We start from the raw sequence: 70,186 nt of genomic DNA, 5'->3' as shown, positions 1-70,186 counted from the left end.
GATTTTTTAAATTATTATTATTCATGTATATTAGAGTTTTATGTACATTAAAGTGGTTGTAAACCCCTCTGTGCAACTTGTACCTATAGGTAAGCCTATAATAAGGCTTAACTTTAGGTACTGTAAATATCTCCTAAACTTGCGCTCTTTAGGAGATATTTACTTTATAGTGCACCGATGATGTAATCGGTGCATGCGCTGTGAAGAAACAGCCCTCTGTGCCATTTCTTCACTAGCAAGTGCCGTGACGGATGGCTACCAAGTGCATGCGCAGGAGTGACGTCACACAACTCCAGCCAGTCACAGAGCCGGAGTCCGCAAACCCGGAAGGAAGAGGGGCTAAGATTGATGCGGGTTCGACGTGGGCTTCGTTTTCATGTAAGTGCCACATAATGGGCTAGTATGCGATGCATACTAGCCCATTATGCTTTTACTTTGCAGGGGAAAAAAGAGGAAAAATACCCATCAGGGTTTACATCCTCTTTAAGTACGGTATATTTTTTATCATGTTGTATTAATTCAGCACCACACTATTTAATTTATATATTGGTACCTGTACAGAGTTCATACATCAAGAATAAGAACAGATACTGAGAATTACAACTAGCGCATAGGACTAGAGTTGTACTGTGCAGAGTCCTTATATACAGAATAAGAGCAGATACAGAGAATTACACCCAGCATATACTGTAGAACAAAAGAAGTGGTTCTATGCATAGTCCATACATACGGATAGGAAGAGATACTGAGCGTTACACCCAGCGTACAGGGCAGGAGAAGTGGTACCGTGCTGAGTTCATACATACAGAATAAGAACAGATACCAAGAATTACACCCAGCATACCGGACAAGAGAAATGTGATTGATCAGCTCTGATCTCCTGACTAGTTCACTTTAAGGACTACTAAACGGTTGTATATCGTATTCTATTACCACGCGTTCTTCCATTGGTTCTGCCATACTGGAGGACACATCCACCAGGGGAATCCCAGATCACAGAAGAGTCTATTACCCTGTCACACCATTGTATGTCATATTCTGCCTTAATCTGAGACGTCCCCTGAAACAGGATGACAAGTAGGGTGCTACCAGGACAAAAAATAAATCTCCACAGTGAGGATTAAAACAGAGGTCCTAATTTTTACTTGTCTCTAGCCCCTGCGTGGGCGAACAACGAGCTTGTTATATTTCTCTTGTTTACCCAAAAAAACAAAACTCAATAAACATATTGAAACAGAAAACAGAGGTCCTATCCTACTAAGGATTAAAGCAGAGGTCCCAGCCTACTATGTCCAAAGTTAAAAAGAAAGCTGAGACTTTATTCTACCATGACTATTCAAGGTGAATATGATGGGAGCTATGCTTATGGCATGATGGTTACCTAACTAACAGGCTGTAGAAAAAGTACTTCCTCCTGGGTGGGCTGTAGACAGAGGTCTTCCTCCTGGGCAAAGTGGATACAGAGGACATCCTCCAAGTTGGGATGGAGACAGAGCAGATCCTCCTGGGCAGGATGGAGACAGGGGACATTCTTCTGGGCGGGATGGAGGTAGTGGACATCCTTTTGGGTTCGATGGAGACAGAGGATATTCTCTTGGGTGGCACAGATACAGGACACATCCTCCTGGGTAGGATAGAGACAGAGGACCTTCTCCTGGGTGGAATAGAGACAGAGAACGTCCTGGGTGGGAGAGATACAGAGGACAGCCTAATGAGTGGAGCAGAGGACATCCTCATTAATAGGATGGAGGTAGAGGGCACCCCCCTGGGTTATATGGAGACAGATGACATCCTCTTGGGTAGGATGGAGACAAAGGACATCCTTCTGGGTGGGATAGAGACAGAGGACATTCTAATGGGTGTTATGGATACAGTGAACATCCTTTTGGGTTCGATGGAGACAGAGGATATTCTCTTGGGTGGCACAGATACAGGGCACATTCTCCTTGGTGGGACAGAGACAGAAGACATCCCCCTGGACAGGATGGAGACAGAAGATACCTTTCTGGGTGGGATTGAGAAATGGGATATCCTCCTGGGCAGTATGGAGACAGCGGAGATTATTTTGGATAGGACAGGGACAAAGGACATTCTTCTGGTTGAGATAGATTCAGAGAATATCCTCCTGGGTGAGATAGAGACAGAAGACATCCCCCTGGACAGGATGGAGACAGAGGATACCTTTCTGGGTGGGATGGAGAAATAAGACTGCCTGCTGCGTGGGTTGGAGACAGAGAACATCCTCCTGGGCAGGATAGACACAGAGGACATTCTTTTAGGTGGAATGGAGAAAGAGGGCATTCTCCTGGGTGGGATGGAGACAGAGGGCATCTTCTTGGGTGGGATGGAGACATAGGACATCCTCTTGGGTGGGATGGAGACATAGGACATCCTCTTGGGTGGCATTAAAACAGGGGACATCCATCAGGGCTGATAGGAACAGAGGACATCCCCCTGGACAGAATTGAGACACAAAACATCCTCCTGGATGTGATGGAAATGGGGATATCTTCCTGGGGGGATGGAGAGAGGATATGCTCCTGGGTGGGATGAAAAAAGATAACATCCTACTAAGTGGAATGGTGACAAAGGTTATCGTTCTGATGGGATGGAGACAGAGGACGTCCTCCTGGGAGGGTGAAAGACAGAGCACATCTACCTGAGTGGAATGGAGACAGAGGAAATCCTACTGGGTGGGATAGAGACAGAGGACATCCTCCTGGGCAGGATTTAAACAGAGGATAATCTCCTGGGAGGAACAGAAAAAGACACGTGTAGAATAAAAAAAAATGTTTAGCTTTGTTTCGATTTGTTATTCACATAAATTTGTTTAGTTAAATTTGTTTAATTCGTTTTTGGAATTCGTTTCTTTTATTCAAATTCCAATCAATTCAAATTTTCTGAATTCCGATCGATTCACATTTTCAGAATTCCAACCGATTTGAATTCCATTCTAATTGCATTTTAATTGAATTCCATTCAAAATTTAATTTATTCTATTCAGAATTCAAATTTTGGATGCTGGTTATAGTTTTTCTATTACATTCTATTCTATTCTTTTATTTTCTATTCTATTCTATTTTATTCTTTTCTGTTCTATCCTAATGTATTCTATTCAAAATTCAAATTTTCGGAAAACGGTTATATTGTTATATACTTTCTATTCCATTCTATTCTTTTCTATTTGTTTATTCCATTCTATTCTATGCTATTCTTTTCTATTCTATTCTATTCTATTCTTTTCTATTCTATTCTATTATTTTCTATTCTTTTCTATTCTATTATTTTCTAATCAAATTTATTCTAGTCAAAATTCGATTTGGGAAGATGGTTATATTCTTTCTATTCTATTCCGTTGTTTTATTCTATTCTATTCTTTTCTATTCTAGTCAATTCTATTCTGTTATTTTATATTCTATTCTAAATTAATCTTTTCTTTTCTATTCAAATTTGAATTGATTCTATTTAAAATTTGGGAAATGGTTAAATTCTTTGTATTCTATTCTATTCTATTGTTTTTTTAATTCTATTCTTTTAATTTCTATTCTATTCTTTTCTATTGTATTCTTTTCTATTGCATTTGAATTCAAATTTATTCTATTTGCAATTTGAATTTCAGAAGATGGGTACCGTATATTCTTTCTATTTTATTTTCGATAGTGTTTATTCAAGTTTTCACAATACAGAATAAAGACCTTGGCATTCATTTTTAACAGTGTATAGTTTTCGTAGTTTGTGAAACATACAGTTTAGGCAAGGACAATCCGCCTCCTACACTTTAGAGGCAAGATATCAAAATCTCTAGTGTTAACATTGTCTTATCTACAATCTTGGTTGTTGATCCGTATAGCAAGCTATTCAGTGGACTCTCCGTCTTGAGCTTTACACTATACCCTGTATCCTTATGTCAGCTCCTTTGTATGAGCCCCAGAGTACGCCCCCCACGTCAGGAGACGCACGCCTCCCCAACAGGTAGTCGGGGATACCCTGCCCCCCAAACCACGGAGGGGCGCAATCCAGGTTCCACAATACCAGGGTCCCGGAGGAAGAGAAAAGGACAGAAAATGTGAGGAAGGGAAAAGGGGATCAAAGAGTTTAAGAGGCAGCAAGGGGGAGGAAAGAAGAGAGGGGGGGAGGGAGGACTCCACGCTCTCTTCTATGACGATCAGAAAAAGTCCTAGTCAGTGATTGTCCAGGGATCATTTGTTAAGTATCTGATCCATGGGTCCCATACTTTATTAACCACATGCTGACCAGCGCACAACGATATATGTCGGCAAAATGGCACGGCTGGGCAAATGGGCCTACAGGTACGTCCCCTTTAAAAAGCAGCCCGCTGCGTGCTCCATGAACGTGGGTCCCGCGGACTCGATGTCCGTCGAGTGCCTGTGATCGTGTCACGGTGAGGAAGAACAGGGAGATGCCTTTGTAAACAAGGCATTTCCCTGTTCTGCCTAGTGACATGACAGAGATCACTGCTCCCTGTCATATCCCCCCAACACTCTGACCCCTCTACACCCCAGATATCCCCCCAGCACTCTGACCCCTCTACACCCCAGATATCCCCCCAGCACTCTGACCCCTCTACATCCCAGATATCCCCCCAGCACTCTGACCCCTCTACACCCCAGATATCCCCCCAGCAAATCTGACCCCTCTACATCCCAGATATCCCCCCAGCACTCTGACCCCTCTACACCCCAGATATCCCCCCAGCACTCTGACCCCTCTACATCCCAGATATCCCCCCAACACTCTGACCCCTCTACACCCCAGATATCCCCCCAGCACTCTGACCCCTCTACACCCCAGATATCTCCCCAGCACTCTGACCCCTCTACACCCCAGATATCTCCCCAGCACTCTGACCCCTCTACACCCCAGATATCCCCCAGCACTCTGACCCCTCTACACCTTAGACAGCCTACCCTGTGTATCCATTACTCTCAGTGCCATCATGGGGCCCCCAATTTCAGGGCAGCGTGGGCTCAAGGACCAGCTGCTTTGGGGAAAGTGCAGGGGCCCACCCATGCAGCTGTGGGGGGTGGGCCCTCTCATTAAGACAGCCCTGATATAGGTCAGTTTTACTGAAACATACCTTAAAATAGTATATATTGGGGATAAGTGACCCCCGAATTTTGTCATATTGTCGACATGTTTTCCATAGGTGACATAGTTGCGAGGTCACCTTTGCATGACAGGGTTTGCAGATAATGGTGTATTTGAGTATATCTAAAGAGTTTAGAGACTGGTAATTGGTGTTTTTCTATCAGCAATCTTTTGGATAGCATACTTTTTTGGTCACAAAGATCTGCAATCCGTAAGAAGCCCTTGTTGAACCACCATTCAAAAGCAGGGGGGGCAGGGGGGGGTGGGTGAGGCCCGGGGTGAAATCCCCATTTCGCAAAAGGGGAGCTAGTGGATTGTGGGGCAATTTGAATTTCTGGGTCTTCGAGAGTCTGTCCCAAATATCTACCGACAAGGAGAGGAAGGGGCATAAAATCGTTGGCCTTTCCTTCATCAACAACCACATAATATGAGAGATTGGTTTGGGATTACAGGAATGGGATTCCATAGTCAGCTACAGTGCCTAGGGTTGCTGGGAGTGAAATTTAGTAAGTTGGGCCAGTTGGGCAGCATATAAATTTTTCTGCAGATCGGGAAGTCCTAGACCCCCCTTGTACGCCTGTTCACTCTGGGCCTCTTGTCTCCCCATATAAACTGGAGAAGCTTTTTTTGGAATGTCATCAGGTCAGATCTAATAAGCGTCACTGGTATAGTGCGAAACAAGTAGAAGATTATTGGAAGAATATTCATTTTTACTGAGTGTAGTCTGCCAAACCACGATGGAGGGTGGATTTACCATCTGGCTAGGTCCACTGTCAAACATCCATACAGAGCAGGGTAATTGTGCGAGTATAAGGTATGTAAGGAAGGGGTCAAATGTATTCCTAGGTAAGGCAGAGCTTCCGGCTCCCAATGAAATTGGTAGGATTGTTCGAGAGCTTTCTGGGTGGAGCTCTGCAAAGGGATGTTCATTGCCCTTGATTTATCATGGTTGATTTTAAGACCTGAGATTCCCGAAAATGGTTGCAGAATTGCATATAGGTTGGGGAGGGAGGTGATAGGTGATGACATAACCATCAAGATATCATCAGCAAAAAGTATGCATTTATGCTCCCTGTCTCTGCATTCTATACCCTTAAGAACTGGACAGTTACGGATTTTTATTGCAAGCGGTTCCATTGCTAGAACGAATAGCAGTGGGGATAAAGGGCACCCCTGCCGAGTTCCCCTTCGAATATCGAGGGATCGGGAGGAGTATCCCCTAAGCATCAAAGATGCCATTGGCGTAACATATAGGTTCGAAGGAGAGCCAGAAAGCGTTTGCCAAACCCAAAGCGGTATTCTTTCTATTTTAATCCATTCTATTATTTTTTATTATATTCTATTCTTTACTATTCTATTCTTTTCTATTGTATTCAAATTCAAATGTATTCTATTTGAAATTCGAATCATAGAAGATGGTTATTTTTTTTCTATCTTAGTCTATTCTTTATTTTATTTTCTTCCTTTATTTTCTATTCTATTTTTGTATACTCTTTTATTTTCTATTATATTCTTTTCTATTCTATTCTATTGTTTTCTATTCTATTTTATTCTCTTTGGAAATTGAAAAACAAATTGAAAACTATTCGGATTCGAAAACTATTCAAATCGATTTAAAAACTATTTGAATTCAAATTTTGTTTCCGTTATTTCAGATTTGTTTAAATTCTTTACTATTGTAACGAAAAATTTGTCCGGCTTTCAACTCGGAACAAAATGAACATGTCTAGATAGAAACAGAGGAAATTGGCCTGGATTTGATGGAGACAGAGGGCATCCTCCTGAAGGGGACAGAGACAGAGGACATCCTCTTGGGTGAGATGGAGACAAAGAACATCCTCTTGGGTGGGATGGAGACAAAGAACATCCTTTTGGGTGGAATGGAGTTAGAGGACATCCTCCTGGGTGGAATGATGACAGAGGACATCCTCCTGGATGGAATGGAGACAGGGGACATCCTCCTGGGAGGGATGGAGACAGAGAACATCCTCCTGGGTGGTATGGAGACAGGGGGCATCCTCCTGGGTGGAATGAAGATAGGGGACCGCCTCCTGGGTGGAATGGAGACAGGGGACATCCTTCTGGGTGGAATGGAGGTAGGGGACATCCTTCTGGGTGGAATGGAGGTAGGGGACATCCTCCTAGGTGGAATATAAACAGGGGACATCCTCCTGGGTGGAATATAGACAGGGGACATTCTCCTGGGAGGGATGGAGACAGAGAATATCCTCCTGGGTGGTATGGAGACAGGGGCCATCCTTCTGGGTGATATGGAGACAGGGGACATCCTCCTGGGTGGAATGGAGACAGGAGAAATCCTCCTGGGTGGAATGGAGACAGGGGACATCGTCCTGGGAGGGATGGAGACAGAGAACATCCTCCTGAGTGGTCTGGAGACAGGGGGCATCCTCTTGGGAGGAATGGAGACAGGGGACATCGTCCTGGGAGGGATGGAGACAGAGAACATCCTCCTGAGTGGTGTGGAGACAGGGGGCATCCTCTTGGGAGGAATGGAGACAGAGGACATAATCCTGGGTGGGAGAGAGAAAAAGGACATCTTTTTGGGAGAGATGGGGAAAAAAAGAACATCCTCCTGGGCTGGGTGAGATGGAGACAAAGGACATCCTCCTGGGTGAGATGGAAATAGTGGTCACAGTTCCTGACAATACATCCTCCTTCCTGCTCCATACAGAACTGGGATTGCATTCTTCTCATATCAGATAATTTGAGGATTCAATGTGTCAGTTTTGTATGTACAGAGAGCCATAACTAGAAGTCACATGGAGGACACACTGCCCTGCCCCCTCTGCCAATCACACCAATCATTATACAGGTCCTATAACAATGATGATGATGATATTACAGGTCCTCTTGGTGGTACAGTGATAACATAATAAAAATGATGAGGAGGAGGAGGGGGAGCAGGAGGATAATGTTTATGAAGAGTGCAATGAGGAGGAGGGGAGCAGGAGGATGATGTTGATGAGGAGTGTAATGATGATGATGAGGAGGAGGATGATGTTGGTGAGGATGAGGTGGAGGATAAGGAAGAGGATTATGACGATGATGAGGAAGAGGAGGATGATGTTGGTGAGGATGAGGTGAAGGATGATGAGGAGGAGGAGGAAGGGGAGCAGGATGTTGATATTGATGAGGAGTGTAATGATTATGATAAGGAGGGGGAGCAGGAGGATGATGTTGATGAGGAGTGTAATGATGATGATGAGAAGGAGGATGATGTTGGTGAGGATGAAGAGGAGGTGGATGATGTTGAAGAGGAGTGTAATGATGATGATGAGGAGGAGGATGTTGATGAGGAGTGTAATGATGATGATGATGAGGAGGATGAGTTGGAGGATGATGTTGATGAGTGTAATGATGATGATGAGGAAGAGGATGAGGTGGAGGATGATGTTGATAAAGAGTTTAATGACGATGATGAGAAGGAGGATGTTGTTGGTGAGGATGAGGAGGCGGATGATGTTGATGAGGAGTGTAATGATGATGATAAGGAGGATGATGTTGATGAGGAGTGTAATGATGATGATGATGAGGAGGATGAGTTGGAGGATGATGTTGATGAGTGTAATGATGATGATGAGAAGGAGGATGATGTTGGTGAGGATGAGGATGATGAGGAGTATAATGATGATGAGGAGGAGGATGATGTTGGTGAGGAGTGTAATAATGATGCTGAGGAGGAGAATGCTGTTGGTGAGAATAAGGTGGAGGATGAGGACGATGATGATGAGGAAGAGGAGGAGGATGATGATGAGGAGGAGGGGGAGTAGAAGGTTGATGTTGATGAGGAGTGTAATGATGATGATAAGGAGGGGGAGCAGGAGGATGATGTTGATGAGTAGTGACAACAAAGGAGAAATGGCGCAAAGTACCAGCCAAACATGAAAAACAATCAGGATAAAATAAAAATTATTATAGTGTCCAAAGAGACGGTATAAGACCGTAATGTATGCATATATGGGTGAATGATGGTAATGTCTAAACACATATACGCTAAGAAACTGAAGTCCCAAAATAATGGAAAGTTCAAATAAAGGTGATACTAGGCACCAGCGGCAGCTCCCTTGGGAGTAGAAGCGAAAATTCTGGAAGGCAATGGTGGAGATAAAAAGGTGCGCCAATCTAAGTGCAGTATCCAAAAAAAAACTTTATTAAATGAATATAAACATGAACGGCCAAATGGCTATTCACAATGGTTCAGTATGGATAAGGCTAAGGATAAGGATCCTGTTCTGGCTTCCGTCTTCCGGTCCCTGAGAAGATGCCAGCCTTACCTTGCTGACACCGTGGTTCTCCCGCTCCCCCCCATGCCAAAGCACCGCAGAGTACTACACATCATGGACAGCCTGCTTACATCTCCCACAGCGTTTTGCACCATCTTGGGACCCTGCACTGAGAGCTGCTGCGGTTTTGCCTATGGGCCATCTTAATGTCATTACATGCCTTATCCATACTGAACCATTGAGTAGCCATTTGGCCTTTCATTTTTATATTCATTTAATAACATTTTTTTTGGATACTGCCCCTAGATTGGCGCACCTTTTTATCTCCTGATGTTGATGAGTAGTGTAATGACGAGGATGATGTTGATGAGTAGTGTAATGACAATGAGAAGGAGGATGATGAGGAGGATGATGAGGAGGCGGATGATGTTGATGAGGAGTGTAATGATGATGATTAAGAGGATGATGTTGATGAGGAGTGGAATGATGATGATGAGGAGTGTAATGATGATGATGATGAGGAGGATGTTGATGAGGATGAGGAGAATGATGATGAGAAGATGGATAATAATTATAATACAGGATCTCTTGGTGTTGCAGTGATAATAATAGTGATGTTAATGAAGAGGATGATAATGAGGAAGAGGGATAGTGATGTAGTGGTGTAGTGGGTAGCACTCTCGCCTAGCAGTAAGAAGGGTCACTGGTTCGAGTCCCAACCACGACACTACCTGCCTGGAGTTTGCATGTTCTCTCTGTGCCTGTGTGGGTTTCCTCCGGCTACTCCGGTTTCCTCCAACAAAGACATGCTGGTAGGTTAATTGGATCCTGTCTGAATTGTCCCTAGTATATGTATGAATGTGAGTTAGGGACCTTAGATTGTAAGCTCCTTGAGGGTAGGGACTGATGTGAATGTACAATGTATATGTAAAGTGCTGCGTAAATTGATGGTGCTATATAAGTACCTGAAATAAATAAAAAAATAAGTAATATAATAATCATGAGGATGATGATAGTATAGGTTCTATAATAATTATGAGGATGATGATAATATTTCAGGACTACCTGGTAGTTCGGTGATAAAATAATAAAAACAATATAATAATGATTATTAGAATGATAAGTAATACACAGGATGATGATAATTAGTATAGTTTCTCTTGTCGGCGCAGTGACTCCTCCGGGTCGGCGGGGGGCGCTGGTTGTGAAGGGGGGCGGAGTCAGGCCTGGGGGTGTGTGATTCGGTGGGCGGGGTCTGGTGACCCTGTATCTCCAGACTGTCTCGGTGCTCCTCTGTCTCCTCAGTCATGGCTCTGCAGACATCTCTTCGTTTCCGGCCCAGCCTGGGGGCCCTCGGGGCCAGAGCCAGGTAGGTCTGGCTGTCTGCGGGCTACTGGGTGTTTTGGGGGGCCCATGTCCGTGTAAAGGGGGATATGGGGCCCCTTGTACATGTGCAAAGAATGCTAGGAGCTGGAGTCCCCCCCATCCCCGGCTTCTCTCTGGTGAGCAGTGCAGGGAATGCTGGGAGTTGTAGTCCTCCTGTGGCTTCTCTAGTGAGCTGTGCGGGGGGGGGGGGGGGTCCTACAACTCCCAGCATTCCCTGCACTGCTCACCAGAGAGAAGTTACTGTTTTTTTCTCCCTCACACGTGGCTAGGAGCCTCATATACTCCAGTCCCCATTTTCATACATCTTCATCAGAGAGAAGCAAAAGGGAGACTACATCTCCCAGCATTCTCTGCACACCAGAGAGAAGTCCCCCCCCCCCCTCTCTGGTGATCAGTGCAGGGAATGCTGGGAGTTGTAGTCCCCTGTAGTCTGGCACGTGGCCTGTGCTGGGTTGGAGACACATTAACCCCCAGCGTGCTGGCAGTGATGAGGTCAGGGTCACCTCTACCACCCCCCCCAACTGATCACCTGTACTCTGACTGAGGCACAAGGACAATTGAAGGTCGGGGGGGGTCTGTGCTTATTATGGGGGGGATCTGAGCCGTCAGTGGGTATAATGTGTCACGTGTATGTAGGACTCTTGAGATAGATAACGCTATATATATATATATATATATATATATTATAAAATTGTATTGTCACCTTGTACAGAGCACCACCAGCACTGTGTAGAGGACCCCAAGGCAGGGGGAGGATTACATGGGATCACAGCCACACTGTTCTGAAGGGGTTAATCCTTGCTGCGTTGAAGGTCCTGTGACAGCAAAATCCTGACATGGAGTTAAATGGGGATAGGGAAGGAGGGTGGACTGGGATTTCTGGCCTGGGGCCCAATATGTGATCTGTGTGTAATCATCACCGCCCCACACTTCATTACTGTATGTCACTGTGTTCTTCCTCTGTTTGTACATTGTATTGGGTACTTCAAGTACTCAGAGCATGTTCTCTTTACATCCAGTCTGATACACCCCCCCCCCCCACCTGTCATGTGATTTGCATATAAAATGTATCTAATATGATCTCAGTAATAAAAGAAGTTACAATGTAACACTTCACCTGTCCTGGGATCGCTAAACTAACACACAGGGGTTGATTTACTAAATCTGAAAAGTGCAAAATCTGGTGCAGCTCTGCATAGAAACCAATCAGCTTCCACCTTTTCTTTGTCAAAGCTTAAAGTGCAAATTTTGTAGCTGCGACTTTTAACCACTTAAAGACCGGGCCTCTTTTTTCAGACTCGGTGTTTACAAGTTAAAAACAAGTTTTTTGCTAGAAAATTACTTAGAACCCCCAAACATTATAATTTTTTTTTTCTAACACCCTAGAGCAGGGGTGTCCAAACTACGGCCCTCCAGCTGTTGCAGAACTACACTTCCCATGAAGCATTGTAAAACTCTGAAATTCACAGACATTACTAGGCATGATGGGAATTGTAGTTCGGGGTGTCCAAACTATGGCCCTCCAGCTGTTGCAGAACTACACTTCCCATGAAGCATTGTAAAACTCTGAAATTCACAGACATTACTAGGCATGATGGGAATTGTAGTTCCTGAACAACTGGAGGGCCATAGTTTGGACACCCCTGCCCTAGAGAATAAAATGGCGGTCGTTGGAATACTTTTTTTCACACCGTATTTGCACAGCGATCTTACAAGCGCACTTTTTTTGGGAAAAAATTCAATTTTTTTTTTAATAAAAAAATTAGACAACAGTAAAGTAAGCCCAATATTTTTTTAAAAAAAATATTGTGAAAGATAATGTTACGCCGAGTAAATTGATACCCAACATGTCACGCTTCAAAATTGCGCCCGCTCGTGGAATGGCGTCAAACTTTTCCCCTTAAAAATCTCCATAGGCGACGTTTAAAAAAAATTCTACAGGTTGCATGTTTTGAGTTACAGAGGAGGTCTAGGGCCAGAATTATTGCTCTAACGATTGCAGCGATACCTCACATGTGTGGTTTGACCACCGTTTTTCATATGCGGGCGCTACTCACGTATGCATTCGCTTCTGCGCGCGAGCCCGTCGGGACGGGGAGCTTTAAAAATTTTTTTTTTCTTATTTATTTTACTTGATTTTATTTATTTTTACACTGTTTTTAAAAATTGGGTCACTTTTATTCCTATTACAAGGAATGTAAAAATCCTTTGTAATAGAAGAAAGCATGACAGGTTCTCTTAAATATGAGATTTGGGGTCAAAAAGTCCTCACATTTCATATTTGGACTTTAATGCAAAAAAAAAAAAAAAAATTTTTGTCATTTGAAAAAATGACGACAAAAAAATGGCCCTTTAAGACGTATGGGCGGAAGTGACGTTTTGACGTCACTTCCGCCCTGCTATGGTATGGAGACGGGTGGGGGCCATCTTCCCCTCACTCGTCTCCATACCCAGCCACGGACAGGTCCCAATCGGCTCCGGTAAGCAGCGGAGGGCATGAGAGGGGGGTGCCCTCTCCCTCCACCGATAATGGTGATCTTGCGGCGAATCCGCCGCAGAGACCACCATTGTCGTAAACAGGACCGGCCACTGAAAAGATGGATACCTCGGTTGTGGCAGTAGCTGCTGCCGTTACCGAGATATCCATCTTTAAAGTGGCGACGTATATGTACAGGAGCCGGTCAGCAAGTGGTTAATATACAGACACTTGCCTGTCCAGGTATCCCGCGATGTTTGCACCCCTAGCAGATTTGTCCATTGGCTCTGGGTGCAGGTGCCGTCATCCTTACTAAGGCATGCGTGAGTCGCGCTGCGCTTTCTGAATGGTCCTGTCTTCTGGGACCTGTGTGTCTCCCATAAGGGGGGTGGGGGCGGGCGGTGGGGCCAGAAATTCTATAGATTGCCGCAATTGTCGTGTGGCGATCTTACACAGAAGTGGGAGGGTACCTGGTTTTGTGTCAAATAGGGCGGGGGGGGGGGGGGGACAACTGCGCTTTAGCCCACATTCACATCGGCGGCTATTACAATGGCACCATCCGAATCGGTGCACCAATTCTCAAAAGAAGTTCCTGTACTACTTTTGGTGACTTCGGAGGGCGATTTGAATAGACATCTGTGCAGAAACCCGCAGATGTCTGTTAATTCACCCCCAAAGTCGGACTGCATTGCCGGTTTGCAAATCGTGCGATTTCAGCTGAACTCGCGCGATTTCTCACCCTCAGAAATGTGAACCTAGGGTTAGTTCAACAAGCTGAAGTAAGCAGCTGATTGGCTACCATGCACAGCTGAACTCGATCTTGCACACTCCAGTTTTAGTAAATCGACCCCATTGTGTGCCATCACCCAACATGGACTTCACAAGCATGGTTGCCCGGGGTGTACACCCAGCAATCATCTTATTACCTCCTTGTGGTCTGTTGGAATATTCCATCAGAATTGTTTTATCTGTTTAATAATTCAATTGGTCCTGCCAGAAATCCAGTGAGGGGATAACTTCTGCTGCACTCTTTTATATTCCCAGTTATGAAAAATGCACCCCCCCCCCCCCCCCCAAACTTCACTGTGCTCCCTGTCTGCTATGCAACTGCACTCTCCCCCCTCCCCTCCCCCCTGAAATATTCTTCTGCTGTAATGGATTGAATTCTGTGTATACTGTCAGCGGAGTTCTGCTTAATGTTTAGTATCATACAGAATCCGCAAAGCCTTTGTAGAAGGGAAAGTTTTTCAGTGTCACCAACTCTCCCACTTCTCCTTATTTCCTGCAGTGTTTCCTGAAATGTCTGTGAACCCCCTTTACCCTCTGTGGGGTATTTTGGGCTCAGTTAACTGCCAGTTGCTATTTATAGAACACCTTGTCCGTCCCTGACCTTTTTCCCCCAGCACATCCACACCGAGTTCTCTGATCAGTTCTTCTTGGGGTAATCCTGTATTGTACTCACATTTACTCTGTAATCTGTGCCGGCAGTCTAATCTGGTTGCCGTGGGTTACTGCATGGTTAGTAAATCAGTCTGTATTACATCAGCTGTCATCCACCATCTGCACTGAGCTCTTGTATGTCAAGTGTATTTACCTTGTGGGGTGTTATGTGTGAGCGAATACAACCTGTTGTTTTCCCCCAGTGTCAACTAAAAATGAATCTATTGCCCTGTGTTTTCGGGGAGGCGGATCCAGTCCAGTCCCATTACAGTTAGGGCATTGATGCTGCAGAAATGATAGAATGGTGCTAGAAGGCCTCTGATGAGGACCATTATCTGTAATGTTCTCCTGGCAGCTCATGGTGGTCTCATGTGGAGATGGGCCCCCCCGATGCCATCCTGGGGGTGACTGAAGCTTTCAAGAAGGACACCAACCCCAAGAAGATGAATCTGGGAGTCGGAGCGTACCGAGATGACAACGGCAAGCCCTTTGTCCTGAGTAGCGTGCGGAAGGTGAGGAAGGGGATGGGAATCATTGGGCTGTATTGGCTATTACTTGGGGGGGGAATCATTGAACTGAAGCAGGTGTTCCTGGGTGGAAAAGGCAGGGAGGGGTCCTTTGGGCTCATCTATTGCTCAGTATTACTGGCAAAGGAGGGGCTTTTGTTCCAAGGGGCCTTGTCTATTCCTGGTAGCTGGGTAATACCAGCAGTGGGTGTTTATTCTGTGGGAGACAGGGTCAATAACTGGCAGTGCGGGGGTCTAATCTGTGGGAAGCTGGGTCAATAACTGGCAGTGCGGGGGTCTAATCTGTGGGAAGCTGGGTCAATAACTGGCAGTGCAGGCTTCTAATCTGCATGGAGGGGTTTAATCTGTGGGAAGCCGGAACAATAACTGGCAGTGCGGGGGGCTCTAATCTACAGGGAGCCAGGGTACCCACTGCCAGATGCTACCAGCAGTGGGGGTGGTCCAATCTGCAGGGGGCTGGGTATTACTGGTGGTGGGGGACTAATTTGTGGGGGGGGGGGGGTATAATATCACTGGAGGCCTAATCTGCGGGGAGTTTGGTATTACCAGAACATCTGGAGTGCCATAATCTGCTCACACACTGTAGGACCAGACCTGTCTGCGATGTGCATGTGGCCCCTTCATGGACAAATTAGGAACTTGGCATCATGCTGGCTCACCCAGAATTGCGCCTCATATTTTCCTGGTTAAGATTGGGGCAGGCAGAAATGAGGGGGGACTCCAGCCAATAAAATGAAGGGGAATTTATCTAATGGGGAGCAGAGACTGCAGTAAAGCCTGTGGGAGGTTCTTGCCCTTCTTGCTCCATCCAGAATTTAGAACCACGTTTGCCCCGTGTTTTAAAACTGCTCTGTTGTACACCTTAAACGTTGCCGCTCTCCTCCACCCTCCTCGGTTTCAGGGTAGAGACGATCACATGACACATTACATCTGGTTTGTTGGAGATTCACACAAATCGGTGTTCATGCTGGGACATGTATGTCAGGAAAATTTGAGTCACGCTGTCTTATAGTGATATCATACACCATCCTCCATTCTTTAATTATCTAAACTCCCGTCAGGGCACGGCCCATCTATCTTTAATTTCACAGTTTTAAAAGGGAATGATGATGTGGCTAGTTGTAGTAACCCATAGTGACCAGACTTCACCTCCCATCTGTGCTGTATGCATACCCTTGAATAGTGAACTCGGAATGCTGGGGGTTACAACATTCATTGGTGGCCTCTATGTGAGACTCTCCACCATCTGTAGACATTGCTGGAATTCTTGCAGCGTCTATGTTCTCTCCTGACTCCTGTGTCAGCTGCCACCAATCACTCCTCTGGCATGTGATAAATGCATGGCACAATCACCTGTGTGACCCAGGGGCCCACTGTCCCCTCATAACCCTGGAGGAGTGTTTAAACTCTAATCCTTTTATGGGGCAGACATAGCTGATAACGGTGTGGGCATTGATCACTGTGCTGCACTCTGTACCTGCCGTGTGTGTGCCAGGAAATCTGTTTGATCTCTAAATCAAAGATGCAGAACAAATACAGAGAATGGCGAGAATCTAGCTTCATACAAAGAGCTAGAACTTGCCCTCCTCCAATCTAAGGTGTGCTGTAGGTGCCAGAGGCTGCCAATATAGCGCAGCACTGAGAGAGTACTGTGTATAGCATGGTGCTGAGAGGGACAGTGTATGGTTAAGCGTAGTGCTAGGAGGCATGGTGTATGTTAACAGTGTAGCGTAGAGACTCCATTTTAATGCATGTCCAGCCACAGATTTGAATAGTGGAGACAGGCTGGAACCATCTATCAGTTTTTTACCATTCGGGGCTTCATTAAAGAGATTTTCTCTTGCTTTCTGTGCTGGTGACAACAACTTCACCAAAGTAGGAGAAGAATTATGGACACAAACGCACCCTCTGCACAACGTTCCATGAAGAGTAATTCTTGGTTTACATAGATTAATATGCGTTTGGTAGTCAGAGGTTGTGGCTGGTGCTCGGTGCTATAATTTTGGCACTGGCAGTCTCCCTTGGGCCCAATAATATAGCATGGGTAATGGTACTTTCTGGGAGGCCCAGTTCTGTGGCAGTCCTGTTCTGGTGTTCAACAGTAAAATGTGGGTACTGGTATTCTCTGGTAGGCCAAATGGGATAATTTTGAGTATTTTTTGGTATACGCAATGGTATAATTTTGGTACCGGTGCATTCAAATAAGCCCTATGGTTTCATTTGGGCACTGGTAGTCTTCTGTATGCCTTCTGGTATAATTTGGGTACTGGTACTCTCCGGTCTACCCTATGCTATAGTTTGGGCACTGGTAGTCTCCAGTTGCCCCGATTACATATAACTTCTGTATGCCCTATGGTATAATTTGGGTACTGTTCATCTTCTGTAGACCTTATGGGTATAATTTGGGCTCTGGTAGGACCAAAGCTATCATTTGGGTACTGGCGTTCTCCGGTAGGCCTTATGGTATATTTCGGGTACTAGTAATCTCTGGTAAGCCTTATGATCTATGGTTATTTTGGCACTGGTAGGCCCAATCCCCTGCTGGCTCTAATGTTGTCCATAGCAGTTCTCTCTATAGCCATCGCTAATGTTGCATCTTTCAGGCGGAGGCTCAGTTGGCAGCCAAACATCTGGACAAAGAGTACCTGCCTATTGGAGGACTGGCGGACTTTGCCCGGGCATCAGCTCAGTTGGCACTTGGGGACAACGCGGAGGTGGTTCAGTCTGGCAGGGTAAGTCTTAGATTGATAAAATGTATCTTCCCATATACTGGGACAGTGCTGATTGTGGCCTATTTCAGGACATGGACTGTATTAGTGGTAATTGTCCCTGATCCCTCTTCCCTGGCAAAGACTATTGCAGACATTGCTTAAAGGGAGCAGCCATTGGAGAGCTCATCCGAACAGTACTTATTCCTGTGTTGACAATTCCTATGAGTTCTGGATGGCTTTCCTGCAGTTTGATGCCACAAGGGTTATTGCCCACTTGAACCCGCTAATCTGTATGTGGGCATCTGTCATACTCGGATGGGGAGGTGGTGGGTGCCTACCAAGAATGACAAGCAGCTCACAACTGTACATAGTCGGGAAGTGGATGGGCCTGTCAAGAATGGTGGGTGGGCCAAACCTGTACATAGCTGGGGGAAGGAGGAGTCTGACAATGGTGGGCCGGTCACAACTGCGGTAGACATGGTGTAGAAAACCAAATGTAAAGTATTTTGTGAACTAAACACAGATATCATCTGATAGTTCCTTCATTGTCCTGTGTTCAAAGATTCTGGTCACACCAATACTGTTTCTCTACACCAGGGGGCACCACTTCTAGATTAATAAGCAGGAAAGATCCTCCTGTGAGCCTCCATAATTCCTGACAGCATGGATCAGACCAGACATCACTTCCCCTCCAATGTGTGTAAAGGAAACTGGATTATTTTCTTTGAAAAAAAAAACACCTAATATGAGAAGGCTCTAATGGAAGCAGCCAATTGTTGGTTCTCCACCCTCAAGCCACTCCCAAGGCTGGGGCTCCCAGAGCTTCCATGGTAGCTTAAGCGCACGGTTATTAGCTCTGAAAGTCTGGTGTGTGTGTGTGTGTGTGTGTGTGTGTGTGTGTGTGTCTGGAAGTGAATTGTGTTCTCTTCTGTCTCTCTTCAGTATGTCACAGTGCAGACCATCTCCGGAACCGGATCTCTGCGGATCGGAGCCAACTTCCTGGTGAGTGAGATGACCGTGATTATGGTGACTATGTGGGTCCAACAAGGTAATTTTGGTATTTTAAATAAAGTAATCCCCCTGCTACAATGTGTTTTGTGATTAGGGCTTCATGTACATGGGACGTTTTTAAAACCTCTCTTGAACGATTTAACTTGACAGATAGTAACCCACATTTTAAAACGTCAGTTTAGAAGCGTTAAAAAAAAAAAAAAAAAAAATCTTTTTAATTTTTGAAAAAAAAAGCCTGTAAACGAAAACGCGTTACCACGTTTAGAAGCGTTTGGCACTTGCAATGCCTGTAAACTCAGCTTCTGAATGCATTTTTTTTGGCATCCCAAAAAATGCCTCTAAACTCAACTGCCTAAAATCTGCTATATAACTTGGTATGACTCTATAATCTAATCACAGAAATCCATATAATGCATGCATAGTTTGTATAGCTTTCCAAAAACAATAATATTTGTAATAATGAAGAAAATTTCTTTTAAAGTGCAATTGATCGGTGCTTTGTGCAAAACAATCCTTGGTATAAACGATGGGTTCTTTAAAATGTGGTTGATGACAATCTTCAAAAGTACCAAGCCTTGCTCCCCTCCCATGTGGAGAAAAATAATCTTCCTCCTAGGATGGGGAAACAAGCAGGCTAACAAGTGACAGTGTGGACAGCTTATGTTCAAAAAGTATGTAAAATGTATTATTTATCAACAATATGATCACCTAAAATGGGTCATGGGTATATAAACCCCCAGATAGGGAAACGCACAGAACCACTAGTGCATAGCATGCAAACATACAAAACCACAAACTTAAAACCCAAAACATAAACAAAATTGTCTGGACAGCAAGCATACTGACACACGTGGTACTGCCACGGCCAATGGCCATATAACTGTATCAAAAAGGGACTTCCTAGGTCAGTGATGGCGAACCTTGGCACCCCAGATGTTTTGGAACTACATTTTCCATGATGCTCAGCTACACTGCAGAGTGCATGAGCATCATGGGAAATGTAGTTCCAAAACATCTGGGGTGCCAAGGTTCACCATCACTGCCCTAGGTGGTACTCCCGCGTGTCAACCCCTTGGAGGCTCGAGCTGGAGGAGAATGCACAAAGCTCACAGACAGCTAAGTAGACTGCTGATGGTCCTATGTGTGCTAGGTACCAGGTGGATCTCAGTCAGTCAGTCTTTGAGGACAATTACACAAATGTCCGCCGTGATTACCGAATTCTTGTGTAATCAAAAAGTGATCAGTATAATTGGCTGGTGGCAACTGGGTAGAGCCCTGGGATGAGGGAGGGTGTGCAAGTGCTAGGGTCAACCATCAGGTGTCTCATGCATCGATAACAGTCAGAGGAGTGGAGAGTAGTGATTTACATATGGGAACTCAGCCCGTTGCGTCACGTTCGCTCTTAGGAATGCAGATTGCGGTGTCAAGTTCCAGAGTGGTGATTTCACATGCCCACATACAAGGGAATATTATTGTAAGTGCATTTTTTTTTCCCAATGAATAATGGAATTATGCTAAGGAATCCTTCTGGTTCTATTTCCCTATATCCATGTGAGGAGCTTTAATCCACATGCTGGAATACTATGATAGAAGTGATAAAACTATTGCTCGGAGAACAAATCTTTTTCAAAACAGGCGATTAACCTATTATGAGCTGTTGAGTGTGGGCACATAGGAGGGGAGCATGGTTTGGCACTTTATTGACGACACCAATATTTGGAGATTGTCATCAGCTACATTTTAAAGTACTTATTTTATACCAAGGATTGTTTTTGCACAAAGCACCGATTGCACTTTTAAAATTTTTTTCATTTATTATTACAAATATTTATTTTTGGAAAGCTATACAAACTATGCATGCATAATGATTTCTGTGATTTTAGATGATAGAATCATGCCAAGCTGTATAGAAGATTGAACATTTATTATTTGTTGAGACAGCCCTGGTTCCACATACCAATAGATCTTAAAGGTAATTTTGGTACTCCTCACTAAATGACTCTTGAGTGGGGAACGAATCCTCTGCCCTGGAAATGAGCGCAGGCATAGAAGTAACAGAAATCATATCTGCAGCTCCTAGAGTGTTGTAGTGCATGCATCGCTATACAGGTCAGGTACAGTTCAGATGTGTCAGGAGATGGGAGTGAAGACTTTCTGGTGGAATGTGTCTTGCTCATCAACATAAAGCAAACAAGGGGGCACTCTGATGGAACTGTCCACATGAGGAGACCCCCGATGGATGATGGGACTGGGCACATGGAGGTGGATTCCCCCCCCCCCCCCAGATGGATGGGACTGTCCAAAATGTATTAGATAGTTTTTAGAAGTATTTTGTCCTTCAAATTGTTTTTATATTCCCTGATCCATTGACCTGGAATATCTCCTCTGTGTCATGACTGCAATATTCAGTCCAGTCAAACTAATTTCTAGATTTTCTTTCACAGCAAAGATTCTACAAGTTCAGCCGTGATGTGTATCTGCCCAAACCGTCCTGGGGTAACCACACTCCCATCTTCCGGGATGCTGGGCTGGAGGTCAAAGGTTATGGCTATTATGATCCAAAGACCTGTGGGTTTGACGTTACTAATGCTCTGGCTGATATCTCTGTAAGTGGAATCCCATCCTGCACCCTGTCACTCGTGTGCTCTCTCCATCCCCTATACCCAACCCTCACCCCTCATTTTCCCCGCCACCCCATTCTGCACTTTGTAGTCATGGTTTCAGAAGACATTTGTTTCTCTGACAGAAAATCCCAGAACAGAGCATCATTCTGTTCCACGCCTGCGCTCACAACCCCACCGGAGTGGATCCTCGCAAGGAGCAGTGGAAGGAGATTGCTGCCATCGTCAAGGTATTTTTCTTCTACCCTGATCACTATTAGTGTTGTGTAGATCCTTTTTTGTTTATAGGTAGAAACAACAAATTATAAATTGGTAATCCATTGAAAATTTAACCTAAAGTTTGTAAAGTAGCAAGACTTTTTTTTTTTTTTTTTCTATGTTCTGCTTACTACTTGTCCATTGACGGACATTGCAGGCAGCTTCTGAGCTTTCCTTATTTGGGTGGGGGAAGGAGAGCTGGGATGCAGGGGTTGGCTGTGGGGGAAGACTGGTGCAGTGGGGGTTGGGATGATGAGTTTGCAGAGTACATTGAGAGAGTGACATGAGAAGTCTGCTGGGTAGATTGGGGTAGTAGGAGGTGTGTGTGTGTGCATTAAAAGGGGTAGGGGTTGTGGGGTAAATTGGTTTTTGTGTGTGTGACATGAGGAGGCTGCAGGTTAGACTGGAGTAGGGGGGTAATTGAGTATTTGGTTGTGGGGGAGGAGTCTGTGGGATAGTTGGGGTTTCGCTAAAACTTTATTCTGAGGAAGGAAAGTTTATTTTGTTCACCTTCCAGAGCCGCCGCCTCTTCCCGTTCTTCGATATGGCTTACCAAGGCTTTGCCAGTGGAGACATAGACAGGGATGCTTGGGCCGTGCGCCATTTCATCCAGGAGGGTCATAATGTGGTGTTGTCCCAGTCATATGCCAAAAACATGGGGCTTTATGGTGAGTAATATGAATTTGCTACATGGCAAGTATTGCAAATCAATCTGAAACAGAAACTGCTTGTATTTGCTGAGAATCTGGTTCTGGCTCCATAATGCTCTGAGTCTATAGTAGGCATCTGGGTGGAGTCAGGACTTCTGGATGCTGCAGAATATATTTGACAAGCTGGCACTAGCTGTATGCTCTGAATAAGTGGAAACTCTGCTGATTCTAGGCTACCTTCCTCCCTCCAGGTGAACGTGTTGGTGCTTTCACTGTGGTGTGCAGCGATGCTGATGAAGCGAAAAGGGTGGAGTCTCAGCTGAAAATCCTGATTCGTCCCTTGTACTCCAACCCTCCTCTGAATGGGGCAAGAATAGCAGCAGCAATCTTGAATCAGCCAGAGCTGCGCAGCGAGTGGTACGCTAGACCCATCACCCTCCTTCCCTTTGTCTCTGTCCTGTGAATACATTTACACCAACACTTTTTTTTTTTTTTCTCCCCTACAGGCTGCAGGAGGTAAAGGGGATGGCTAATCGCATCATCAGCATGCGAGAGCAACTGGTGTCAAACCTGAAGAAGGAGGGCTCCATTCACAGCTGGCAGCACATCAGTGACCAGATCGGCATGTTCTGCTTCACCGGCCTGCGCCCAGAGCAGGTGAGCTGCCGGTGTCTCTGGATTCTGATTGGTGAAATTTATCCCCCCACTAGTTTTTTGGATAGGTGGAACATGGCGTCAGTAAGAGAACCTGTAGGTGGGGATGTGGGCATCGGTAAAGGGAATCTGTAGGTGGGTCCACTGATATTATGTGGAGTATTGTTTTGCCAGGCCAACACTCCCATCAACCACAGCACCACTAATGTGTGAACTTACAGACTATTATGAAGGCTGTGCAAATTGTGGCAGCCAATCAGAACAGCTAATGTGTTGGCGCTTGCTTACAGATTGACAGCTTCTGTATAAGCCAGTTTTCCTGTGACAATGCTGGTTCAATCAACCTATGGCAACGTGTACTACTGCAGTAACTTGTAGGGTATCTGGCAGATCTAAGTTTAACTTGGCTCATTTCAGGGCCCATTCAGATCTGCGTCTTGAGGTCCATGAATGCATTGTAGTGTCATTCAATGGCACCCCAGTCTACTAGGGTAATGCACCTCTGACCCTGGCTGTACATATTTGTTAGGATTATTAAAATGAGCTCATACTTTGTATACAGTAGAGGGAAATTTTGTCCTCACTGACTGCCTCTGTTGGTGCCACACACCTCTTCACGTTGCCGGAAACAATAGATTGATAAATGGTGTCGTTGTATCTGTGATGGAACGCCTAGCACCCAGTTTGGATGCTTCCGCCAAGATACAGCTTCCTCCAGTCTGGAACCAGGACCCAGGTATTTATAGCTGAGCACCTAAAGAACTAGACACTAGCTCAGGTGCAAACTGGAACTCGCTTTAGTGTAATTTCTTCTCCTTCTCCTCCAACAGTAATTAAACCGTAAGCTATCTAGTCAAATAAAAACAAGCCTAGGTGACTTGGTGCCCACCCAGACTGTTCGGCACCAGTTTCCCAGTAAGAAGACCTAGGGCTTCCCAAATCACTAAAGCAGGGGTCTGCAAACATTCTAAGCAGAGGGCTGGTTAATTGTCTTTCAGACTCTAGGAGGGCCGGACTGTGGGAAATTTTCCTGGTATTTGGGGGAGGCATAGTGCCCCATTAGTGGTATCGGTGGGAGAAATGGTGCTCCGTTGTCGGTGTCAGATGGCAGAATAGTGTTTCGTATCAGTGGGATGAATAGTGCTCCAAGGGCCAGATAAATGCAAGCAAAGGGCCGCAGTTTGGAGACCACTGCACTAAAGTATTAGCAGACAAAACAATAGGTGACTCAACAATTCGAATTCACACCTAGGAGGCATATAATGGGGAAATGATGCCATGGGAGAAAGATGCCTTAGTAAACAGATTATAGCAGGAGACCCCAGCATTGGGTTGTTTTGAGCTGATTATATTAACATCTGCTCTGAGTCTGTGACCAAACTAGCAACAACTGCTTTAGACAAAGGCCCCAAATCTGTATTCAGGTCCTAGATTCTCAGGGTCTGTGTGTTTTGGGTAGACAAGGACCTAAATCCGAAGCAAGACCACTCCAAGGGTCCCCCAGGGACACTCCTCCCAAAAATAGAGCCCCTCTCAAAAGCCAGGGCCCATAGTAGGCAAGTGGCCACCCTGCAGTCCCCCTTCAAAAGCCCCTGTCCTGGTTGGGTCAGTCACAGTATCCATAGCAACCAGTGCACAATTCTTATTTCTCTTTTATAATATTGTAATCTTCTGTCCCCAGGTGGAGCGTCTGATGAAAGAATTCTCCATCTACATGACAAAGGACGGCCGCATCTCTGTAGCTGGTGTCACTTCAGGAAATGTCGGCTATTTGGCACACGCCATCCACCAAGTCACCAAATAAAGAGGAAGGAGCCTTCATCCAAAGCACTTTTCCCTGTTGTCCTGTCTGGGGTGCAGAGAACTTTACACCCTCATAATTAGCACTTTTCATCCCCCTAGAACTGTTACTGACCCCCCCGTGTTCCCTGTGTGTGAGATTGACCTTGTAGCTCTGGAAGATGAAGCCAGATTTGATGAGATGGCAGGCGTCCGCTGATCATAGAAAACCATTTTCTCCACCTTTTTTAAAGATCATGTGACCTCAGTCTGAAGTCTCCCATCTCCCCATCTGCCGGTCTCAGGGCACAGGCATGGGAGGAGGGAGCTTTGAATGTATTTGCTTCAATAAAGTCCATCTGGGAATCTCAGCTTTCTGTGTCGCCTCTGATTTACTATCACCCAGCCCCCCCCCCCCCCCCCCCCCCCTTTATACTCTTCTCTGCCAGCTCAGCTTTGTTTGGTAGTCAAAACCCAACCTATAACACTGGGAAGCTCTCAAAATCAACAGCTGATCATGGGTGGTGGAGGCATTCCCTGCCCCACATGTATACAAGGGACCTGATGCATATGTTTGGCAGTGGCCTGGCGGGATAGCTCGGGTGTGGGTTCAAACTCCATCTCAGCTCTCCATACACGCTGGATGGGTCTTTAAGCAGCTGCGGTAAAGATGCAGGAAAACGTTACCCCATTGTGCAATTTGTGAAGGAACAGTGGCTCCTGCCTCCTTCAGAGCCTGTGTACACCACTAACATTGCACCCATGGAGGGATACAATACAGGACTGATTGTATACAATGTGTGGGGTTTTTTTTTTTTTTTTCCCCTCACTGGAGGAGAATTCAGTATAAAAAGATACAATAATGGAACACTGTTTCAGACACCATAGTTTTCCTGTCCTTCACCACATGAGCATGCAATGGCTTAGCTCAGTCCTCTCCTTTCCCTATTGGACAACTCCCAGCTAGAGTAATAAATTGACCTCCCCTGGACTGCCCTGTGTGTGTGTGTGTGTGTATCTCACACACAGTAAAGTAGTGCTACCGGTATGTGTAAAAAAAAAAAAAAAAAAAAAAAAAAAAAAAAGTGTGTGTTTATATATTATACAATTATAATGTGTGTGCAAATCTCTCAAATAAATCCTACATATAAATGAATAGTCCATAAAATGAAAAAGTAAAGTAATGAAACCTGAAAAACTCTTCTTGTGATCAGTGTATCCACACAATTTCACCACAGTGCTTGTTTGTTCGTCCTCAAAAGGAGTGCACACCACCACCAGTAAAAATGCGCGCTCGCCTCCCAGATGAGTCAAAACTCCTATGCGGATCTCCCCACAAGCTCTTTGCTCTTGCTTCCTCTTCCCAATCAATGGCGGGTAATCCAGATGGCTCTTTTCTTAATGGTAACTCAGCTCATTCACATCCAAAGAAACGAATCGCCTCCCAGCTTGGCTCAAGATTCCATGAGTTCAGGACATGTAAATAAGTATAGAGACCATAGTGTTCTCCGTATACAAATTTATTCAAAGCCCCCAGACAAGTTGCACTTACAAGATAAAAGCTTTTAAAATCACATATAAACCTCCAGAGTAGCACCGCTGTGTCCACATACACAGTGCCTGGCTGAACGTCACTATCAGCTCCTCCCTTCTATAGGGCTAGGTTTTTTTTTTTTTGCTTTGAAGTGTAAATGTGAGGTCTTTTTGACCCCAGATCTTGCAAAATAGAGGGCCTGTCATGCTTCTGTTTATTACAAGGGGTGTTTGCATTCCTCGTAATAGGAATAAAAGTGATTAAAAAAAAAAAAAAAAAATTTAAAGAGACAGTGTACAAAAAAAAAAAAGCAAAGCGCCCGGTCCCTCTGAGCTTGCGTGCAGAAGAGAACGGATACGTAAGTCACACGCCAATATGTAAACTGTGTTCAAACCACACACGTGAGTTATCACCGCGATTGTTAGAGTGAGATCAATAATTCTAGCACAAGACCTCTAACTCTAAACAGGTAACCTGTAAAAATGTTTAAAGCATTGCCTATGGAGATTTTTAAGTACCATAGTTTGCGCACACTTGTGGAATGGCAACAATTTTAAAGCATGACATGTTTGGTATCTATGCGTAACCGCTTTCAAATTAGCCCAATTTTTTTTTTTTTTTTTGTAAAAATTTACGGTTTTCTCTTGAGTATTTTTTCCAAAAAAAAATCGGTTTGTAAGACCGCTACACAAATATGGAGTGACGTAAAATATTGCAATGATGTCCATTTTATTCTCTAGGGTCTCTGCTAAAAATAAATAAAAAAAGTTTGGGGATTCTAAGTAATTTTTGAGCAAAAAAAAACACAGATTTTAACTTTGAAACAACAAATGTCAGAAATAGGTCTGGTCCTTAACTGGCTAGGAGGATCCTTTAACCACTTTTCGGTGAAGCCACAAATGGAGAATTACGGTAAGTATCTGGATTTCTGGTTTCCGGTTTCCTGGCTATGTTTAGTTGGCACACAATGGGATCCGATTGGAGAGGGAGAAGCACAGAAAATGCTGCTGAATAAGGTTTAATTTGGCTGAGAGGACTGAAGGGCCCCTGACTTGCTTAGGAGCCGGGGCCACATCTACATTATCTTGTTGGGAAGAGCTTCAGTTTGCGCTTTTCCAAAACCAATGCCTTAGGTTTGATTCACACCTATGCATTTTTAGTGCATTTTGCAGATTTGCTCTACAGAACATGTTCCATAGGAAATCATGTTAAATGGGCTGTAGTGAAAATCTGCAAAATGCAAAAAGCACTAAAAATGCATAGGTGTGAATCAAGCCTCAGACCACATCTCTTTGCCATAATGCCCAATGAGCCTGGGAAGACAGAGAGAGACCTTCAGTGTGTGTGTATATGTATATGTGTGTGTGTGTGTGTGTGTATATATGTGTATATATATATATATATATATATATATAATCTCTCTCACAAAAGTGAATATACCCCTCACATTTTTGTAAATATTTTTATATTTATATCTTTTCATGTGACAACACTGAAGAAATGACACTTTGCTACAATATAAAGTAGCGATTGTACAGCGTAAATTTGCTGTCCCCTCAAACTAACTCAACACACAGCCATTAATGTCTAAACCGCTGCCAACAAAAGTGAGTACACCCCAAAGTGAAAATGTCCAAACTGGGCCCAATTAGCCATTTTCCCTCCCTGGTGTCATTTGACTCGTTAGTGTTACAAGGTCTCAGGTGTAAATGAGGAGCAGGTGTGTTAAATTTGGTGTTATCACTCTCTCATACTGGTCACTGGAAGTTCAACATGACATTTCATGGCAAAGAACTCTCTGAGGATCTTAAAAAAAAAGAAGAATTTTTGCTCTACATAAAGATGGCCTAGGCTATAAGAAATTGCTAAGACCTTGAAACTGAGCTGCAGCATGGTGGCCAAGATCATACAGCGGTTTAACAGGACAGGTTCCACTCAGAACAGGCCTCGCCATGGTAGACCAAAGAAGTTGAGTGCACGTGCTCAGCATCATATCCAGAGGTTGTCTTTGGGAAATAGACGTATGAGTGCTGCCAGCATTGCTGCAGAGGTTGAAGGGGTGGGGGGTCAGCCTGTCGGTGCTTAGACTATACGCCACACACTGCATCAAATTGGTCTATATGGCCGTCATCCCAGAAGGAAACCTCTTCTAAAGACGATGCACAAGAAACCCCACAAACAGTTTACTAAAGACAAGCAGACTAAGGACATGAATTGCTGGAACCATGTCCTGTGGTCTGACGAGACCAAAATGAACTTATTTGATTCAGATGGTGTCAAGCATGTGTGGCAGCAACCAGGTGAGTACAAAGACAAGTGTGTCTTACCTACAGTGAAGCATGGTGGTGGGAGTGTCATGGTCTGGGGCTGCATGAGTGCTGATGGCGCTGGGCAGCTACAGATCATTGAGGGATCCATGAATGTCAACATGTACTGTGACATACTGAAGCAGAGCATGTTCCCCTCCAGTATCCCAACATAACGACCCCAAACACACCTCCAAGACGACCACTACCTTGCTAAAGAAGCTGAGGGTAAAGGTGATAGACTGGCCAAGCATGTCTCCAGACCTAAACCCTATTGAGCATCTGTGGGGCATCCTCAAATAGAAGGTGGAAGAGCACAAGGTCTCTAACATCCACCAGCTCTGTGATGTCATCATGGAGGAGTGGAAGAGGACTACAGTGGCAACCTGTGAAGCTCTGGTGAACTGCATGCCCAAGAGTTAAGGCTTTGGGCCCAATTTGGACATTTTCACTTAGGGGTGTACTCACTTTTGTTGCCAGCGGTTTAGACATTAATGGCTGTGTGTTGAGTTATTTTGAGGGGGCAGTAAATTTACACTGTTATACAAGCTGTACACTCACTACTTTACATTGTAGCAAAGTGTCATTTCTTCAGTGTTGTCACATAAAAAGATATAATAAAATATTTACAAAAATGTGAGGGGTGTACTTACTATTGTGAGATACTGTGTGTGTGTGTATGTGTAATATATATATATATATATATATATATATATATATATAATAGAATAAAAAATTATTTTGGAATCTGATAAGGTGCACAGTACACTGCTATACATAATTCACCATTAATCAACAAAACATAATAAATTGTAAATAATATATGAAAAAGCAATAGTCCCATAATATTTAGAATTCATGCAGTAAGCCAAAAAAAAAATTGGTCACAGTGGAATATGAAAGATATGTGTAAAGTCAACTTCTCCAATCATGTCGTTCATACAAAATATAGATTTCAGTGCTTCCTGGTAATCACACAAAAGTGTATCTCACAGGATTACTTACCAGAGCCTAACACCTCTTTTCACATTGCTAGCGCGGCCGTGTTAGTGGTAAAGCATCGCTAGTTTTAGATGCGCTTTTCACCCCGCTAGCGGCTGAGGAAAGGGTTAAAAACGCCCCCGAAAGCACCGCTGCCGAAGTGCTTTGCAGGCGGTTTGACAGCGCTGCCCATTGATTTCAATGTATGGTGGTATATCTCCCGCACTGCCCCAAAAACGCTGCTTGCAGGACTTTTTTTTTGGTCCTGCAAGCGCACCGTCCCAGTGTGAAAGCACTCGAGCTTTCACACTGGGGAGGCTTGAGAGGCTCTAGAGGCTCTTTTCAGGCGCCAATTTTAGCGCTAAAATTCCTGAAAAGCGCCTTCAGTGTGAAAGGGGTCTAAGGCTTGATTCACACCAATACGTTTTTTGATGCTTTTTGCATTTTGCAGAAATGCAGGGAATTTTTTTAACATGGTTTCCTATGAAACACGTTCACATCAATGCATTTTTGTGCCTCTGTGTTTTTGGAAAGGGTGGGGGACTTTTTTCCCCGCAAAACGCAGCATTTTGCATGTAATAGACTTCAATGGACCCGCATCCAAAACACAAGTACCGCGTGTTTACTGCGATTTTCATTTCCTTTTTGTGTGTTTTTTTTTTTTAGCTGGACATTCACTGTATATAGCTGGTTGCCAAGCAGTGGGCCAGGAAACTGGCTGCCGCGTCCTTAACCACTTCAATACAGGGCATTTTCACCCCCTTCCTGCCCAGGCCAATTTTCAGTTTCCAGCGCTGTAACATTTTGAATGACAATTGCGCGGTCATGCAACACTGTACCCAAATGAAATTTTCATCATTTTTTCCCCCACAAATAGAGCTTTCTTTTGGTGGTATTTGATCACCTCTGTGGTTTTTATTTTTGCGCTATAAACAAAAGAAGAGTGACAAGTTTGAAAAAAAACAATATTTTTTACTTTTTGCTATAATAAATATCCCAATTTTTTCCCTCAGTTTAGGCTGAGATTCTTCTACATATTTTTGGTTAAAAAAAAAAAAAAAAAATCACAATAAGCGTATGTTGATTGGTTTGCGCAAACGTTATAGCGCCTACAAAATAGGGGATAGATTTATGGCACTTTTATTATTATTTTTTACTAGTAATGGCAGCGATCTGCGATTTTTATCATGACTGTGATATTGCGGCGGACATATCAAACACTTTTGACACTATTTTGGGACCACTGACATTTATACAGTGATCAGTGCTATAAATATGCACTGATTACTGTAGAAATGTCACTGGCAGGGAAGGAGTTAACACTAGGGGGTGATTAAGGGGTTAAATGTGTTACCTAGGGAGTGATTCTAACTGTGGGGGGAGGGGACTACCTTAGGGAGGAGACCGATCGGTGCTCCTATATACTAGGAACACATGATCTGTCTCCTCTCCTCTGACAGGACGTGGATCTGTGTGTTCCTGCTCTGTAACGAGCAATTGCGGGTGCCGGGCGGTCATCGTGGCCGCCGGGCACATGTATCGGTTCCTCAGTGACGTTGCTCGCTCGCCCCCCTATATCGCTGTGAAGTCGAGGAGGTCAAATGACACCCGCCCAGGATGGGAGATTCCATCTGCGGACATCATATGACAATGGGCAGGTAGGGAAGTGGTTAACAACCGAAAAAAAAATTGCCGTCAAAAATAAAAAAATGTGAAACCCCCCCCCCAAAATCCATACCAGACCCTTATCCAAGTTGTCTCCATGTTGATGGGGACAAGGGCCTCTTCCCAACAACTCTGGCCCGTAGTTGCGGGCAGGGGGCTTATCGGACTCCAGAACCCCCCTTGTTGAGGGCATGTGGCCTGGTATGGTTCAAGAGGGGGGAGCGCTTGCTCGTCCCCTCCCTTTCCTGACCTGCCGGGCTGCATGTTTGGATAAGGGCCTGGTATGGACCTGTGGGGGGGGGGCCCATGCCGTTTTTTTTTCATGATTTTTTTTTTTTTTTTGCTGGTGTCTTGCCGAGAAAGTTCCCCCGGCGGATAAGGACCCCCCTGTCCTGCGCAGGCACAGCGCTTGCGCAGTACGAAGGACTACGGAGACGTCGAAAATAGCCGAAGCTGAAAACCTTGAGTCAGCTGTACACGGCGCCTGCGCCCTGAGTCCAGGTTCAAGCCCCACCATCCAAGTGGACATAGAGGTAGAAGAAAAAAGTGCCGAGCGAAGCGAGGCCGTGCCCGAAGCGTGGCGAGCGGCCCTGTTACAGGCACCACGTACAGCTGATTACAGCTATTCAGCTGCGGCTATTTCCGGCGGCTCGTACTGCGCAAGCGCTGTGCCTGCGCAGTACAGGGGGGTCCTTATCCGCCGAAGGGAACTTTCTCGGCAGAACACCGTCAATTTTGTTTTCTAAATTCAGCTGTCTGACAGCTGGTGACTCATCGGTTTTTAGGGATGTGGCGGCCGGCATCCCGGTCTGCTCATTAGCAGCCAGCTAAACACAGTGAATGTACAACAAAAAAGTGCATGGTAAGCGCATGGACAGCAGGTGATCAGAGGGGGAGGCGCATGGACAACAGGTGTTCAGAGGGGGAGGAGCAAGGACAGCAGGTGTTCAGAGGGGGAGGAGCATGGACAGCAGGTGATCAGAGGGGGAAGCGCATAGACAGCAGGTGTTCAGAGGGGGAGGAGCAAGGACAGCAGGTGTTCAGAGGGGGAAGAGCATGGACAGTAGGTGTTCAGAGGGGGAGGAGCATGGACAGCAGGTGATCAGAGGGGGAAGCGCATAGACAGCAGGTGTTCAGAGGGGGAGGAGCAAGGACAGCAGGTGTTCAGAGGGGGAAGAGCATGGACAGCAGGTGTTCAGAGGGGGAGGAGCATGGACAGCAGGTGATCAGAGGGGGAAGCGCATAGACAGCAGGTGTTCAGAGGGGGAGGAGCAAGGACAGCAGGTGTTCAGAGGGGGAAGAGCATGGACAGTAGGTGTTCAGAGGGGGAGGCGCATGGACGGCAGGTGTTCAGAGAGGGAGGCGCATGGACGGCAGGTGTTCAGAGAGGGAGGCGCATGGACGGCAGGTGATCAGAGGGGGAGGCGCATGGGCGGCAGGTGTTCAGAGGGGGAAGAGCATGGACATTAGGTGTTCAGAGGGGGAGGAGCATGGACAGTAGGTGATCAGAGGGGGAGGCGCATGGACAGAAGGTGTTCAGAGGGGGAGGAGCATGGACAGCAGGTGATCAGAGGGGGAGGCACATGGACAGCAGGTGTTCAGAGGGGGAGGCACATGGACAGCAGGTGTTCAGAGGGGGAGGAGCAAGGACTGCAGGTGTTCAGAGGGGGAGGAGCAAGGACTGCAGGTGTTCAGAGGGGGAGGAGCATGGGCAGCAGGTGATCAGAGGGGGAGGCACATGGACAGCAGGTGTTCAGAGGGGGAGGAGCAAGGACAGCAGGTGTTCAGAGAGGGAGGAGCATGGACAGCAGGTGTTCAGAGGGGGAGGAGCAGTGACACATGTGTTCAGAGGGGGAGAAACAAGAACAGCAGGTGTTTAGAGGGGGAGGAGCAAGGACAGCAGGTGTTCAGAGGGGGAGGAGCAAGGACAGCAGGTGTTCAGAGGGGGAGGAGCAAGGACAGCAGGTGATCAGAGGGGGAAGCGCATAGACAGCAGGTGATCAGAGGGGGAGTAACAAAGACACTATTTGGGGGGATAAGCTATGACACCAGGTGTTCAGAGGGGAGGAGCAAGGACAGCAGGTGCTCAGAGAGAGGGATGGTGACAACAGGTGTTTAGTGGGGGAGAAGCAGGGACACTGAGTATTTGGGGGGAGCAGCAACACCAGGTATTAGGTGGGGGAGTGCTGGAGAGGTGAGATCAGGGTGGGCAGTATAATAAAATAATTCCAGGTTAATGCTGATTTGCCCTTGTCAGTCACAGCTAGTATAAATACCTGACGTGCACTTTGTATGAGTTTCCTGCCATCACCTACATAGTGTTGTGAAGTTCAGTTTGGGAAAAGGAGGGGCAAGCACTGAGAACCAATCAGATATGCTGCCTGCACATATGCTAATAGGAGCAGAGGGAGGAGTCTCATCGCTTTGCTGCTTCTTCACTGGGGCTGAGGCGGGGGTAACGGTAGCATGTGGGGGCGGACTTTGGTCTCCATGGTGATAAGGACTTATCCCCGAGGAGGAAGCCGCTGCTTCACAATTTGGGGGAGGGGGCGGAGACTGCTGTAAATGGTGGTCTCATGTGACCTCTCTGAATGGCGGAGCGTGCGCAGGATAGGGACGCGACATGCTGAGGGATATCCGAAGGTTTCCAATCATTATGTCCCCCGAGGCCCCTCCCAGCGCACAGGTGGACCGGAAGTACACCTCCTCCCTACATCTCCCGGCGGTCATGTGATAGAAGGGAGCGGTCACGTGGCGGGCGAGGAGCGGTTGGTCAGGTGAGGAAAGCCGAATGTAACCCCGACCCAAATTACTACCCCTCCCCCCCATCCAGTGTACCCCCTCCACAATACTCCCCCTTTAATTATCCTCACCCCTCCCCCATTAGTACTCCTCCTTTTAATTACCCCTCCCCCCAACTGTACCCTTTCTCCTATAATATCTCTCCTAATACCCCTCCTCCTCCCATTGTACCCATTCTAATCACATAATACCCCTTCTCCCCTCATAATACTCCTAATACCCCTCCTCCCCTAATAATACTCCTCATAGGGTTGCCACATCATCCTCCTAATACCCCTCCTTCCCTCATAATACCCCTCCTTCCCTCATAATACCCCTCCTTCCCTCATAATACTCATAATACCCCTCATAATACTCCCAATAGTCCTCCTCCCTTTATAATACTCATAATGCCCCTCCTCCCCTCACAATGCCCCTCCTCCCTTCTTAATACCCCTCCCTCCCTCCTAATACCCCTCCTTATATAATACCCCTCCTCCCATCATAATACTCATAATGCCCCTCCTTACCTCATAATGCCCCTCCTCCCCTCATAATACTCCTCCTAATACCCCTCCCACATATGTACCTCTTCTCCTCACATAATACCCCTCCCCCCTCACTGTACCCCTCATATAACTCCTCCCCTTGTAATACTCCTAATACCCCTCCTTCCCTCACAACACTCCTCCTCCCCCCATCATTGTACCCCTCCCATAATACCCCTCCCCCAATTGTACCTCTTCTCTCATAATACCCCTCCTCCCCTCATTGTACCCCTCATAATACTCCTCCTAATAACCGCCCCATAATGCCCTCCTCCCCTCATTGTATCCTTCATATAACTCCTCATATCCCTCCTCCCCTATAATACCCCTTTCTCCTTATCCCCCCCCTATGATATTCCTTGTAGACCCTTCCTCCCCCATATATCACCCTCATATTTCCTATCCTCCCCTCATAATAATGGACAGGGGGGGTATCCTGTCATCGTGGAGTATCTCCCCCTCCCCCAGTTGTGGGTCTGTGGCCCCTGGTCCAGTTTTCCTGATGTTGAAGGAATGTGTGTCAGAGTTTCTCTAGAAGGGGAAGAGGTGACTCCTGTAGTGTCGGCTCAGCAGCTTTCAGTCCGGAAGGGGCTATTGTGTGCTTTGGTCATGTGACCCTGCCCAGTCATGTGACTGTCTCTCTCTCTCTCTCTCTCTAAGCTCAGCACACACACGGATGGTGTCTCCCTCTTCCCGAGTACAATGTCCCTGGGGAATGTGGCCATCAATGACGACTACTCGTGGGACGCCGGGGAGCGGGCTCGCCTCCTGCAGAGCCCCATCCTCCCGGAGACCCGACGACTGGCCGGAGGGACGTCTGCCGTCGGAGCCGTCTTCATTGTGGTGAACGCCGCCCTGGGAGCCGGTCTGCTGAATTTCCCAGCTGCCTTCAGCGCAGCAGGAGGAGTTACGGCTGGTATCGTGCTGCAGCTGGTAAGTGCGCTCCACCACAGGATCTCCCCTCCCCGTGCCGTGTCACATCATTATCTGTTTGCACCCCATAACATTACGCGTTGTGTCTATGTCCCCCCTGAAGGTGTTGTTGCTCTTCATCATCAGTGGTCTGGTGATCCTGGCACACTGCGCAGACGCCTGCAGCGAGCGGACGTACCAGGAGGTGGTACGTGGGATCTGCGGCCGGGTTACTGGTGTGCTGTGTGAGATCCTCATCGCTGTTTACACTTTCGGGACATGCATCGCCTTCTTCATCATTATTGGTGACCAACTCGACAAACGTGAGTCCCTTTTGCCAACATGGTGCTGGAGTGATAATGTGGTAGCAGTGTTTGTGTTTTGTACGTGGGTGGGCGTAGTCCTTTCCAGGGTGACAACATTGTTTCCTCCTAATGGAGCAGCTGCCAGTCAGTGGCCCCATCAGGGCTTCCTTCCTACGAGGACTGACTGCCATCCTGTACAGGAACCTCAGTCTAGAATGAGATCTGTGTTCTGTGCTCGACTGACTCTGCCCTGTCTCTGCTGTTTGTGTGCAGTTATCGGAGCCATGATGCACTCACTGGCAGGGAGCAGTGTGCCCTGGTATGCTGACAGGAAGTTCACAATCACCATCACAGGAATTTTATTCGTTCTGCCGCTGTCTCTGCCACGCGAGATCAGTGTACAAAAATATGCAAGGTGAGCCAGCCATGTCTGTATTTAGGGGGGGGGGGGTCATTATAATGTCATGGTGAGAACTCCTCATAATGGGCACAGCAGGTGTACAGACCCAGGAACTCCGTGTGGGGATGGTGGGAACCCCCTCATAATGGGCACAGCAGGTGTACAGACCCAGGAACTCAGCGCAGGGATGGTGTGAACTCCTCATAATGGGCACAGTAGGTATACAGACCCAGGAACTCAGTGTGGGGATGGTGGGAACCCCCCTCATAATGGGCACAGCAGGTGTACAGACCCGGGAACTGTGTGGGGAGGGTGGGAACCCCCTCATAATGGGCACAGCAAGTGTACAGCCCAGGAACTCAGCATAGGGATGGTGGGAACCCCCTCATGGGCACAGCAAGTGTACAGACTAAGGAACTCAGCGTAGGGATGGTGGAACCCTCTCATAATGGGCACAGCAGGTGTACAGACCCAGGAATTCAGCGTAGGGATGGTGGGAACTCCCTCATAATGGGCACAGCAAGTATACAGACCCAGGAACTCAGTGTAGGGATGGTGGGAACCCCCTCATAATGGGCACAGCAAGTGTACAGACCCGGGAACTCCCTCATAATGGGCACAGCAGGTGTACAGACCCAGGAACTCAGCACAGGAATGGTGGGAACTCCTCATGGTAGGCACATGAGGTGTGCAGACCTGGGAACTCAGCGCAGGGATGGTGGGTACCCCTCATAGGCACAGGAGGACATGGTAAAGCAGTTAATTAAATTGGCACACAGTGATCAGCTGTCCCTGTGGGGGGTATTCTCTGTTTTCTGTCTTTTGTGTTGAGTTCCTGTTACATCTCTGACAGTCTCCTGTCTTTTACAGCTCACTCAGTGTTCTTGGGACATGTTATGTGACATTTATTGTAATCTTCCGCTGCGCCCAGCCACATGAGCAGATCCCGGCGTATATTCCATCCAGGTACTGCTCCCACATCCCCTCTTTCCTGTGCCCCCACGTCTCCTCTTCCGCCTGCCATCACATCTTTTCCCCTGTGTCTTGTCCTCCTTCTGCCTCCATGTTTCTTCTTCATGTCTTTTTCTCCCCCTGCCTTGGCTTTCCATTCCCCTGCCTTGGCTTCTCTTGCCCTGTGTCTTGTCCTCCCCCTGCCTGTGTGTCACTTTCCCTGTGTTTTGTCCTCCCGCTGCCTGTGTGTCACTTTCCCTGTGTCTTGTCCTCCCGCTGCCTGTGTGTCACTTTCCCTGTGTCTTGTCCTCCCGCTGCCTGTGTGTCACTTTCCCTGTGTCTTGTCCTCCCGCTGCCTCCGTGTCTCTTCCCTTTATGTCTTGTCCCCCCGCTGCCTCCGTGTCTCTTCCCTTTATGTCTTGTCCTCCCCGTCTCAGCTTTTCTTCTCCTCTGTCCTGTCCTCCCGATTCCTCCCATGATCTTCTCCTTCCCCTGCCTCGGCTTCTCTGCCCCGGTGCCTTGTCCTCCTCCTGCCTTCATGTCTCTTCCCCTGTGTATTGTTCTCGTCCTGCTTCGTCCTTTCTTCCCCTGTCTTGTCCCCCCCCCTACTTCGGTTTGTCTTCCCCTTGCCTCCACTTCTCTCCACTTTTGTCTTGTCCTCCCACTGCCTCCATGTTTCTTAACCTGTGTCTGGTCTTCCCGCTGTCTGCATGTCTTTTATGCTGACATTCTTCTTGTCTCTTCAGGGCCTCCTCCTGGATTGCAGTCTTCAATGCTGTCCCCACCATCTGCTTTGGATATCAGGTGTGCAGATATTATTTTCGTGTCTGTCCAGTAATTACCTGTGTGTACCCATCCTCACCTTCCTCCTGCTGTGTCCGCAGTGCCATGTCAGTAGCGTCCCCGTGTATGGCAGCATGCAGCAGCAGGACATTCGACGCTGGGGGATTATAGTGACCATCGCCATGTTTATTGCCTTGAGTGTCTATACGGGGACAGGTAAGCTGGGACATTCTTCATACTGTATATATAATGTGGGCCAGGTAGAGTTCTCCTAGGGTCTTATAGACTCCACATAACAGTAACTCTATAACCAATTACATTATTAGCTCTTATGTGAGGTAGGAGCCTAATGTTGGCCAGCAGAGTCCTCCTAGAGTCTTATAGGCTCTACATAACGGATACTCTGCAGCCAGTCACATTTTAGGTTCTTACTTTGTGAGGGAGGACAAATGGTCACAAACACAAATTCTCCTGCTCTTGGTTCAACAAGGATAAGCCATGTCTTGCTGCCCTCGAAAGACTGGGGTAGTCTGGTATTCTAGAACCACAAGAAAAAGAAAGAAAGGGCCCAACGACCTAGTGCATTATCCTAAAACCATAATTTTATTGTTAAAAAGTGGTAAGTATTATACTCACAAAATCATAATTGGGTTAAAGCTCATCACATGGTACAGCATCAAAATTCATCGCATGGTACAGCATCGTTCAGTCCATAGTGCATCCAAAGCTCGGGCAGGAAGTGAAGACCCAATAGGTAATGTTTCAAGGTTCAACCTCTTTCTCAGAGCCAATTTTTTTTTTTTTAAGATGTTTAACCTCAAAACGTGTTAGCCTATTGAACAATGCCGTATCATGCAATGAATTTTGATGCTGTACCATGTGATGAGCTTTAACTTAATTGTGATTTTGTGAGTATAATACCACTTTTTAACAATAAAGTTATGGTTTTAGGATAATGTACTGGGTCAGTGCGCCCTTTCTTTTTCTTGTTTGTGGGGGAGGAGCTTTTTTGGACTGTGAGTTCTTGTAGGGTCTTAGAGACTCCACATAACAGGAACTCTGTGACCAAACGCATTAACCTTTCTTCTTGTCTGTTCAGCAAATGAAGTTTTAATTAGTTTAATATCTGTGTGAAATAATAGCTTTGTCCAGCCATAGTGAAAATCTTCTGTGGTCTTTTTGTGTATTATGAGCTCCTTTGCCATATGATGTAACCATGTCTTGTCCCTTCATTGTCATGTCTTTAGGGGTGTGCGGGTACCTGCTGTTTGGCTCTGGTGTCGACCAGGATGTCCTCCTTTCCTTCCCATCTAATGACATTCCAGTGGCTGTGGCCCGTGCGTTCATCATCGTATGCGTGCTCACCTCCTACCCGATTCTTCACTACTGCGGCCGGTCAGTTCCATCTGCTGCTTTTAGCCATGTCATCTTCACTGGATCCCAATGTTCATGTACAACTTCCCCTTTCACAATTACTGTTTTTGTTGCCATTTAGAGGTAGTTGCCTGTACCCAGAGATTGTTCACACGGCAGGCAAACACTGTACTGACGGCTCCATGTAGGGATGGACTGACTGCCCTGTAAATAAAGGAAAGCTCCAGTAAAACAGCTGGGTACATAGTGGTGGTAAATATATAGATAAGTCATAGATTACACACACAGTGGGGGGATTAACAGTGTCACAGGCATAAAACCTGCACCAGTCTTCTAAACTGAGAAAACAGAGCAGCCCCTTTGTTAACAGTTTAAAGACATTCTGCTTGCTCTATTGCCCTCTCCCTGCCCCTGTCTGCTTTATTAATGTGGTGCATGCCACAGCCATAGACAAAGCGGCAACACGGTCCATGTTGATGAGGGAATCCCTCCTGCTGAGCCATTGTGTTCTGACGGGGAACACAGTGATTAATGCTAGCAGCTATAACATTGCATGTGAAATCCAACAGACTGGTTGTACCCAAGTTCATCAATCGTTCAAGTTGGGTACATCCAGCCTGCTCATACATGGTTCGAATCTCAGCCGGTTCCTGAACTATGGCAGTCTTAACAACAATTTCCAGCACAAGAAGCTTTATTCCCCCCCCACCCCCCCACCCCCATTTTGTCCAACCAGTCTGGGAATCTACCTCTGTATGTGCATCACTCTGCTGCTCCCTGGATCACCTTACTGGACAGAGGTGAGGATGCCGATTGACGTTCAGTGAGGGGAGAGGTTGCATTTGAACCAGGAAAAAAAAAAACAGTTTGCCATGCTGTGCTCAGATTGAGGATGTCACTGGGAACACACTGGCTGCGTTTTCCCAGGCAAGGGTTCAGATGAGTCATGAGAGCAGGATCCTGGAAGAAGGATGCTGGGATGGAGGCTAGACCTTCTGTAGATCAATACGGACCCTGAGACCATAAAAAGGTTTTGTTTGGCTCGATGGGTGAAGGGTTGTGTACTATTATGTGACCTGTTTTGATATTGGCATTTTCTGTTCGCAGGGCAGTGTTGGAGGGCCTCTGGCTGAGATTTACTGCTCAGGAAGCAGGGGAAGAGCCACGGCGAGAACGGCGCCGACGAATCCTGCAGACACTAATCTGGTTTGTGCTGACGTTGCTGCTGGCACTCTTCATCCCAGATATAGGCAGAGTCATCTCCCTGGTCGGAGGACTGGCAGCCTGCTTCATTTTTGTATTTCCAGGTTAGATGTACATTGTGGGACTGGTTGGGGGGGGCCGCACATACTCTGTTGCAGGGTGTTGTGAAGAGGGGGGTAACTCATAGCAACATCATTCATGTTTTGTCTGCTGTGACTCCATCATAGATGGAACGTGTGGTAGATTTGTAATTTAATGTGTGTGCATACATTGCATCTGTTAGCATACTAAAAATAAAAATGTAACCATTGCCAGTGTTTACTTGTTGCTAGTTTATCAAATTTTGTCTCCATTTCATCCTCCCACAAAGATGTATCAGATGCTGCATAATAAAGAGAAAGAGGAGCAACCACCTTGAGTATTAAATCAGGTTGACCTGTAAAGGATAAACTCAATATTGCACTCACAGAAGTACTAGAGGAGTGGTGCATGCATAAATCAGGGAGATGACCTTTATCCCTCTATGGTCAGTGACAGGGATGTGTGTGCAGAAAACTTTCCAACCACAGTCGCCACATTAAAGAAGGAGCTGCTGAGAAGAGTAACGTCTTTACAGCTACCTTCCAGCAATAGAATCTTTTTTTTTTTTTTTTTTTTCTGGGTGTCAGGGGTTGCTCCATAACACACTTCGGACTCCTTCCACTTTGTTAAGATTTTGCCTATCAGACTAAAAGAGGGGAGCCCCTGACTACCAAAAGTAGATTCTACCTCTGATATAGAGATGCGCAGAAGCTGATTCTTTACTCCTTGCAGTGGCTCCTTGGTCTTTAGTATGCAGTTTGGAAGATCTGTACAATTTCCCCCCCCCCCATGTCCTGTGTTATGCCTCTGTTGTGAATTGGGTTGAATCAGGTGGATTTCCTAATTCTGATGAAAATCTTTTGTCTTTTGAGCAGGTCTGTGTCTCATCAATCTGAAACTTTCTGAGATTCAGGAGCAAAAGAGCAAAAGGTAAGGATGAATTTTTCATACAATATCCGATCAGTTATCAGTAATTAACAGTACAGGGTGTGAGATGGATGGTGGGGCAGTGTGAGGGTGTGTCTATGGGGGTACAGTATGCTTCACAGGGTGGGTGCAAGGGAGAGTGTGTGTGTGCGCGCGCGTTTGCGCTCTTTACAGGAAGTGTGAAAGGGACAGGGTTTGGGGCACAGGCTGGGTGCCAGGTACTATGTGTGCTCCACAGGGTGGGTGCCAGGGACAGTGTTTGGGGCACAAGCTTGGTGTCAGTGACTGTGTGTGCGCACGCGCCACAGGATGAGTGCCAGGGATGATGCTTTTGTGTTCCACAGGGTAGGTGTGAGGGGCCATGTTTGGGGCACAGGCTGAGTGTCAGGGACTGTGGGCGTGCACTCCACAGGATGAGTTTCAGGGATGATGGTTGTGTGCTCCACAGAGTGGGTGTCAGGGACAGTGTTTGGGGCACAGGCTTGGTATCAGTGACTGTGTGCTCCACAGGGTGGGTGTCAGGAATTAAGTGTGTGTGCTCCACAGGGTGGGTGCTAGGGATGATGGTTTTGTGCCCCACCGGGTGGGTGTCAGGGACAGTGTTTGGGGCACAGGCTTGGTGTCAGGGACTGTGTGTGTGCTCCACAGGGTGGGTGCCAGGGATGGGGCGTGTGTGTGTGTGTGTGCGTGTGTGTTTTTTTTTTTTTTTCACAGGGTGAGTGCCAGGGATAGTATTAAGGGCACAGACTGCGTAACATGTTACTGTGTATAGAGTGCTGGCTGGGTGCTGCCAGGGACAGTGTTTGGGGTACAGACTGCGTGTCAGGGTAGTGTGTATAGAGCACAGGCTGGGTGCTGCCAGGGACAGTGTTTGGGGTACAGACTGCGTGTCAGGGTAGTGTGTATAGAGCACAGGCTGGGTGCTGCCAGGGACAGTTGTGTGTGGCTACCCAGTGGTTTACAGGGCGTAGTGAGTGTGGGAAGGAAGCGGATGGCTACCAGGGACAGTGTGTGTGTGTGTGTGTGTGTGTGTGTGTGTGTGTGTGTGTGTGTGTGTGTGTGTGTGTGTGTGTGTGTGTGTGTGTGTGTGTGTGTGTGTGTGTGTGTGTGTGTGTGTGGCCCAGTTTGGGTACCAGGGAGTATTGTGTGTTTGGGGCACAGACTGGTTGACAGGCGGACAGTATGAAGAAGGGGGTAAGTTTTGCTTTGAGGTGTTCTCTGCATCCAGTAGTGGGTTCTTGATATGTACTGGGTCACAGCACTGTATGTAGGTAGTCTCATAGACAAGGACTGTTTCGGCTAACTGTGTCCCTTTACTCTTTTAGCTGGTGGGCCATGATCTCTTATGGTGTTGCCATGGTAACACTTGGAGCCTTCATCTTTGGACAAACCACTACAAAGGCCATCTTTGTGGACCTGATGGGCTGAAATCTGCAAGAAACTACTTGAATATCACATTCCTTATCACTGCTCATGTACTGCAGATCATCGAATCCTCCGTCATTCCCTCTCGCTGCTCGTATCCTCCTTCAATACATAGCCAGTGCCCATCTCCAATGCTTTAGTTTCCAATCCAATACTGTGCGCACATTGGAAGCTCTACATCCAGTAAGAACTGAACAGTAAGCGGAGAGGGAGGTGTGGTCACAGGCAGTATGTGCCGTACAATAAATCCTCTCCATGCTGAAAAACAAAAATTCACCCATATCCAGGACATAGAGAACTAGGGGCACTGTCATTAATCTGTAGGTCATCGAGGGCAGCCATTACCCTGAAACATGAGTCACTCGTCATCCAAGACTTAAAGATCAAAGAGCACTACATGGTTATTTAATTTGTATATCGCCAAGGTTAGCCTTTGCCATGGAATGTGGTTCACCCTCATCTGGGCCATAGAGATCTAAGGGCACTGCTCCTTCATTAAGTTGTAGATCACTGAGATCCACCACTGCCCTGGAACATGGCGGCCTTAGAGCCTCACCTGCAGGGAGATCCACTGAATGAAGACCCCTGTGGAGTGCGACCGTGCACGAGATTTAGGCTTCCATTGTTTCATATTTTTTTTAATGCAACTCTAACTGAATAGAATTAGTATTTTTTTTATTATTATTGGCACTGTATGATATTGCACAGTTTTAATTTATTTTTTTAATTGTTTATGCTGCTTTTTTTTTTTTTTTTTTTTAATTTCTTATTTGTCTTTAGATCTCAAGTCTTTAGTATATGTATTTTTTTTTTCCCGGTGGTGGGCAAATATGCAGGATCCAATGGGAAATAAGTTTGCCAATATGGAGGGTGAAGACCTATCATTCATAGAAGTGACTCGATGAATTTCTTTCCAGGAACAGTCACTGTCTTCTGTTAGTTCTCCTGCCCTACTTTTTGAAGTCTATTTCTAAAAGTTTACTAAGCATTGTGAATGCTGCAGTTTGCACAGGACTTTTGGGTTTCCATTGGCCGATGTAGGAGAACTACGATGATTGTATGACTTCTTCAGATCACCATTTGCCTGCTTTAGAGAATATGGAGTATGCTGCCCCTAAGCACCTTCATGAAAAATTGGGCTCTAAACACCAGCAGGGGCCTATCCTATGACCCACAACTGCACAAATCTAAGGAAGACGACCAGCTGACTCCTAGAAAAAAAAAAAAAATATTTAACACTGGTAACTTTATTCATGTGGACATCCAGCTGGGCCCTCTACTGACACCTTTTCCTAACAACGCTGAGCTTAATCATAGCAGACTCTTTGTTCTTTTTTTTTCTGGATGAAAAAAATTGCCAGTGTTTGATTTTCTTGGAGTGCAGCCTGTCTTACAACTGGGATGGGCAGGCTGTAACTACAACAGGGGCCCTTTGTACGGCATTGTAGAGTCCCACACTGTCACCATCTCATGTCACCTTATAGACTGCATTCTCCTAAATGATTGGCATCATGTGCGTCCAAGATCATATTTCACCCGTGCAGGGTACAAAAACTTAATGGTATGATGTGCAGAAGGGAATATTGTGGACAGTTGCAACGTTTACACGCACTGGCTGATCTCAGTCATGTGACATGCTGCTTTATTTCACCTCTTAAGCTCGGTGCCATGACATTGGTGCAGAGGATGCTAGGAGTTTAGAACGAGGAAGATAAGTATTTGTTAGTTTTATTGATTATTTTTACCTCATATATATTTTTTTTTTTAATGCACAACAGCCCCCAGGATGGCGAATGGTTCTTAGCAGAGACTGCGCTCACTGAGGAGAATGGGTGCTATTATAAAATGTGTGCTTCGGTTTTCATATATCTGTGCAATGTCTTTTCCACAAATAAAGGGAATATAAATGTCTCTGTATAACATAAAGAATGGAGTTCTTCTACTCTTTTCATAAAAGCTGGAATCTGAGGCCTCTCAGTTCTGTCTTGTGTTCTGGAATAATCAATGGCCAGAAGTTTGCTGCGTCCTGCTTCAGTGGGCGATATATGTCTCATACAAGAGAGAAACTTTGTTTTATATGGATCAAATGACACCTGCACTACAACTACCATTCCACACACAATGGTCCCTTCTCTTTCTGTCTACACACAGTAGTCCCTCCATATTCCTCTGACACGGGGTCCCTGCTCTTCCAGCCTACATACAAGGATCCTTCCATATTCTGCACATGGTCCCCTCTCTTCCAGCTTACACACTGATCCCTCCATATTCCTCGGACACAAGGTCGCCTCTCTTCCAGACTACGCACAGTGATCCCTCCATATTCTTCTGACATTGGGTCTCCTCTTTTCCAGTCTACACACAGCGACCCTTCTATATTCCACTGACACAGGTCCCTTCTCTTTTGGTCTCCACACCGTAATCCCTCCATATTCCTCTGACAAGGGGCCCCTCTCTTCCAGCCTACATACAATGATCCTTCCATATTCTGACACATGGTCCCCTCTCTTCCAGACTATGCACAGTGATCCCTCCATATTCTTCTGACACGGGATCCCCTCTTTTCCATGCTACACACAGCAGACCCTTCTATATTCCTCTTCACACCTGAGTGTATCGTTTTCAGGCAGAAAGTCGCACAATTTTTTGCCATGATTTTGTACAGGTCAAAAGGTCAATGTAAAAAGCAGAAAAACAACTGTAATCTGCCTAAAAGGAAGCTCATGTACTTTTTTGAGCTTTAGGCGTTTTGCATCAGGCAACAGAACACTCAGATGTGAACAGTGGCTATTCAAATGAATAGGATTTTGCTTGCATTATGAAACTTTTGAGATGATCGTTTTACGAGCTGAAAATGCTCAGGTGTGAATGGGCCCTTAGTCTACAAACAGCGACCCTTCCATATTCTAATGACACGGGGTCCCCTCGCTTTTAGTCTATGCAGAGTGATCTCTCCATATTCTTCTGAGACAGGGTCGCCTCTCTTCACGGCTACATACAGTGACCTTTCCATATTCCTCTGACAGGAGGTCCCCTCTTTTCTAGTCTACACACCACAATCCCTCTCTTTATATTCCTCTGACATGGGATCCCCTCTCTTCCATCCTACACACAGTGACCCTTCCATATTCCTCTGACAGACGCCCCCTCTATTTCTGTCTACACACCACAATCCCTCCCTTCATATTCCTCTGACTTGGGGTCCACTCACGTATAAATAAAGTTTATTGAAACCTGCCAGTTAACCTTATTTTGAGTCGGTGAGGTTGCTGGCTCCAAAATCTTTCAGTTTAGACTCAGAAATAGAAGTGTGTCTGATATCAGATTGGTCTCCAACTACATCACTGCCAGCCTGAAACCAATATTTTTTTTTAATATACCTCAATCAGCCATAACATTCTGACCACCCGCCATAACCAGTCGTGGCATGGATGTCAATAGACCTCTGAAGGTATGCTGTGGTATCTGGCTCAAAGCTATCAGTAGCAAATCCTTTAAAGGAGTTGTAAAGTCTCCCCCCAGAGCCCCCCTTTTACTTACCTGAACCCGATCTTTCCAGTGATGAGAACGAGTCCAGCAGCTGTCTGGTCCTTGGATAGATTGATATCGGTGGGAGCCATTGGCTCCCGCTGCTGTCAATCACATCCAGTGATGTGGGGGCGGCGCTGAGTCCTGCTGTCTGTGTCAATGGACGCAGCAGGACTCGGGAGCATGCCTGCAAGAGTGCCCCCATGGAATGCGGCTCTCCGTGGGGGCACTCGATGTGGAGGTGGAGCCAGGAGCACCGCCGGAGGACCCCAGAAAAGGAGGATCGAGGCTGCAGAACCCTTGCACAGAAGAGGTAAGTATAACATGTTTGTTATTTAAAAAAATGAACCTTTACAATCACTTTAAGTCTCGTAAGTTGCGAGGAGGGGCCTCCATGGATTGGACTTGTTTTTCTAGTGCAGGGGTAGGCAACCCCCGGCACACAAAGCCTCTTTTGCCGACACTCAACTCCCTCCCCATCAACAGAGCAGCGCATGGAAGTGTCAGTAAAACACTAATGAATTCCAATTTCAGAATTCCCCATGCCGCACCTGCACTGAGGGGGAGGCACTGCGCCCCCAAACATTGTAAAAGATGGGAAACATTGTTTGGTTCTCTAACTTTGCTGTAGCTGCGATCGTCAACTTTTGTGATGGGGAAGAGATTTGATGCAGTTTTGCTGGGGGGGGCGGTCCCTGTTTCCAGGAGGAGGACTGTCATTGGCCACTGCTAAAGCCAGTCACAGTCCTGCTAGCCCCGACCCCCATCTGGAGGAAGATGACTCGCTTGGTTGCCACTACCAATCTCAGAAAGAAGGGATTTCACTGTGATTGAGAAAACCGCAATCAGGTGACAGTTTGTGGAATTACTGTTGAGCTTCTGGGAACTTTGCGTCCCTTTAAGCCACAGCCTGTATTCAGCGCAATTAAAATCACACCCAACTTTTCCTGTGGCGCAGAGCCCTGCACTATTTCTCAGCTGCAGGAGCCCAACTTATGATCCTGCACACAGGCCCACTGCTTTCAGAAAATACCCCTGACCTGAGCTCATCATTGCGTATCCATTCCATATGCTTGTATGTGACATCACATACAAGCACATGGGCTGGATGCGAGAGGTGGATCAGCAGGATGAGTGTGCCAGGACAGGTAGATGTGTCTCATCTCTGCTTCCTTTAACCACTTTGCATATCACGCATATCGTAGATGAGAAGAGGGTACAGCAGTGGAGCAGATGAGCAGGAGGGGTTCAGAGGTGTAACAGAAGAGCAGGAGGGTACAGCGGTGGGACAAATGTCCAGGGAGGTACAGTGGTGGAAGAGATAAGAAGGGGGTTCAGCAGTGGGACAGAAGAGCAGGGGGTTTAGTGTTGGGGCAGAATAGCAGAGGGGGTAGAGCAGTGGGGCAGATGTGAAAGGGGGTGTATTGGTGGGGGCAGATGAGTAGGGGGTTACAGAGGTGAGACAGATGTGCAGGAGGTACATTGGTGGGGCAGATGAGAAAGCGGGTTACAGTGGTGCGGCACATGAGCAGATGGGTTCAGTGTTAGGACAGATGAGAAGGTGAATCAGTAGTGAAACAGAAGAGCACAGGGATACGGCGGTGGAGCAAATGTGCAGGGCGGTACGGTGGTGGGGCAGATGAGCAGGGGGGTTACAGTGGTGGAACAGAAGAGCAAGGGGGTACAGTGATGGGGCAGATGTGCAGGAGGTACAGCAGTGGTGGGGGGGATAAGAAGGGGGTTCAGCGGTAGGACAGAAAAGCAGGGGGTTACAGTGGTGGGACAGATGAGCAGGGGGGTTCAGTGTTGGGCAAGATGAGAAGGGGGGGGCTCAGTGTTGGGGCAGAGGAGAAAGGAGGTACATTGGTGGGACAGATGAGCAGGGGGTTACAGCGGTGGGGCAGAATAGCAGAGGAGTGCAGAGGAGAAAGGAGGTACATTGGTGGAACACATGAGCAGGGGGTTACAGTGTTGGGGCAGAAGAGCAGGGGGAACAGAGGTGAGACAGATGTGCAGGAGGTGCAGTCGTGGAGTAGATGAGAAAGGGTTACAGTGGTGGGGCAGATGAGCAGATAAGTTCAGTGTTAGGACAGATGAGAAGATAGTTCAGTGGTGAGGCAGATGAGAAAAGGAGAACATTGGTGGGGCAGATGAGCAGGGGGTTACAGTGGTGGGACATAAGAGCAGGGGTTTACCGAGGTGGGGCAGATGTGCAGGGGGTTACAGTGGTTGGGCAGATGAGAAAGGGGGTACATTGGTGGGGCAGATGAGAAAGGGGAAACATTGGTGGGGCAGATGAGCAGGGGGTTACAGTGGTGGGGCAGATGTGCAGGGTAGTACAGTGGTGGGGCAGATGTGCAGGGTAGTACAGTGGTGGGGCAGATGTGCAGGGGAGTACAGTGGTAGGACAGATGTGCAGGGTAGAACAGTGGTGGGGCAGATGTGCAGGGGAGTACATCATGCAGATGCTTCGATACTAAAACCAATACCTTCAAGTGTGCGATATGTAAGTTCAAAATCGCATGATGCACCCCATTGCCAGCAATGGATCTGTTCAAATCGTTGCTACTCAAGTTGCAGCGACTTTGAAAAGGGTTCCTGCAGTACTTTTCTGGGATTTAATGTTGACCTGCATTGACTTCTGTTAAATGAAGTTGCAATGAAATCTAAGGTCCAAATTGCACTGAAGTAGTGCGATTTCAACGCCGCACTAGTGTGAACCAGAGCTATCAAAAGGAGAAGTAGGTATCAGTAATTGGTATCAATACTCATACTCGGTCTTAAAAAACTGGTATCAGTGCATCCCTACTCGATCGGATTGAGATCTGGAGAACTTGGAAGCCAAGTCAACACTCATGTTCCTAACACACCACTTGGTCAGCCACAATGTTTAGGTAGGCGGTACATGTCAAAGTAACATCCACATAAATGGCAGGACACAAGGTTTCCCCAGCAGAACATTGCCCAAAAGGCTCATACTGCCTCTGCCGGCTTGTCTTCTTCTTCACATACTCCATTCTGGTCAGCATGGACACCTTGACTGGTCTACGACTACACAGCCCCATATGCAGCAGACTGTGATGCCCTGTGTGTTCTGACACCTTTCTGTCGAAACCAGCATTACATTTTTTAACAATTTGAGCTCCTGTAGCTCTTCTATTTGATCGGACTAAATGAACCAGCCTTCACTCCCCACATACATCAACTAGCCTTTGCTGCCCATAACCCTGTTGCTGGTTCACTGGTTCTCCTTCCTTGGACCACTTTTGGAACATCCCACAAGAGCTGCCGTTTTGGAGCTGCTCTGACGCAGTCTTTAACCCATTACAAGATGGTCCTTGTCAAAGTCGATTAAATCCTTATGCTTGCCAATATTTCTGCTTTAACTGATCATCTTCAGGGACAACATGTTCACTTGCTGCCTAATATAGCCCACTGTCTTTCAGATGCCATTGTGAAGAGATCATCAATGTTATTAACCACTTCAGCCCCAGAAGGATTTGCCCCCTTCCTGACCAGGCCATTTTTTTGCGATATGGCACTGCGTCGCTTTAACTGACAATTGCTTGGTCGTGCGATGTTGCACCCAAACAAAATTTATGTCCCTTTTTTCCCCCACAAATAAGAGTTTGCTTTTGGTGGTATTTGATCACCTCTGCAGTTTTTATTTTTTGCGCTATAAACAAAAACAGCGACAATTTTGCAAAAAACACTATATTTTGTAGTTTTTGCTATAATAAATATCCCAATTTAAAAAAACAAATACAAATTTTTTCCTCAGTTTAGGCCGATATGTATTATACATATTTTTGGTAAAAAAAATCTCAATAAGTGTATATTGATTGGTTTGCGCAAAAGTTATAGCGTCTACAAAATAAGGGATAGATTTATGTCATTTTTATTATTATTTTTTTTTTTTTTCCTAGTAATGGCGCCGATTTTTATCAGGACTGCGACATTGTGGCGGACAGATCGGGCGCTTTTGGCCCTATTTTGGGAACACCGACATTTATACACCAGCAGGGAAGGGGTTAACACTAGGGGACGATCAAGGGGTTAACTGTGTTCCCTGGGTGTGTTCTAACTGTAGGGGGGGTGGGACTGACTAGTGGGAGGAGAGAGATTGGTGTTCCTACTTAGTAGGAACACACAATGTCTCTCTCCTCTCCCCTGAAAGAACCGGGATCTGTGTGTTTACACACACAGATCCCGGTTCTCGCTCTGTCACGAGCGATCACAGGTACCCGGCGGTCATCGCGCCCGCCTGGCATGCGCATCTGCTCCAAGGACAGGCGGCGGGTGCGTGCATGCCTGCTGTGACATCTTAAAGGAGCAACGTACAGCTATGGCGATTTGCTCAGCCGAGCCAACCTGCCGCAGTGTAACTGCGGCGGCTGGTCGGCTGATGGTTAGCTTTACCTGTCAGTGGTGAGAATGTTATGGCTGATTGGTGTACTTTTTCCTATATAAAGGAAAAAGACCTGTTTCATTATTTTCTTTCTGTTAAAATAAAAATGCCAGGAAAGTATTAAAGCCCTTAAAATGACCCCTTTTTGAAAAGCAGACAATTCACGTTTTTTGGTAATGAAGATGTGTTGTTATTGAGGGGGGATTAAATCATAAAGCTTGGTGTATTGGATCCAGCGCACACAGATCATACACAGAGGGAGCTGGAAAGGTTAATATACAGAGACAGGATGGAGCTGAGAAATACGAAAGAGGAGGAGGCAGTGAAAAGGTTAATAAAATGTTCCCACCTTCAAACCCCCTCCTCCACCGAACCTGCGGTGGATCCAGAACTCATTCATTCATTCATTAGCCTCTGTTGTAAGAGAAAGGGGCGGGGGTCTCTTGAATGCCTTACACTGTTAACGTTTGTGATTGGTGATCACATAGAGGCGCTGAAACTGGCACAGCCGATAACAGCCACACCGGCCTGCAAGGGTGATTTCTGTTTATAAACAGCACTGCAGAAATAGGCAGCACAGGGGTTGATTTACTAAAAGGCTTCATGTACACGTGACGTTTTTACAACCTCTCCTGAACGATTTAACTTGACAGATATTAACCCACATTTAAAACGTCCATTTTGCCGTGTTTATATGCCGCGTTTGCGTTTAGAAGCGTTTGAAAAAAAAAAAATTTTTTTTTTTTTTTCAAAATAGCCGAAAAATGCCTGTAAACGAAACACGGCTAAATGCGAGTTACCGCGTTTAGAAGCGTTTGGCGCTTGAAATGCCTCTAAACTCAGCATCTGAACTTATTTTTTTGCTTTTCAAAAAAGGCCTCTAAACTAAACTGTCTAAAAACGACATTAAAAGAACCTGTGTACGTGTACACATAAGATAACATTGGATGAGTTCAGGGGCAGCTGAAAAAAGCATCCAACTGCCTCTGAATGTCTGCTTACCAGCAGCAGTGTACATGAGGCCTTTCTGGAAAGTGCTAAATCTGGTGCAGCTCTGCATAGAAACCAATCAGCTTCCAGATCCCCCCCCCCCGACTGCTGAATGTAAAAAAAAAAGAAAATAGTGAAACGGCATGTAACCCCCCCCCCCCCAGGTCCATACCAGGTCTATTATGGATTCAGAGGGGACCTCCCCATGCCAAAATGAAAAATAAAAATGGTGTGGGGTCCGCCCCAAAACCCATGACAGATCCTTATCCGATTGCCCCCCCACCCCCCGAACCATACCAGGCTGCATGCCCTCAATATGGGGGGGGGCTCTGGCCGGTGGTTTTGAGGTCTGCGGGCGGGGGCTTTATGGGAATCTGGAAGCCCCCTTTAACAAGGGGGCCCCCAGATCCCAGCCCCCCCCCCCCCATGTGAAAGGGTATCAGGTCAGGCACTATAAGCCTTGCTAGCTGTACAGGCATAGATACAAATCAAATTGGATAGCCGCGGCGTGACGTCAGCACGTGTATCGTCAAGACTTCTTCAGTAGGGTTGACTGACGTCACAATGCATCTATCCAATTTGATTTGTATCTATGCCTGTACAGCTAGCATGGCTTATAGTGCCTTACTTGTGAGTATGTTTGACGCATCTTTTATGGGAATAAATTGGTTTTAAATGGAGAGCATTAGATCTCGCCATTCTGTTTTTATACATATGCACACTTGGAGAGCTTGTTAACCACTTAGAGGAAGTGTATGGAATTGAGGACTTCCGGTGTCAGCTTTATACCAGTGCCTTGTGATATCAGCACAGTGGTGTAGTGGGTAGCACTTTAACCTAGTAGCAAAAAGGGGTTGCTGGTTCGAATCCCGACCACGATACCATCTGCTTGGAGTTTGCATGTTCTCCCTGTGCCTGTGTGGGTTTCCTCCGGGTACCATAGCTCCCAATTGTCCCTGATTTGAAGCAATGTCCCTCTGTCCCTCTTTCCTCCTCATTTGTCCCTCATTTTGGTCTGATCTATATAGATGTATATAAAATGCACTTTTTATCTTTCAAAAAGTGTTTCCCAGTGTTAAACCTTTCATCCAATTTCTAAATTGCTGCATTTGTACATTTTAAAAGCCAATATAAAGGAATAGTAGTGGTTAAAAAAAGCCCTTGTGGATTTCATTAACCTTTTTTTTTTTTTTGTTAATTCACCTCTAAGGGGGTGTGGCAGGGGGCGTGTCCTATGCCTACATACGTTTGGTAGTAGGTGTCCATCATTCCCATCTCAAAATGTTGGAAGGTATGGGGTACTCCGGTTTCCTCCCACACTCTAAAGACATACTGGTAGGTTAATTGGATCCTGTCTAAATTGTCCCTAGTATGTGTATGTATGAATGTGAGTTAGGGACCTTAGATTGTAAGCCCCTTGAGAGCAGGGACTGATGTGAATGTACAATGTATATGTAGAGCACTGCGTAAATTGACGGCATTATATAAGTACCTGAAATAAATGAATAAATATCCCCAGAGGGGAACTGTTTTATTTGACCCACTGGTGAAACAGGGGTCAAATTGTGAGGTGAGCAGCCTAATACACAGGTGGAGGAGAGCATGAGCAGTTTATTTGGATCATCTTACACGAATGGTGGATTGTTTTCTGTCAAATGTTTTACTCATCCTTTTTCATGGACTGGAATATTTAGTTCATGTCTTCATTGTATTGTTTATGCACATTGTATTTTTAGTAGCGCAGCACTGTTTATTTATGCATTTTTTTTTTTATATGTGGCGTGAAAACACTTTGAGTGATAACAGCTACTACTTTTTATTCACTGTTGCATTAATTGTTATTTAGGGTTTGATTGCGCTGATTGCTTTCACACAGTTATACTATCTCTTATATAGCCATGGGGCGTGGTCATCGGATGACGTCACCCGGAGAGCCCGCCCCTTGTGACGGCATGGGAGCGGCTTTTTTGTTTTCAACCAGCGACGGGGAAGAAGACAGCGGAGTGGAAGAAGACAGTGGCATGAGAGAAGACGGCGGCGCAGGAGAAGACAGTTCGGAGTTATTTTTTTTAAATAAAGGACTTGCCAAAACCCGGCTTTTGTTTTTTTTTTTACATTTGACTGCTTTTTGGGGTGAATGGGTAGGGGTACGATGTATCCGAAACCCATTTACATGGGGAGGGCGGGATCTGGGGGCCCCCTTGTCAAAGGGGGCTTCCAGATTGCGATAAGCCCCCCGCCCACAGACCCCAAAAACCACCGGCCAGGGGAAGAGGACCTTGCTCCCATCAACATGGGGGCAAGGTGCTCTGGGGGGAGGGCAGAGTCCTCTCCCCCCCTAAAGCACCCCCCCCCCATGTTGAGGGCATGCGGCCTGGTATTGTTCAGGGGGGGTGCTCACTCGTTCCCTCCCTTTCCTGACCTGCCGGGCTGCAGGGAACCCCGCTGACAGCTGATGACTAATCGGTTGATAAAGACACGACGGCTGGCTTCCCGGCCTCCTCCTTCGCAACCAACAAATATACAGTGTGTTTGAAGAGGGGGAAAAAAGGGGGTTTAAAAACAGATGTCAGTGGATCGGATGTAAGCAGATGTTGTCAGCTAACATCCGTTTTTCGTTTGTTACATTTTTTGATGGATGAAAAATAGGGCTTTCATCCATTCAAAAAAACGAATGTTGACGGAAGCGGATGAAAATGGATGCAAATAAATGATCATCCATTATTCCATAAGAATGCATTGATGTCCTTTTTTCATCCGTCAACGGATGGATGAAAAACGGACTAACGGTCCGTATGTGTAAAAGGATTGAAAGACAGTCCACTGGTGGAGTATGGGGGTGTAGAGGAGGTTGCTGGCTGTCAAGAATCGAGCCAGTAAAAGTGATTTTCCCGTCCCCCAAACAGAAACAGTAAGCTTTAATCTGATCCAGTGTAACTCATGTTCTACCACAACAAACCCTGTTGAAGTGGGACTGTGAACCCCTGAGGAAGGAGGAGCATGAGTTCTGATGAAAGGGAACTCTGAACCCTGATGTAGGAGGAGCATGAGTCCTGATGAAGGGGGATTGAGAACCCCCCCCAGAGGAAGGAGGAGCATGAGTCCTGATGAAGAGGGACTGTAAACCCTGAGGAACGAGGAGCATGAGTCCTGATGAAGGGGGGCTATGAACCCTGAGGAACGAGGAGCATGAGTCCTGATGAAGGGGGGCTATGAACCCTGAGGAACGAGGAGCATGAGTCCGTATAAAGGGGGGCTGTGAACCCCCGATGAGGGAGGAGTGTGAACCATGATTAAGCAGAACCAAAAGTCCTAATGGAGAGTTGTGAGCCTTGTTGAAGGAGGGCTGTGAGCCCTGATAAGGGAGGACTGTGAGTCTTGTTGAAGGAGGGCTGTGAGCCCTAAGGGAGGACTGCGAGCCCTGATAAGAGAGGACTGCGAGCCCTGATAAGAGAGGACTGCGAGCCCTGATAAGAGAGGACTGCGAGCCCTGATAAGGGAGGACTGCGAGCCCTGATAAGGGAGGACTGCGAGCCCTGATAAGGGAGGACTGTGAGCCCTGATAAGGGAGGACTGTGAGCCTTGATGGAGGGCTGTGAGTCCTGATAAGGGAGGAATGTGAGTCTTGTTGAAGGAGGGCTGTGAGCCCTAAGGGAGGACTGCAAGCCCTGATAAGAGAGGACTGCGAGCCCTGATAAGAGAGGACTGCGAGCCCTGATAAGAGAGGACTGCGAGTCCTGATAAGGGAGGACTGTGAGCTCTGATAAGGAAGGACTGTGAGCCTTGATGGAGGGCTGTGAGTCCTGATAAGGGAGGACTGTGAGCTCTGATAAGGGAGGACTGTGAGCCTTGATGGAGGGCTGTGAGCCCTGATAAGGGAGGACTGTGAGTCCTGATAAGGGAGGACTGTGAGCTCTGATAAGGGAGGACTGCGAGTCCTGATAAGGGAGGACTGTGAGCCCTGATAAGGGAGGACTGTGAGCTCTGATAAGGGAGGACTGCGAGTCCTGATAAGGGAGGACTGTGAGCTCTGATAAGGAAGGACTGTGAGCCTTGATGGAGGGCTGTGAGTCCTGATAAGGGAGGACTGTGAGCTCTGATAAGGGAGGACTGTGAGCCTTGATGGAGGGCTGTGAGCCCTGATAAGGGAGGACTGTGAGTCCTGATAAGGGAGGGCTGTGAGCCCTGATAAGGGAGGACTGTGAGTCCTGATAAGGGAGGACTGTGAGTCCTGATAAGGGAGGACTGTGAGCCCTGATAAGGAAGGACTGTGAGCCTTGATAAAGCGGAGGTCCACCCTAAAAATAAATTTCACATAAGTAGGTTCCTTTTAATGTAAAATAAATCATTTTGTTAAAAAAAAAAAAAATTACTTGCCTGAAAGTGCCTGTTACTAGGCAGACTTCCTAATCTGCCTACTTCCTATTCCGCGGTGGACCTACTTTTCTTCCTGACTCACCGGGCCTCCTGGGAAATGAGTGTCATCATTTCCCAGGAGTCTGTGGGCATTACTGTGTATCGGCGCTATGAGCGCCATTTAACAGCGCATGCGCGAGATCGAGAGGTTACCCAGCATGCACCTCTCTCAGGAAAACAAGGAAGAGAAATCAACTTGGCTTCACATGCCCATAACTAAAATGGAAAGGGCCACAAGATCGGTGACAACATATACTGTAAGTTTTTTAATTGATGACTAAAGAGATCGGGAACGATTGATATCTGTTACTGCTTATATGTTCTAATAATGTTGAGATTGTAAAAAAAAAAAAAAAAAAAAAAAAAAAAGATTATGGCCGGAACACCACTATAAGGAAGGACTGTGAGCCTTGATGGTGGAGGAGGGCTGTGAGCCTTGATGGTGGAGGAGGGCTGTGAGCCCTGAAACGCGTCGCCAACTTCCATGACTACACACTGTAGGTTGCGCTGACCTATTATAGGGCTCAGTTCTATGAAGGAGCCGTGTTGTTTAGTCAAAAGAGGAGGGGCGGGGAGTATTGAGGTCACGTGCCTCCCCTTTTGGCAGCTGCACATTCCCTCACACTGAGCTGTACAGGGAGTCCTGGTTGGTCAAAAGGTCATCACCGGGTTCCAGTTCCACCAATCGCAGCCCAGAAGGGACAAATCAGCTCCTCCGACCCAGGTAACAGACTGCACCATCACCCACAGACGCCGGGGTGGTGGGACTGTACCACGAGATAGCAGATTGCCCATCTGCGCAGCGGACCATACCATTATATGTGGGGAAGTAGACGGGCCATTCGGAGGGAGACGGCTGCAGAGTATGTAGCCATGTATGTCGAAAGAAGAGACGTCACCATGGCTCTCTGGGTCGGGGTCACGGTGGTCGCTCCCCTCTGTCGCCTCCCCCTAGTACAGTGGTACGGCCCAGAGGAAGTATGTGAGAAAGCGCTGGTGGCTGCTGTTTGAGCTGCTATCCGATAGGTGGAGGGGGTGAGGGGCGGGGACATGGTGTCGCCTATTCATTGGGTGATTTCTTAGTCATGACTCAGGAGCGCGCCCGTCCTCGGCGTCCTTTCGTCACGTGTACGTATGCGGTCAGGGCTGCCCGCTCATTGGTCGGTGTGGCTGCTCAGCGAGGTCGAGGGGCGGAGTCTGGGGGAAATAGGAGCGGGGAGGAGAAGGCCGCGGCGGGAGCGAGCGTGGGGCAGCGCCATTTTGTGCAAAAACAAACGGACAGCACCGGGAAGACGTGCAACGGGGACGAGCGCGGAGACCGTCACCGATCAATTCTTGACATTCACCGGGGAGGGAGGAGGCTGCGGGGGGGCCGCTACAGGTGAGGACGGGGCCCTTCACACCACTCAGCCGGGGGCCCCGACACTGCTGCTGTCACCTTCCAACGAGGGGCCCATTGTACACTGAATCGGGCCTGTCCCTGAGCCGGGGTACCGAGGGAGGCCTAAAGACCCCGCCTGGACCCGGTGTTTCCTCACAGGCCCAATCTATGGGGGAGGGGAAACAGATGGTGGCCGGTGTGTCGGGGGAGAGGTACTTTCTTCCGGGAAGAAGGGTTGGTAATGGAGCAGTGCGCCCCATCTGCGGGGGGGGGGGGGAGAGGTGCTCCTGATGGGGGGGCGCAGTGCTCCCATTTTGGAGGAGGGGGGGCAGGTGCTCCTTTTGATTGGGGGGGGTGCAGTGTTCCCCCCCCCTCTTCTGGAGGAGTGGGGAATGGGGGGGGGCAGGGCTCCCCTTTTGGAGGAGGGGGGCAGGTGCTCCTCTTCTGATGGGGGGGCAGGTGCTCCTTCTGATGGGGGGGGGGGTGCAGTGCTCCCCCCTTCTTGGGGAATGGGGGGCAGTGCGCCCCTTCTGGGGGGGGGGTGTAGGTGCTCCTTCTGATGGGGGTAATGGGGGACAGTGCTCCCTTCTGAGAGGGGTAATAGGGGGATAATGACAGTGCGCCTCTTCTGGGGGGGGGCAGTGCTCCCTTCTGAGAGGAATAATGGGGGGGGGGACAGTGCTCCCCTTCTGGAGGGGGGGTAATGGGGGAGCAGTGCTCCCTTCTGAGAGGGGTAATAGGGGGATGACCGTGCCCCTTCTGGAGGATGGTAATGGGGGGCAGTGCTCCCTTCTGAGGGGTAATAGGGGGATGATGACAGTGCTCCCCTTCTGGAGGGGGGGTTAATGGGGGGGGCAGTGCTCCTCTTCTGAATGGAGGGGAGCAGTGCTCCCTTCTGAGAGGGGTAATAGGGGGATGATGACAGTGTTCCCCTTCTGGAGGGGGGTTAATGGGGGGCAGGGCTCCCTTCTGAGAGGGGTAATAGGGGGATGACGACAGTGCTCCCCCTTCTGGAGGGGGGGTAATGGGGGGCAGTGCTCCCCTTCTGAATGGAGGGGGGCAGTGCTCCCTTCTGAGAGGGGTAATAGGGGGATGATGACAGTGCTCCCCTTCTGGAGGGGGGGTAATGGGGGGCAGTGCTCCCTTCTGAAAGGGGTAATAGGGGGATGACGGGAGTTCTCCCCTTCTTGGAGGGGGGGTAATGGGGGTCAGTGCTCTCCTGATGGAGGGGGGCAGGTGCTCCTCTTCTGGGGGGGACAGTGCTCCCCTTCTGAAGTGGGGTAATGGGGGTCAGTGCTCTCCTGATGGAGGGCCGGTCAGTGCTCTCCTGATGGAGGGGGGGCAGGTGCTCCTCTTCTGATGGAGGGGAGTGCGACAGTGCTCCCCTTCTGGGGGGGGGGTAATGGGGGCAGTGCTCCCCTTCTGGGGGGGGGGGGGGGGAGGTGACCAGAGGAAGAGTTCTCTTTAGAGGGAGTGGGGTGACAGGAGGAGGGGGTGATGAGAAGAGGTTGTCTAATTTGGGGTGAGGGGTAATAGGAGGAGGAGCTGCTTGCTTAAGGTGGGGGGAGGGGGTGCTGATAGACAGAGGCACTTTATTACAAAGTGGGTGGGGGGTGACAGATGTTGGTTGACAAGTTTGTGGGTCTCCGGCCATAACCCCCAGTTCACATTTAGGTGGAGGGAGGAAGTGTCCCAGTTGGAGGATCTCACTGGTTTTATGTCAGGGCAGAACACATAGTACAGTGAGGATGGCTCTTCCTGTCCTGGTGACAACCCCCCCCCTTTTTTTTTTTTTTTTGTACAGGTGTCACAGGGACAGGAAGTGAGGGGTTCTTCCCTGGCTGGGTCACGGACAACTTGAAAATTTTCAGCTCCGACTAAAGTGAATGGGGGGGGGGGGGGGGGGGGAGAACATTTTGCTGATGGTCATCTTTCCCCCTGGTAGGATCATGGTCACCCCTGGCCCCAGTATTGTAAAGTGCTGATTGGATGCTGTGATGTGCTGGAGGAAGGGTCGCTGGCCTTGTCTTTAAAAGCATTGAGTTGTGTCTTCCTTAGGGTGAATGGATGGGGTGCTACACTGGGCCTTCCTCTGCAGACTGTATGCTGTGTGTGGCTCCTCCCCTGGAGGCGGATCTGATCCTCTGCAGACTGTGCGCTGTGTGGCTCCTCCCTGGAGGCAGAGCTGATCCTCTGCAGACTGTGCGCTGTGTGGCTCCTCCCTGGAGGAGGAGCTGATCCTCTGCACGCTGTGTGTGGCTCCTCCCTGGAGGAGGAGCTGATCCTCTGCACGCTGTGTGTGGCTCCTCCCTGGAGGAGGAGCTGATCCTCTGCATGCTGTGTGTGGCTCCTCCCTGGAGGAGGAGCTGATCCTCTGCATGCTGTGTGTGGCTCCTCCCTGGAGGAGGAGCTGATCCTCTGCATGCTGTGTGTGGCTCCTCCCTGGAGGAGGAGCTGATCCTCTGCAGACTGCTGTGTGGCTTCTTCCCAGAGGCTGATTCTCTGCAGACCAGGGTGTGTTGGGGTTATGGGTCGTGTGTGTGTGTTGGGGCTTGCTGTATATGTGCGTGTACTGAGGTCGGAGATATATATTTTTCGGGCTCTGTGTTGCGGTCGGGGCTGGCTTTGTGCGTGTGTTGGGGTTGTGTGCTGGAGTCGCGAGTCTGTGTCCGGGCTCACTCTGTATGTGTGCTGGAGTTATGGGTCAGGGCTGGCTGTGTGTGTTGGTCGGGGCTCACTCTGTATGTGCTGGGGTTGTGGCCGGGGCTGTGTGTGTGTTGGGGCCAAGGCTCGCTCTTTGTGCTGGAATTGTGTGTGTGTGTGTGTGTGTGTGTGTGTGTGTGTGTGTGTGTGTGTGGGGTTGTGGGCCGTGGCTAGCTGTGTGTGTGTGTGTGTTGGGGTCGCTCTGTATGTTTGCTGGGGTTGGGGCTCACTCTGTGCGTGTGTTGCGTCGTGGGTCAGGGCGCTGTGCGTGTGTTGGGGTCGTGGGTCAGGGCTGGCTGTGTGTTGGGGTCGTGACTGGCTGTGTGTCTCTCTCGTGGGTAGGGCTGGGAGATTTTCTTAAAAAAAAAAACTCGATTCACGATTTGAATGGAGTGTTTTATTTATTTATTTTTTTGTTTGTTTTTTGGAAACCACGCCGGTCCTGAGGCGCTGCGGGCATGAGCTTTTAGGCGAGGCTTCGGCCTAGTCCGCGGCCTAGCCTAAAAACTCCTTGCTCGCAGCTCTTCAGGCCTGGTGCGGTGTCAGCGCCAGTCCGGAGGCGCTGCGGGCATGAGTTTTTAGGCAAGGCCGCGGCTTCGGCCTAGTCCGTGGCCTCTGGCCGTAGCCGCGGACTAGGCCTAAGCCGCGGCCTCGCCTAAAAACTCAAGCCCGCAGCGCCTCGGGACCGGCGCGGTGGGAAAAAAAAAAATCTAAAAAAATCGATTTGCTTAAATTTTGAATCGATTTGACCTCTCAACTCGATTTCAAGATTTAAATCGTTTTTTTTTTTTTTTCCCAGCCCTACTCGTGGGTTGGGGCTGGCTTTGTGTGTGTTGTTCGGGGCTTGCTCTGTATTTGTGCTGGAGTCGTGGGTCCCGATTGGCTGTGTGTGTTGGGGTTGTGGGCCGGAGGGTTGTGTGTTGGGATTAGGGCTCGCTCTGTATGTTTTGGGTCATGGGCTGGGGTCGCGGCTGTCTGTGTGTTGGGGTCGGGACTCGCTCTGTATCCTGGAGTCGGGTCGGGACTGGCTGTGTGTGTTGGAGTCGTGGGTCGTAGCTGTGTGTTGGGGTTGTGAACTGGCTGTGTGTATGTTGGGGTCAGGTTTGTGACTGGCTGTGCGTTGGGGTTGTGGGCCGGGACTCGCTCTGTAGGTGTTGGGGTTGTGGGCTGGGGCTGTCTGTGTGTGTGTGTTGGGGTCATGACTCGCTCAGTATGTGTGCTGGAGTCGTGGGTCGCGGCTGGCTGTGTGTGTTGGGGTCGCGGCTGGCTGTGTGTGTTGGGGTCGCGGCTGGGTGGGTGTGTGTGTGTGTGTGTGTGTGTGTGTGTGGTGGGGGTCGCGGCTGGCTGTGTGTGTTGGGGGTCGCGGCTGGCTGTGTGTGTGGTGGGGGTCGCGGCTGGCTGTGTGTGTGTGTGGTGGGGGTCGCGGCTGGCTGTGTGTGTGTGGTGGGGGTCGCGGCTGGCTGTGTGTGTGTGGTGGGGGTCGCGGCTGGCTGTGTGTGTGTGGTGGGGGTCGCGGCTGGCTGTGTGTGTGTGTTGGGGGTCGCGGCTGGCTGTGTGTGTGTGTTGGGGGTCGCGGCTGTGTGTGTGTGTTGGGGGTCGCGGCTGTGTGTGTGTGTTGGGGGTCGCGGCTGGCTGTGTGTGTGTGTTGGGGGTCGCGGCTGGCTGTGTGTGTGTGTTGGGGGTCGCGGCTGGCTGTGTGTGTGTGTTGGGGGTCGCGGCTGGCTGTGTGTGTGTGTTGGGGGTCGCGGCTGGCTGTGTGTGTGTGTTGGGGGTCGCGGCTGGCTGTGTGTGTGTGTGTTGGGGGTCGCGGCTGGCTGTGTGTGTGTGTGTTGGGGGTCGCAGCTGGCTGTGTGTGTGTGTGTTGGGGGTCGCGGCTGGCTGTGTGTGTGTGTGTTGGGGGTCGCGGCTGGCTGTGTGTGTGTGTGGTGGGGGTCGCGGCTGGCTGTGTGTGTGTGTGGTGGGGGTCGCGGCTGGCTGTGTGTGTGTGTGGTGGGGGTCGCGGCTGGCTGTGTGTGTGTGTGGTGGGGGTCGCGGCTGGCTGTGTGTGTGTGTGGTGGGGGTCGCGGCTGGCTGTGTGTGTGTGTGGTGGGGGTCGCGGCTGGCTGTGTGTGTGTGTGGTGGGGGTCGCGGCTGGCTGTGTGTGTGTGTGTGGTGGGGGTCGCGGCTGGCTGGCTGTGTGTGTGTGGTGGGGGTCGCGGCTGGCTGGCTGTGTGTGTGGTGGGGGTCGCGGCTGGCTGGCTGTGTGTGTGGTGGGGGTCGCGGCTGGCTGGCTGTGTGTGTGGTGGGGGTCGCGGCTGGCTGGCTGTGTGTGTGGTGGGGGTCGCGGCTGGCTGTGTGTGTGGTGGGGGTCGCGGCTGGCTGTGTGTGTGTGTGTGTGGTGGGGGTCGCGGCTGGCTGTGTGTGTGTGTGTGTGGTGGGGGTCGCGGCTGGCTGTGTGTGTGTGGTGGGGGTCGCGGCTGGCTGTGTGTGTGTGTGTGTGGTGGGGGTCGCGGCTGGCTGTGTGTGTGTGTGTGGTGGGGGTCGCGGCTGGCTGTGTGTGTGCGCGCTGGGGTCGTGGGTCGCAGCTGGCTGTGTTGGGGTTGTGACTGACTGTGTGTGTGTTGGGTTTGTGGGTCGCGGCTTGCTGTGTGTGTGTGTGCGTATGCTGGGGTCTTGGGTCGCAGCTGGCTGTGTGTGTTGGGTTTGTGGGTCACGGCTTGCTGTGTGTGTGCGTATAATGGGGTCTTGGGTCGCTGCTGCGTGTGTTGGGTTTGTGGGTTGCTGCTGGCTGTGTGTGTGTGTGTGTGTGTGTTGGGGTCGCGGCTGGCTGTGTGTGTGTGTGTGTTGGGTTTGGGGGTCGCGACTGACTGTTTGTGTTGGGCTTGTGGGTCACGGCTGGCTGTGTGTGTGCGTGTGCTGGGGTCTTGGGTCGCAGCTGGCTGTGTGTGTTGGGTTTGTGGGTCGCAGCTGTGTGTGTGTATGTGTGTGCTGGGGTCTTGGGTCGTAGCTGGCTTTGTGTGTTTGGGTTGCGGCTGGCCGTGTGTGTGTGCGCGCTGGGGTCGTGGGTCGCAGCTGGCTGTGTTGGGGTTGTAACTGACTGTGTGTTGGGTTTGTGGGTCGTGACTGACTGTGTGTTGGGTTTGTGGGTCGCGGCTTGCTGTGTGTGTGCGTATGCTGGGGTCTTGGGTCGCTGCTGGCTGTGTGTGTTGGGTTTGTGGGTCGCGGCTGTGTGTGTTGGGGTCGCGGCTGGCTGTGTTGGGGTTGTGACTGTGTGTGTTGGGTTTGTGGGTTGTGACTGACTGTGTGTTTGGGTTTGTGGGTCACGGCTTGCTGTGTGTGTATAATGGGGTCTTGGGTCGCTGCTGGCTGTGTGTGTTGGGTTTGTGGGTTGCTGCTGGCTGTGTGTGTGTGTTGGGGTCGCGGCTGGCTGTGCGTGTGTGTGTGTTGGGGTCGCGGCTGGCTGTGTGTGTGTGTGTGTGTTGGGGTCGCGGCTGGCTGTGTGTGTGTGTGTGTGTGTGTGTGTGTTGGGGTTGCGGCTGGCTGTGTGTGTGTGTTGGGGTTGCGGCTGGCTGTGTGTGTGTGTTGGGGTCACGGCTGGCTGGCTGTGTGTGTTGGGGGTCGCGGCTGGCTGTGTGTGTTGGGGGTCGCGGCTGGCTGTGTGTGTTGGGGGTCGCGGCTGGCTGTGTGTGTTGGGGGTCGCGGCTGGCTGTGTGTGTGTGCGTATGCTGGGGTCTTGGGTCGCAGCTGGCTGTGTGTGTTGGGTTTGTGGGTCGCGGCTGGCTGTGTGTGTGTGTGTTGGGGGTCGCGGCTGGCTGTGTGTGTTGGGTTTGTGGGTCGCGGCTGGCTGTGTGTGTGTGTGTGTTGGGGGTCGCGGCTGGCTGTGTGTGTTGGGGGTCGCGGCTGGCTGTGTGTGTGTGTGTGTTGGGGGTCGCGGCTGGCTGTGTGTGTGTGTGTGTGTGTGCGTATGCTGGGGTCTTGGGTCGCAGTTGGGTTTGTGGGTCGCGGCTGGCTGTGTGTGTGTGTGTGTGTTGGGGGTCGCGGCTGGCTGTGTGTGTGTGTGTGTGTGTGTGTTGGGGGGTCGCGGCTGGCTGTGTGTGTGTGTGTTGGGGGTCGCGGCTGGCTGTGTGTGTTGGGTTTGTGGGTCGCGGCTGGCTGTGTGTGTGTGTGTGTTGGGGGTCGCGGCTGGCTGTGTGTGTTGGGGGTCGCGGCTGGCTGTGTGTGTGTGTGTGTTGGGGGTCGCGGCTGGCTGTGTGTGTGTGTGTGTGTGTGCGTATGCTGGGGTCTTGGGTCGCAGTTGGGTTTGTGGGTCGCGGCTGGCTGTGTGTGTGTGTGTGTGTTGGGGGTCGCGGCTGGCTGTGTGTGTGTGTGTGTTGGGGGTCGCGGCTGGCTGTGTGTGTGTGTGTGTGTGTGTTGGGGGTCGCGGCTGGCTGTGTGTGTGTGTTGGGGGTCGCGGCTGGCTGTGTGTGTGTGTGTTGGGGGTCGCGGCTGGCTGTGTGTGTGTGTGTTGGGGGTCGCGGCTGGCTGTGTGTGTGTGTGTTGGGGGTCGCGGCTGGCTGTGTGTGTGTGTGTTGGGGGTCGCGGCTGGCTGTGTGTGTGTGTGTTGGGGGTCGCGGCTGGCTGTGTGTGTGTGTTGGGGGTCGCGGCTGGCTGTGTGTGTGTGTTGGGGGTCGCGGCTGGCTGTGTGTGTGTGTTGGGGGTCGCGGCTGGCTGTGTGTGTGTGTTGGGGGTCGCGGCTGGCTGTGTGTGTGTGTGTGTGTGTGTGTGTTGGGGGTCGCGGCTGGCTGTGTGTGTGCGCGCTGGGGTCGTGGGTCGCAGCTGGCTGTGTTGGGGTTGTAACTGACTGTGTGTGTGTTGGGTTTGTGGGTCGCGGCTTGCTGTGTGTGTGTGTGTGCGTATGCTGGGGTCTTGGGTCGCACCTGGCTGTGTGTGTTGGGTTTGTGGGTCGCTGCTGTGTGTGTGTGTTGGGGTCGCGGCTGGCTGTGTGTGTTGGGGTTGTGGGTCACGGCTTGCTGTGTGTGTGCGTATAATGGGGTCTTGGGTCGCTGCTGCGTGTGTTGGGTTTGTGGGTTGCTGCTGGCTGTGTGTGTGTGTGTGTGTTGGGGTCGCGGCTGGCTTTCTGTGTGTGTGTGTGTTGGGGTTGTGACTGACTGTGTGTGGTGGGTTTGGGGGTCGCGACTGACTGTTTGTGGTGGGCTTGTGGGTCACGGCTGGCTGTGTGTGTGCGTGTGCTGGGGTCTTGGGTCGCAGCTGGCTGTGTGTGTTGGGTTTGTGGGTCGCAGCTGGCTGTGTGTGTGTGTGTGTATGTGTGTGCTGGGGTTTTGGGTCGTAGCTGGCTTTGTGTGTTTGGGTTGCGGCTGGCCGTGTGTGTGTGCGCGCTGGGGTCGTGGGTCGCAGCTGGCTGTGTTGGGGTTGTAACTGACTGTGTGTGTGTGTTGGGTTTGTGGGTCGCGGCTTGCTGTGTGTGTGCGTATGCTGGGGTCTTGGGTCGCTGCTGGCTGTGTGTGTTGGGTTTGTGGGTCGCGGCTGTGTGTGTGTGTTGGGGTCGCGGCTGGCTGTGTTGGGGTTGTGACTGACTGTGTGTGTTGGGTTTGTGGGTTGTGACTGACTGTGTGTTTGGGTTTGTGGGTCACGGCTTGCTGTGTGTGTATAATGGGGTCTTGGGTCGCTGCTGGGTTTGTGGGTTGCTGCTGGCTGTGTGTGTGTGTGTGTGTGTGTGTGTGTGTGTGTTGGTCGCGGCTGGCTGTGTGTGTGTGTTGGGGTCGCGGCTGGCTGTGTGTGTGTGTTGGGGTCGCGGCTGGCTGTGTGTGTGTGTGTGTTGGGGTCGCGGCTGGCTGTGTGTGTGTGTGTTGGGGTCGCGGCTGGCTGTGTGTGTGTGTTGGGGTCGCGGCTGGCTGTGTGTGTGTGTTGGGGTCGCGGCTGGCTGTGTGTGTGTGTTGGGGTCGCGGCTGGCTGTGTGTGTGTGTTGGGGTCGCGGCTGGCTGTGTGTGTGTGTTGGGGTCGCGGCTGGCTGTGTGTGTGTGTTGGGGTCGCGGCTGGCTGTGTGTGTGTGTGTTGGGGTCGCGGCTGGCTGTGTGTGTGTGTGTTGGGGTCGCGGCTGGCTGTGTGTGTGTGTGTGTTGGGGTCGCGGCTGGCTGTGTGTGTGTGTGTGTTGGGGTCGCGGCTGGCTGTGTGTGTGTGTGTGTTGGGGTCGCGGCTGGCTGTGTGTGTGTGTGTGTTGGGGTCGCGGCTGGCTGTGTGTGTGTGTGTGTTGGGGTCGCGGCTGGCTGTGTGTGTGTGTGTGTTGGGGTCGCGGCTGGCTGTGTGTGTGTGTTGGGGTCGCGGCTGGCTGTGTGTGTGTGTGTTGGGGTCTTGGGTCGCGGCTGGCTGTGTGTGTGTTGGGTTTGTGGATCGCTGCTGGCTGTGTGTTGGGGTCACGGCTGGCTGTGTATGTGTGCTGGGGTCGTGGGTCGCAGCTGGCTGTGTTGGGGTTGTGACTGACTGACTGTGTGTTGGGTTTGTGGGTCGTGACTGACTGTGTGTTGGGGTTGCGGCTGGCTGTGTGTGTGTTGGGGTCTTGGGTCGCGGCTGGCTGTGTGTGTGTGATGGGGTCGCGGCTGGCTGTGTGTGTGTGTGTGTGTGTGTGTTGGGGTCGTGGCTGGCTGTGTTTGTGGTCAGGGTTGTGACTAGCTGTGTGTGTGTGTGTGATGGGGTCAGGGTTGTGACTGGCTTTGTGTTGGTGTTTTGGGCCGGGGCTGGCTGTGTGTTGGTTGGGGCTCGTTCTGTAGGTGTTGGAGTCATGGGTCAGGGCTCGCTTTGTGTGTGTGTGTGTGTGTGTGTGTGTGTGTGTGTGTGTGTGTGCTGGGGTCATTGGTCGGAGCTGGCTGTGTGTTGGGGTTGTGACTGACTGTGTGTGTGTGTGTGTGTGTGTGTGTGTGTGTGTGTGTTTTGGGGTCGCGGCTGGCTGTGTGTTGGGGTTGTGGGTCGCAGCTGGCTGTGTGTTAGTCAGGACTCGCTCTGTTTGTGTGCTGGAGTCGTGTGTTGGGGTCGTGGGTCGCAGTTGTGGTGTGTGTGTTTGGGGTCAGGTTATTGTTGTGGCTAGCTGTGTGTTTGGGGTTGTGGGCCGGGGCTGACTGTGTGTTGGTTGGGGCTCGCTCCGTAGGTGTTGGAGTTGTGGGTCAGGGCTGGCTGGATGTGTGTGTGTGTTTGGGGTTGTGGGTCGGGTCTGTCTGTCTATTTGTGTGTGTGTGTGTGTGTGTGTGTGTGTGTGTGTTTGGGGTCGGGACTCGCTCTGTATGTGTGCTGGAGTCGTGGCTGTTTGTGTGTCTTTGTTTTAGATTAATGGGTGGAACTTACTGTACTGGGGCCAGGTTTCAGAGCTGACTTTGCATGCTATAGATGACTAATATTAAATGGGTAAATAACTGGGTCACTGCTCAGGCTCACTGGGTGTTCTGGAGTTGGCGGTGTTATGCCCTTTGTTATATAATGAATGGCACTCGCAATGCTTTATACTTGTCTTTCTCTTGCAGGTGCCATGTTTCTGGCCGGTAGGACAGGCTGAAGATCCTGTTCACACAGCTCAGAAATTGGCTCATTTAAAGAAATTAACCTGTCTGCAGAGACCAAAGGGGAATAATGGTGATTTTGCGCCGGGCTCGGCCGCCTGCTTCCGCCCCAACCAGCAATGAATCTTGACTCGCTTTCGCTGGCCTTGTCTCAAATCAGCTACCTTGTGGACAACTTAACGAAGAAAAACTACCGGGCCAGCCAGCTGGAAATACAACATGTAAGCAAATTGAACAGCCAGGCTGCTAATGATGAGGATACTTACTAAGGGCCGGTGACAAGTCAAAATGAATTGTTCCCTATGAGTGTCGTCTTAACTGGTCTGACTTGTGTCGGTCCGACATTGAAAATTATTCCCTGCATTACTTTGGTCCGGCTTGGGTGCGATTTCAGCCTATTGACTTGAATAGAAGACGCATCCAAGTCAGATTATCGTCTTAACTGATCCGACTTGTGCTCTGAGGCTCTTTAACCACTTCCCTACCCGCCTATAGTCAAATGACGTCCACAGATGGGATCTCCCGTCCTGGGTGGACGTCATATGAGGGCCTTGGGTTCCCCGCCGCCTAGGGGGCGCGCGCGCCCGCCGCGTTGCTCGGGACCCGCTGCGTTTGCCCAGCGGCCGCGATGTCCGCCGGGCACTTGCGATTGCCCGTTAACCGGGCCGGACCGTGGATCTGTGTGTGTAAACACACAGATCCACGTCCTGCCAGCTCAGAGGAGAGCGATCTGTGTTCCCACAACAGCGGAACACTGATCGGTCTCCTCCCCTTGTACGTCCCCGCCCCCTACAGTTAGAAGCATTCCCTAGGAAATGTGTTTCACATTTAACCCCTTGTGTCCCCCTAGTGGTTAACCCCTTCACTGCCTGTCACATTTACACAGTAATCAATGCAATTTTATAGCATTGATCGCTGTATAAATGTGAATGGTCCCAAAAATGTGTCTAAAGTGTCCGATGTGTCCGCCATAATGTCGCAGTCACGAAAAAAAATCGTGATCGCCGCTATTAGTAAAAAAAAAAAAAATTTTTTTTAAAATGCCATAAATCTATCCCGTATTTTATGGACGCTATAACTTTAGCGCAAACCAATCAATATACGCTTATTGCGATATATTTTTTTTTTTTCTTCCAAAAATATGTAGAAGAATACGTATCGGCCGAAATTGAGGAAACATCCCAATTTAAAAAAAAAAAAAATATTTAATATAGCAAAAAGTAAAAAATATTTGTGTTTTTTTTTTTTTTTTTTTTTTTTTTTTTTTCAAAATTGTCGCTCTTTTGTTTATAGCGCAAAAAATAAAAACCGCAGAGGTGATCAAATGCCACCAAAAGAAAAGCTCTATTTGTGGGGAAAAAAGGATGTCAATTTTGTTTGGGTACAACGTCGCACGACCGCGCAATTGTCGTTTAAAGTGCAACAGTGCTGAAAACTAAAAATTGTTCTGGGAAGGAAGGGGGTGAAAAGGCCCGGTATTGAACCGGTTAAAGAGGAACCGCATGCCAAAAAAGGGGGGATGCGCCCCCCCCCCCCCAAAAAAAAAAAAAAAAAAAATCCATTACAGACCTTTATTCAAACATGCAGCCTTGCAGGTCAGGAAGGGGGGGGGGGGGGGGGGTGTGAGTGACCCTCCTCAAAGCACCTTGTCCCCATGTTGATGGGGACCAGGACCTCTTCCTGACAACCCTGGGCCCCATGCCGTTTGGTGTGTTGTTTAAAAAATAAAAGTCATACTTGCCTCCTCCTGTGGAAGGGTTTTGCACAGAGCAGCCTCGATCCTCTTCCTGGGGTCCTCCCATGGCGCTCCTGGCTCCCGCTGCTATCAATCTATCCAATGAGGACCCGAGACAGTGGCTGAAGCTGCTGTGCTCCTCCCTGTCATGATCGGGTTCAGTGGGGGGCTGCTGCACTACAGAAGGTTTTTCACCTTCTTGGTTTACAACCCCTTTAAAGCCTAACATTACCCATAATAATTTGATAACATTTTTTTCTTTAGCAAGGAACATACTTTCCACATTAATTAACCATTCAGCGCTGGAAGGTTTAAACCACTTCCTGACAAGCCATTTTTGCGATACTGCGTTAACTGACAATTGCGCGACACTGTATCCAAATAAAATTGATGTCCCCTTTTTTCCCTCCCCCCACAAATAGAGCTTTCTTGCTGGTGTTTTTTGCGCTTTTTTTTTTTT

The 70,186-nt window shown here is 48.6% G+C and overlaps 3 protein-coding genes across 8 annotated transcripts in view; all 3 read left to right on the top strand.

Moving 5' to 3' along the window:
• Positions 1 to 10,562: 10,562 nt before the first annotated feature.
• On the top strand, positions 10,563 to 25,237 carry GOT2 (glutamic-oxaloacetic transaminase 2). Its single transcript, XM_073605640.1, has 10 exons — positions 10,563 to 10,722; positions 15,011 to 15,167; positions 17,786 to 17,914; positions 18,836 to 18,895; positions 21,349 to 21,510; positions 21,651 to 21,755; positions 22,301 to 22,451; positions 22,685 to 22,850; positions 22,940 to 23,090; positions 24,769 to 25,237. Exons 1-10 carry the CDS (start codon positions 10,661 to 10,663, stop codon positions 24,889 to 24,891), a joined length of 1,266 nt encoding a protein of 421 aa, XP_073461741.1. The 5' UTR covers positions 10,563 to 10,660; the 3' UTR covers positions 24,892 to 25,237.
• Positions 25,238 to 33,798: 8,561 nt separating this feature from the next.
• On the top strand, positions 33,799 to 44,971 carry SLC38A7 (solute carrier family 38 member 7). Of its 2 annotated transcripts, none has more exons than XM_073605638.1 (11): positions 33,799 to 34,129; positions 35,347 to 35,614; positions 35,718 to 35,916; positions 36,172 to 36,313; positions 37,169 to 37,264; positions 37,996 to 38,053; positions 38,134 to 38,248; positions 39,280 to 39,427; positions 40,514 to 40,713; positions 41,566 to 41,620; positions 42,943 to 44,971. In XM_073605638.1, exons 1-11 carry the CDS (start codon positions 33,918 to 33,920, stop codon positions 43,043 to 43,045), a joined length of 1,596 nt encoding a protein of 531 aa, XP_073461739.1. In that variant the 5' UTR covers positions 33,799 to 33,917; the 3' UTR covers positions 43,046 to 44,971. The 2 variants fall into 2 exon arrangements, with proteins under 2 accessions (XP_073461739.1, XP_073461740.1); XM_073605639.1 differs by having other exon boundaries at positions 34,015 to 34,129; positions 35,342 to 35,614.
• Positions 44,972 to 57,083: 12,112 nt separating this feature from the next.
• CNOT1 (CCR4-NOT transcription complex subunit 1) overlaps positions 57,084 to 70,186 on the top strand; it is a 73,775-nt gene continuing 60,672 nt past the window's right edge. For 4 of the 5 annotated variants that reach the window (XM_073605636.1, XM_073605635.1, XM_073605634.1 and 1 more), the window contains exons 1-2: positions 57,586 to 57,765; positions 67,956 to 68,212. In XM_073605636.1, the coding sequence (XP_073461737.1) occupies positions 68,111 to 68,212 (102 nt within the window). In that variant the 5' untranslated portion in view covers positions 57,586 to 57,765; positions 67,956 to 68,110. Of the gene's footprint in view, positions 57,109 to 57,585; positions 57,766 to 67,955; positions 68,213 to 70,186 lie in introns of those variants that run through there. The other variant, XM_073605633.1, reaches the window with a different exon arrangement.

The sequence above is a fragment of the Aquarana catesbeiana genome, linkage group LG11 (genome assembly GCF_042186555.1).
Source record: "Aquarana catesbeiana isolate 2022-GZ linkage group LG11, ASM4218655v1, whole genome shotgun sequence".
Classification (NCBI taxonomy): Eukaryota; Metazoa; Chordata; class Amphibia; order Anura; family Ranidae; genus Aquarana; species Aquarana catesbeiana.
The sequence above is the reverse complement of the archived record's forward strand: the minus strand, read 5'-3'. Positions and strand labels throughout refer to the sequence as shown.

Bases quoted from the DNA above. Each gene is read 5' to 3' on its own strand.
- GOT2 (XM_073605640.1), top strand. From the start codon at position 10,661: ATGGCTCTGCAGACATCTCTTCGTTTCCGGCCCAGCCTGGGGGCCCTC. The intron at 15,168-17,785 runs GTGAGGAAGGGG...TGCATCTTTCAG, and splicing joins TCCTGAGTAGCGTGCGGAAG to GCGGAGGCTCAGTTGGCAGC. The intron at 18,896-21,348 runs GTGAGTGAGATG...TTTCTTTCACAG, and splicing joins GGATCGGAGCCAACTTCCTG to CAAAGATTCTACAAGTTCAG.
- SLC38A7 (XM_073605638.1), top strand. From the start codon at position 33,918: ATGGTGGTCTCATGTGACCTCTCTGAATGGCGGAGCGTGCGCAGGATA. The intron at 35,615-35,717 runs GTAAGTGCGCTC...TCCCCCCTGAAG, and splicing joins CTGGTATCGTGCTGCAGCTG to GTGTTGTTGCTCTTCATCAT. The intron at 38,249-39,279 runs GTAAGCTGGGAC...TCATGTCTTTAG, and splicing joins GAGTGTCTATACGGGGACAG to GGGTGTGCGGGTACCTGCTG.